Below are 72089 nucleotides of genomic sequence, written 5' to 3'. Positions count from 1 at the left end.
TTGTCCCTGTTTGCAGATGATATGATTGTATATCTAGAAAACCCCATTGTTTCAGCCCAAAATCTCCTTAAGCTGATTAGCAACTTCAGCAAAGTCTCAGGATACAAAATCAATGTACAAAAATCACAAGCATTCTTGTACACCAATCACAGACAAACAGAGAGCCAAATCATGAGTGAACTCCCATTCACAATTGCTTCAAAGAGAATAAAATACCTAGGAATCCAACTTACAAGGGATGTGAAGGACCTCTTCAAGGAGAACTACAAACCACTGCTCAATGAAATAAAAGAGGATAAAAACAAATGGAAGAACATTCCATGCTCATGGGTTGGAAGAATCAATATCGTGAATATGGCCATACTACCCAAGGTAATTTATAGATTCAATGCCATCCCCATCAAGCTACCAATGACTTTCTTCACAGAATTGGAAAAAAACTACTTTAAAGTTTATATGGAACCAAAAAAGAGCCCGCATCGCCAAGTCAATCCTAAGCCAAAAGAACAAAGCTGGAGGCATCATGCTACCTGACTTCAAACTATACTACAAGGCTACAGTAACCAAAACAGCATGGTACTGGTACCAAAACAGAGACATAGATCAATGGAGCAGAACAGAGCCCTCAGAAATAATGCTGCATATCTACAACTATCTGATCTTTGACAAACCTGACAAAAACAAGAAATGGGGAAAGGATTCCCTATTTAATAAATGGTGCTGGGAAAACTGGCTAGCCATATGTAAAAAGCTGAAACTGGATCCCTTCCTTACACCTTATACAAAAATTAATTCCAGATGGATTAAAGACTTACATGTTAGACCTAAAACCATAAAAACCCTAGAAGAAAACCTAGGCAATACCATTCAGGACACAGGCATAGGCAAGGACTTCATGTCTAAAACACCAAAAGCAATGGCAACAAAAGCCAAAATTGACAAATGGGATCTAATTAAACTAAAGAGCTTCTGCACAGCAATAGAAACTACCATCAGAGTGAACAGGCAACCTACAGAATGGGAGAAAATTTTTGCAACCTACTCATCTGACAAAGGGCTAATATCCAGAATATACAATGAACTCAAACAAATTTACAAGAAAAAAACAAACAACCCCATCAAAAAGTGGGTGAAGGATATGAACAGACACTTCTCAAAAGAAGACATTTATGCAGCCAAAAGACACATGAAAAAATGCTCATCATCACTGGCCATCAGAGAAATGCAAATCAAAACCACAGTGAGATACCATCTCACACCAGTTAGAATGGCCATCATTAAAAAGTCAGGAAACAACAGGTGCTGGAGAGGATGTGGAGAAATAGGAACACTTTTACACTGTTGGTGGGACTGTAAACTAGTTCAACCATTGTGGAAGTCAGTGTGGCGATTCCTCAGGGATCTAGAACTAGAAATACCATTTGACCCAGCCATCCCATTACTGGGTATATACCCAAAGGACTATAAGTCATGCTGCTATAAAGACACATGCACACGTATGTTTATTGCGGCACTATTCACAATAGCAAAGAGTTGGAACCAACCCAAATGTCCAACAACGATAGACTGGATTAAGAAAATGTGGCACATATACACCATGGAATACCATACAGCCATAAAAAAGGATGAGTTCATGTCCTTTGTAGGGACATGGATGAAACTGGAAAACATCATTCTCAGTAAGCTATCGCAAGGACAAAAAACCAAACACTGCATGTTCTCACTCATAGGTGGGAATTGAACAATGAGAACTCATGGACACAGGAAGGGGAACATCACACTCTGGGGAGTGTTGTGGGGTGGGGGAGGGGGGAGGGAGAGCATTAGGAGATATACCTAATGCTAAATGACGAGTTAATGGGTGCAGCAAACCAACATAGCACATGGATACATATGTAACAAACCTGCACATTATGCACATGTACCCTAAAACCTAAAGTATAATAATAAAATTTAAAAAAAAAACCATAGAATCAAAGCTTAGAGAACGAAAGAATAAAAAGAAAATTTAAAATGAACTGAAGAAGTATTGGAAGAAATTTAAAATAATACAAACATAGGAATAAAAATCAGTCACATTAAAGGTAGCAAGAAGAAAATATAATACTGAAAACAGAAATATGGAGGTATAGCTCAAGAAATTCATACAAAATTAAATGGAAAATAACAGATGATTAAAGAGATTATAGAGAAGATACGTGGGTTAGAAGTAGCCAGAAGAATAGATGATACTGAAAATATAGTCACTGTAAGGATGTTCTTCATGTCTACGATCTTCCTAATGTGGAGAAACAAACAAATATTCAAAGATATAAAAAAGCAAACCTGAAATACAGAAAAATATAAAAATCTACTGACTACAATCTGTAGAACATACAATTTTTGTTCAAGGGAAAATACAGCCTCAAGTTTGAACCCTATCTTACTGGGGACCCTGAAGTTAAGAATAAAGAAAGAGTCCTACAGGCATTCAAAAATTAAAAGCATGTTCCCCAAAAAGAGAAAACCCCTGACCTCAGTCTTCTCGATGGCAACATTCAGTGCAAAAAGTTGGTGAAACAATTTCTACAGAATTCTGATGGGGAAAAAAATGCGTGGCCCAAGAAACACATGTTTTATGTTTAAAAGTAGCAGAAAAATAATTTTAATAATGTAAAATTCTAATAACATAGCACATATGAGTCCTTAAAAAAAAAAAAAAAAAGACACTTGATGACAAAATCTGGCCAACCCAACCCAAGGATAAGTAAAAAGTGTTTAAAGTCAGGTCATGAATGGGAAAGTCATGGATGAAGGAAGTGCTGGTGACCACTGAGTGTATAATAATGCTCCCAGAGCTCAGCTTGGTATGCTTTATAAATCTCGGTAGCATAAAAAAAATACAAAGTAAGATGAGGGGAAGGAGCTGGAAGAAAGCATGAAATATAACTTTTCCTCTTCCTTTATGATGTAGTATAAAAACTGTCGAAGATTGATAAAGCAAAAATTAGAAGTTTAACTATATCAAAATTTCAAATGTTATTATTAGAAGACAAGGAAAAAGAAAGCACAGAACAAATAGCAAAAAAAAAGGTAAGGAAACAATATAAACAGAAAATATAAATATACTGTAACCAAATAAATAGTGTGACAAAATTAGGTGTAACCCATATATCTGTTATTTAAAAATATATAAATGAGGTAAACTTAACTACTAAAAGAAAAAGACTATCAGTCTGGATTAACAAAACTCATCTATCTTTCATGGTAATAGTAAATATATACACATACATAGGGGACTTGGATAGAAAATTTATGGTACATTCATATGATAGAATATGTGACAGTCATTAAGAAAGAATTTGATATATAAGAAATGATGTAGAAAGAAGTCCAATATAAATTAATAGAAAAATATTTCAAGAATAATACATATTATTCCAATTGTATTTTACAAAAGACATGTTGTGCACATATATTTTTATACATTTGCCTATATAAATGTGTTTGCCTATGTATAAATGTGTGTATGTTCAGAAGTTTAGCAGCAGGGGAGGGGGACTGGGGACAGAAGTTTACCTCATAAGGAGGAGTATTTTATCCCTGACATTGTTTAGAATTAGTGGTTCATGGTGCTAATAAAAAGCATATTTACAGCTGGGCGCGGTGGCTCACGCCTGTAATCCCAGCACTTTGGGAGGCTGAGGTGGGCGGATCACGAGGTCAGGAGTTCGAGACCAGCCTGACCAACATGGTGAAACTCCATCTCTCCTAAAAAATACGAAAATTAGCTGGGCATGGTGGCAGGCACTTGTAGTTCCAGCTACTCAGGAGGCTGAGGCAGGAGAATCGCTTGAACCAGGGAGGTGGAGGTTGCAGTGAGCTGAGATCGCACCACTGCACTCCAGACTGGGCAACAGAAAAAAAAAAGCATATTTACTTTTAGAAGGTTATTTTTTACAATTGTCTTATAACAATGCACCTCCTTATTGCCTGCACCTGGGGTACTCCATTCCAATCTCCTTGCTCTCGGGGGTGTGTGTGTGTGTGTGTGTGTGTGTGTGTGTGTGTGTGTGAAACGTCTGGCATAAAACACAAGTGTATGTGACAGTGAATGTGTATGTGTATTTCACAGCTGGACTCATGGATAACACCCAATTAATGGTGTCACTAAGAAGTACAATAAGAGGATGTATAAAGAAGAGAGAGCTGACAAAATTTTCTGTACTATATGAAAATTTTACAACGGGAAATAACTCTTTACAATATAGTTTTTTCAATAAGAAAAATAAGAGTTCATTTTATTAATAACAAAAATAAAATAGTTGTGCGTGGGAAGTAGAAGTTAATGTACTTGAACACTAAATTTAGTTTGGTGCTCCTGCCAGATATAGCAAAAACGAATGCAGCTTGGGCTACCCAGAGCTTATTTCAGACAAAAGAAAACATACTTTTTCATCCATTTTCCAATACCGAGCCCAGAGCCTGGTGCACAAAAAAACATTCCATAAAGGTTTGTTGGGAGAATTAATACATTAATCTGGTCAAATATGTTTTTTTTTCTATCAGTGAATTTTAGGAAATGTAACATGACTCGTATAACCAGTAACACTTTCAAAAATAAACATACAGAAAATACGAAGACACTTGCAAAATGATCTTTGTTCGATCAACTCTCAAGACTTTCAAAAGCATAATATTCAGTCTTAACTCCTGCTAGACTTTTCTTTAAGGACCTCAAAAGCATTCACTTGCTGCTTCCTGAATTAATATACAAATGGTACTTAGAGGATTCAGTGAAAGTGATGTGGAGCGTGTCCCTTAGACTATCTCTTTCAAGTGACAGATGTCTCGTGTAGCCTTTAGCAATTGCTAGGTTGCAGACAACTTCCAGTTGAGTCTCTCACAAGTGTCTGAAGTGCTGTGTTTGTTGTTGTTGTCTAAAGAGTCATCCATTCTCTTTAGACAGCTGGTGAGCTGGTGACAGAGTTGATGTTGCATTCATCTGCTGAAGGACTAATTTGCTCATTCCTGTGGCAGAAATAAAGTGGGTTCTTTTTCTTCTATCTAATGGGAGTTTACAAAAAGAGCCAGACTCACAGTGCAGGCAAAAAACCAATTAAGCTTTCATTCTACTTCCTATTCTCCCCAGACCCAGTGGAGAGGAAAAGGAAGTGTCCCCAGATGAAGTTAGGAGTTCAGGGTTATAATTTCTTACCACCTAGGCAGAATTATGCTCACATTGATGGCAGAAAGGGACAGGTGATGCCATCTTAAATTTTCATGGACTCCCAGCAGGTGGAACAGCAGTGGCCAGGACCCAACACAGATCCTGTTGGCTTAAGCTGACCCCAAGAGATGGGCATTGGGCTTCTCCTCAAATGAGACCACCTGAGTATGGTCCTGACTGTTGCTGAGTGACACTTTCAAATACAGGCTTACAAAACATACACACACAGCTAGGAGACAATCATGCAGTAATATGCTTATCATGGCATTGGCACAAAATCAAACTTCAGTATTCCAATAGGGCATTAACCAGGCTCATATCTAAGGCTACATACTTTTCCTACTCTACAAGACAGACTGGTGACCAAAAACAGGAAGTCTCATTGCACAGTGGCATTTTCATAGAGCTACCCAGGCCATAGGGAAGATTGTTCCAGGGATCCCTACCATAATAATTTTCTGTTGTGGATATTTATGGACTTAATTTCTACTTAGATGCCAGATGAATGGAGGCTGACCAGAGAGGTAATGGCCGAAAGAACTAACATTTCTGTCCTTAAAGGGGGCTTTAAATCCACTTATGAATTTGGAAACATTACCCCCCTTCAGGGATCTGCCTCAATGGCACTTTCTCCAGATAGGCTTCTCTGTTATCCCTTCTTCTTGCTCCCCATGCAGGGATGGTGGTGGGAGGCTCTGAACTGGAAATCCTAGGACATGACTAGACCTTGTGGCAGACGTAAATGGACCTGAGGAGGTCTAGCCATCTATCTCTCTCTCCTCTTCTCTCCCATGCTCTCTGTTTCATTTTCTGTCCTTTGATGGGCTGAAGAATGGTCAGAAGGTTTGGGTTTTAGGGGAGGGAGAGGTTCCCTTTAGACCTCTAGCCTAAGCCACAGACTTCCTCAGTGGGGTTTCTGGTACAGCATCGTATCATAGTAACTTTTCTTTGCCATCATCCTCTGGAAATATGCTTTCCTCGTAACATCACAGAGGAAGGGAGCTGCTTAGAGGTAGCGCCATGAGTGAGTGCCCCATCCATAGCACCTCGCATGGCACCTTGCATATAGTGAGCAAGCAAATATTTGTTGAGCTGAGAGAGTTTGAAGTCTGTCACATGTAAGGAACTAAAGTTCCTGGTGAAAGTGACCTTGGTTTCCACAATGACAAAGCATCAGGAATAGCCGCATCAAGGAGAATCCTCTGGAAGTCCTCTCAAGTGGAGATGAATCAATTGAATAGAATGGAGTCTGCTGACATAAAGAGTGTTCCATTCCAGTCACTTAAAGGTCCTCTGTGGCTGTGTTTTACAAAATGTGCTATGTGTCCCCATGTAGATATACAAGAGGACTTAATGCTTAACGTGTACACAAGCAAACATTTTGTTATAATTTTTCTGAATTTATTTAATATTAATTAGGAAAAATATAAATAATATATCAAAAATACGATTTCACAGATACTACTTATTATAAGATTAAAGTGAATATTATGTTATAGTTGTTTCAGTAGATTTAAACAAATTAATAATAATAGCATAATAATAAATATAAATCATAGTCTAGGTGATGTGAAGTCAAAATGATGAAGATGAGCATATGAAAGACTGAAATTAGAGAAACACTACCCATATCCCCTTAAGTTCGTAATATATGCTGTTTGCAGACCTGGCCAATAGCAGAAAGTTGGAGACCTCCTATGACGGTCAAAAATCACCTTAGCATATACCCTGAATGGCCTTTAATAACTCAGCCACATCCAGTAGCTCTACTGAGTTACTTTTGAGGCTGGACTTATTGTCCTCTAGATGGAATCTTTCTTCTTCATCTCTGCAGTTTCCAAAAGAGTGTCATGTGGTGTGGCTGTCCCAGATGGCTGGCTTTGCAACCTAGAAGGCTTTCCAGGAACGGGAAGAAGATCGTATGGATCGTATGGGGGATCTGGACTCTATGGGGTTGGCCTACCTTGTCGGTGCCTGGGGTAGCCCCTGGGCTGCACCCCTAGCTTGGGACTTTCTATTTCCCATTTTAAAATATGAAAACTGGCCGGGTGCAGTGGTTCATGTCTATAATCCCAACACTTTGGGAGGCCAAAGCAGGAGGATCATGGGCGTACAGGAGTTTGAGATCAGCCTGGGCAACATAGTGAGACTCTGTCTCTACAAATAAAGTAAAATATTCATAAAATTTAAAAAGAAAAAGATGAAAATTGGTGATATGATGCAAATTTTTAAAAGAAATATAACCTAGAACTATAACAAGTAGAGGGATGGGAGTAAGATGAAGTCTGCTGAGAGGAAAGAAAGCCCAGAGCGTGTGAGGAGTCAGAGCTGAGCCATGGATTGGCGGGCAGAGCGCCTTTGAGGCAGGGCCAATCACCAAGCCTAGAAAAAAGTAGCTCTCATGGTCCATCTTAAGGCATGACTGTTGTTGTTTTAGAAGAATAATAGCTTGAGAAGGTATTAAGTTTTACCTTTAATGGCAAAAACCACAATTACTTTTGCACCAACCTAATAAAATGTTAATGGCAGTGAACTATGATGTCACAGTGAGGATGAAATCAAGACTGGGGATGCAAGGTAGAGAATCCTGTTGAAATCCTAGTACAGGCTAAACTCTGTGAGCTGTGATCAGAATACTTGGACATTCTGGCACCAAGGGTGTGGTCAGGAATGGAAACTCCTCCCCAGGACCAGGCAGTCCTAGGTGGAGACCTAGGTTGCTGGCATGCCCCAGGTCCCCTTCTGGGCAAAGCAGACATGGGGTGGCTCCTGGCACATACATTGTCATATTTGTATCAAGAAAACCTGCTACTCTGTGTCTTTAATATAGACGTTGGTAAAATAATATAACAAAAGAAGAAAAGAAAAGAAAAGAAAAGCTGCTACCCAAGCAATGTCAACTAGACCCAGAATTTGGGGAAACAATTCCTTGAGGATGCTCAAATGCAAGAGACAGGGGGAAGGAGGAACAGGGGTAAACAGCAGCAGCAGAGGCAGTGACAGCTCCGAGACTGACAGGCTAATCGTCAAGCACAAGAGAGTCACTGGAGCCAGGAGCCAGAGCCTCTATTATAAGGAAATGCCAGGCTGATCACTCCAGAACCATGTCCCAGATCTCCAGGAGTCTTGACTGCACAGCTGCTGAGACATCTGCTGTCCCCTTAATTCCAGTGTCCTTCACATAGCCTTCCAATCCTGGAGCATGGCTTTGGTCCTCAAGTCTGGGAGAGCCTAATTAATACACAAGGGGCCTAAACGGAACAAGGCCCTTGGGTCATACCAGCTACCCATGGTCAGTTGTCACACAGGCATCACGAGGGCCAGCTGAGACAATTAAGGGTGAGCAAGTGGGTACAGAGGAGCCAGGACACTGCTGATACTGATGATATTAATAGCCCCAAACAGATCGTAAGGCAGGTGGTCAAAAGTCAAGAGCTAGGAGTGACATAAAGAGAAGGGCAGATTCAAAGCATTAGCTCCAAGGAAAACTTTAACAGCCACCACCAAGTAATAAATCACAGTAACTCCTCTTGTAGCTCATCTCAGACATTGCGGCCTCTTTGAAAGCCTTCAGTGACCTTCCTCTGGGCTTGGTTAGGTCCCCTCAGGGGTAAGAATAGCATCCTATTCTATCTATCTATACACTTGCCACACTGTATTGTTATCGTCCTCTTCCCCCGTCAGAATAGAGACTATTTTTAATACCAGTATATACTGGAGGCAAGAGAGAGATGAGGTGAACTTGGACTGAACCAGCAAAGTTCCACACAGCCAAGTCACTCGGAGACCCCAAAGAGTGTGTTATCACAGAGTTGCAACTATATTTCAAAAATTAGCTCATGTTTACTGATTCTTAAAGGTAGCTGATGATGCAAGAGGGTGCTTTTGTCAAATCCAGTTTCATCCCTTCACTGTGTCAGCATGGCACTTCTTTTTCGCTCCATGAAGTTCCATCCGTCCTCGTCTTTGAAGTCACTGTCTGCTTGACATGAAAAATGTCCTCTAGAAAATGTAATCACTAATTACATCAATGGAAAACCACCAGCTCTCAAATGTGGAATGATTAACCACAAGAAAACAAATTTTCAATAATAATTTTCTAGTCCTTGGTTTTCCACGAAAGTTGGTTGTCTGCCTGTGCAGTGGGTTTTCCTCGAGTCCTTTAATGTTTTACCGACCACCAATTCCCAGGAGAAATCCTCTAACAAAGTTGGCATTCTGTATCAGGAAAAGTCTTGACTCCATGTCACCTGAATTGCTCTCCTCGGTTCTCTTCCAAGCACGCAATTTCTTTCAAAGCCCTTCACGGTAAGCTCCTGCATTTTCTTGACTTCTGAACATTCAGCGCTAGATCTTCCTCACACTCCACCCCGCTGTCTCTGCTTTCTGAGTTTCTTCCACCCAGAGCTTTGCGTGCTATCCTCCTGTGAGATCAGTCATGAGGCAGAGCCCCGTGCTTCTTGCTGTGCACCATTCATGTGGCCCTCAGGCCATCAGAGGTGGTAGGTTATGTGTGACAGAAGGGTGGCCCCCCCATGTTTCCCAGGACTCCTCCATCCCTCTTAGAGAATGCTCTCCAGGGCTTGTCATCTCTCTATTCCACAGACAGCTATGAAGCCCCTGCTGGGTCCCCTGCTCTGTGCTAAGGCTGAGGTGGGGACAAAAAACAATCAGATAGGCTGTCAAGCTCCTGGGTCACATCTGGCTAATGCCTTCCAGTTCCAGCTCAATTGTCACCTTTTCTCTGAAGGCTTTCTTGACTAGTACTCCCTCTTCTTTGACCCCATAGCCCTCTGTTCATATTTCTGTTATGGTGCTCGTCCTGTGATAGGATTTAAGGGAAACTACAAATGCCATCCCTCCCCTGTGCTTTTGGAATCACTTGAGAAATGCACATGAGTCTGAGAGATGGAGCTCACAATATCAGCTTCATTACTTAACAGATGAAGCTGGACACGGAAAAGCGATGCACCTGCAGCCAAACGAGCTTCCTGATATGCCACACACCCCCAGTACATTCACCCTGTCTTTGTCCTAACTTATTCACCTGGTCACCTGGAGCTGCTGGAGCACTTCAGGCCTCCCGTGACAGAGTAAATCTCTTGTCACACAGAGGAGAATGCATGCCTGCATACCTGCTAAGAGGAAGCTGTTTTCAAAGAGAAAGAATGGGGACCTTTAACTTAATACATCCTTCTTTCCCATGTGGAGCAGTGGGTGTTAATTTCTCCCCTTCCCAGCAAACAGGTAAGTCACTCCTCCTGCTCCAGGAAAGAGGAGGTGAGAGGTGGCAGGCAGGGCAGAATATTTCCAATATCCTCGAGAAGGCTGGGGCAGAGACAGAAATGTAAGAAAATAGTCAACACACACACACACGTACACATGCGCACAGCCCTAGGGACTATAATTTTCTGCATAAAATTCTGTTTCTTATGCTGGACTTTGAGCCTCTCAAGGGCCAGAACTAACTCATTCATTTTTGCATAAAAAGAAAATGAAAAAAATTTCTTGGCTGCCACATAGGCTTATTTGATAGAACCTGCTGGATAAATAAATGTGGAACACCCTGTCTCCGGTCCTTCAGGCTATTTGCCCACCTATGGGAGGGAGGTAAGTCAGTGACCTCAGTGCTAAGGAGGTCTGAAGGGATGAGAAATCCTCTCGGCCATAGCCGGTCCGTAGATTCCCTCCACATCTGCTGGGCATCCCAAGATAACCAGGGTCCTTCTAACTGTCTTGGCTGAATCTCATAAAGTGACTGGGACGCTGTCACCCTCTTCCCCTCCCACAATGGTAATCCGTGAGCAGCGATCTTTGGTGTTACTATTATCTTTATTTTGGGGCAACACAAACTGTATTCATATAAGATGGTGAACTTACTCAGTAAATGTTGTCTGTGTTCTGACTGTTCCACCGACTGGCAATTCCCCCATCTCTCCCCTCTCCTCTGGTCTCCCTATTCCCTGAGACACAACAATACTGAAATTAAGCCAGTTAATAATCCTATAATGGCTTCTAACTGTTCAAGTAAAAAGAAGAGTTGCACATATCTCACTTTATTTATTCTTCTTTTTATTTATTTTTTGAAGCAGAGTCTCACTCTCTTGCCCAGTCTGGAGTGCAGTGGTGTGATCTCAGCTCACTGCAACCTTCACCTCCTGGGTTCAAGTGATTCTCGTACCTCAGCCTCACAAGTAGCTGGGACCATGGGCATGCACCACCACACCTGACTAATTTTTGTATTTTGGTAGAGACGGAGTTTCCCCATGTTGGACAGGCTGGTCTTGAACTCCTGACCTCAAGTGATCCATTCTCCTTGGCCTCCCAAAGTGCTGGGATTACAGGCTTGAGCCACTGCACCAGGCCTGGACATATCTAACTTTAAATCAAAAATTAGAAATGATTAAGCTTCTTGAGGGAGGCATGTTGAAAGCCAAGATGAGCAAAAAGCTAGGCATCTTGGGCCGAACAGCCAAGTTTTTAATGCAAAGGAGAAGTTCTTGAAGGAAATTAAAAGTGTGACTTCAGTGAAAACATAAATGATAACAAGGCAAAACAGCCTTACTGCTGAGATGGGAAAGTTTAAGTGGTCTAGATAGAAGATCAAACCAGCCACAAAACCGCCTTAAACCAAAGCCTAGCCCAGAGCAAGGCCCTAACACTCTTCAATTCTATGAAGGCTGAGAGAAGTGAGGAAGCTACAAAAGCAAAGTGTGAAGCTAGCAGAGATTGGTTCACGAGGCTTAAGAAAAGAAGCTATCTCCATAACATAAAAGTGCAAGGTGAGGCAGCAAGTGCCGATGAGAAACTGCAGAGAGTTGTCCAGAAGGTCTAGCTAAGATTATTGATGATGGTAGTTACCCTAAACAACAGATCTTTCTGTAGATGAAGCAGCCTTACATTGGAAGAAGATGCCATCTAGGACTTGCCTAGTTAGAGAGGTGAAGTCAATGCTTGGCTTCCAAGCTTCAAAGAACAAGCTGACTCTCTTGTTAGGGGCTATGCAACTGGTGACTTTAAGTTGAAGCCAAGACTCATTTACCATTCTGAAAATCCTAAGGCCCTTACAAATTATCCTGAATCTACTTTGCCTGTGCCCTATAAATGGAAAAACAAGGCCTAGATGACAGCACTTCTGTTTACAGCATGGTTTACTATTTTAAGCCCCTGGTTGAGACCTATTTCTCAGAATAGAAAGATTCCTTTCAAAATATTGCTTCTCATTGACAATGAGCCTGGTCACGCAAGGGCTCTGATGGAGATGTACAAGGAGATTGATGTTGTTTTCTTGCCTGCCAACATAACATCCGTTCTATAGCCCATGGGTCAAGAAGTAATTTTGACTTTCAAGTTTTATTATTTAAGAAATACATTTGTAAGGCCATAGCTGCCATAGTGATTCCTCTTGTGGATCTGGGTAAAGTATATTGAAAACCTTCTGAAAAGGATTCACCATCCTACATGCCATAAAGAACATTTGTGATTCACAAAAACAGGTCAAAATATCAACAATAACAGGAGTTTGGAAGAAGTTGATTCTAACCCTCATGGATTACTTGGAGGGGTTCAGAACCTCAGTGGAGGAAGTAACTGAAGATGTGGTAGAAATAGCAAAAGAACTAGAATTAGACCCATAGGATGAATTGCAATCTTATGATCAAACTTGAAAGGATGAGGAGTTGCTTTTTATGGATGAACAAAGAAAGTGGCTTCTTGAGATGAAATCTATTCCTGAAGATGCTGTGAACATTGCTGAAATGACAATAAAAAATTTCAACTATTACTTAAACATAATTGATAAAGCAGTGGCAGGATTTGAGAGGACTGACGGCAATTTTGAAAGAAGTTCTTCTATATGGGTAAAATGCTATTAAACGCATCACAAGCTACAGAGAAATCTTTTGTGAAAGAGAGTCAATCAACATGACAGACCTCATTACTGTCTTATTTTAAGGACTTTCCATAGCCAGCCAACCTTCAGCAACCACCACCCCAATCAGTTAGCAGCCATCAATAACCAGGCAAAACCCTCCACCAGCAAAATGATTGTGCTTCGCTCAATGTTCAGATGATTGTTAGTATTTTTTAGCAACAAAATATGTTTTAATCCAGGTATGTACATTGTTTTTTAAACATAATGCTCTTGCACATTTAATAGACTACAGTATAGTGTAAACATAGCTTACATGCACTGGAAAAGCAAAAAATATCGTGTGACTCCCTGTATTGAGACATTTGCTTTATTGCAGCGGTCTGGAACCAAATCTGCAATATCTCCGAAGTACATCTATAGTCAGTAGGAAACATGAGGCAGAGTGGAAAACAGACGTGGCCTGCAAATATGTCTGCCTTTTGTCTTAAAAGCCTAAGGCCATAGAGAAGTGGTATTTGGTAAATATGAATAGGGTTTCTACAAAAAAAAATGTAAAGGGATTAGAATCTCCTTATTTTTAGATATTTTCCTTCAGGTTTGTGTTGAAGAGTGGAAGGGAAAGAAAGAGAGAAGGAAGAAAAGGGTGAAAAGGAGGGAGAGAAGGAGGGACAAAGAAAGAAAGAAGAAAAGGAAGGAACAGAGATCAATTGTTCTGTGGGTTATAAAAGCAAAAATGAGCTAAGTCCTGGCAGCCACAATGTAAAAGAAAAAAGACTCCAGAGAAAAATGACTGCATAGTGCATCATGGCAAGTTGGACTAGAATCAAAGCCAAAGTTTTCTATGTGTCAAGCACGGCCCAGAGGCAGCAGGGAATCACCACATCTAAGGGCCATGAGAACAAGGATGACCGTGTTCACAACAAACCCGACCTGGGTGGGCTCCCAGGACTAAATGAGCCTGATTCTTGAACACCATGATTCAAACTTAAAGGTTTATGCCTGCTGCATGAGGACTAATTTTTCTCTGAAGACAGCATTGTCTGATTCCATATGAAGAAGGCGTATCCCTTTGTTAGCATGACTTTGACCCTGTTCCTCGTGGAAACGATAACCCTAGTGCTGCTGGGCAAAGGAGCACGTGACTACTCTCAGGGTCTCTGTGTATCTGTGAATTGCACTAATAATGGCTCCTCGCAGATTTTTTAAAAATACTAAATTGCTGCCCCAGTGAAAGAACAGAGATGGGGATGGGGACCAGTTCTTAGGTCGTCTTGCAAAATTACTGAATAACAGACTCAGCCTGAGGGTGAACTAGATATAACCAGCACTGACTGGCACGGCTCAGTCTCTATGCATCCCACCAGGCCAGGGAACTGCTGAGTGAGACAGACCAAGACTTGGAACTCTGGGGAAGGTAGAAGCAGCTGAGCAGAAAGAAGGCAGCAAAGGAGCTTGTGCCCAGCCCCCCGGGGGGGGCAAACCTCGTGTGAATCACCAGCAACCGTGAACATCTGTTTTATTGAGGCCCGTATGGAAAAGCAGAGTTGCATAGTTGAAAGAGCACAAGTTTTGGTGCTGTATCTATTAACTTGAACCTTAACTCTGCCACTTATTAGTTATGTGTTGTTGGGCAAGTTAGTTAACTTCTCTAAGTCTTTGTTCCCTGAGCTCTAAAACAGGATTACAGCAGTACCTAATTCAGAGGAATTGTGGAGTGGGTTGAGTGAGATGCAGCACATCAAGCTTCTAGCACAGGGATGTCCAATCTTTTGGCTTCTCTGGGCCACATTGGAAGAAGAATTATCTTGGGCCACACATAAAATAAACTAACACTAATTATAGCTGATGACCTAATAAGAAAAAAAATCTCATAATGTTTTAAGAAAGTTTACGAATTTGTGTTGGTCCATATTCAAAGCCATCCTGGGCTGCATGCAGCCCACGGGCTGCGGGATGGACAAGCTCATTCTAGCATTTTTAGCACAGTATTTGACACAGAGCCAAAGATCAATAAACAGCAAAGGTGGTCACTGCCACTAGAAGGCCATGGAGACTCCACCGTGTCATAATTCAGAATGTCGGTCAGGAAGAGCACAGGGCCCTGGAGCCAAAATGCTTAAGTTAAAGTCCAGGCTCGATCCAGGCTCTGTGCCCAGAGCCAGTTGTTTAACCTCTCTGTGCCTCAGTTATATAAACAGGAAAATGGGTCAATATCAATGCTTTTCTCCTTGGTGTTAAATTGATCTAAATTTAGCCTGAGCTTGCCTCTGCAATTGGGTCCTTCATAAAGAGCAAGGAACTGCAGCCTGGCTTAGTGTGGAAACTAACTGAAAGCCTAATTTAGGAATATACTTTTGTAACAAACAGCTGAGTCTCAGCCCATTACAGCAGCTGAGCTTCAGTCATTCACAGGCAACCAACGGATTCAAATAAGGCAAGCACAAGCTGTAACCAATTAAGCTGTACACCTCACTTCCGTTTTCTATCCATAAATACTGCCTGACCGTGTTGCTGGCCAGAGTTCTTAGAACCTGTTCTGGTTTTGAAAGCTGCCCAATTTGCAAATTGGTTTTTTCTCAATTAAACTCTGCTAAACTTAACTTGCTGAGAGTTTTTTTTCCCTTTAACATTGGTTAGTAGGAGATGGAGGTGCCTGGGGGTGCCAGCGAGGCACATGGTTCACAGGATAGGTTACATATGTCAGGGCATAAATGGTTATGTCACTTTTTGCACACTCTGTTTAAGAATAGAGGAAAAGAGAGATGTTCATGAAAAGATGTTGTCAAATGGCTAATATTAAACTTAGATTCCTACAGAATAAAGCTTCCCTTATCAGGAAAATTCACTTTTCCTGTATCACTTCACTTCACTTCTACAGAAGATGACCTCGTACTACTCGCCAGCAAGCAGCATTTGCAAGTCTTTATTATTGAGCCCAGATGAAAGTATGATTAGGGACTGGCTGACCCGGGTCAGACTGCCTGAGTCCATCCAAGTCCTGGTCCTGCACTTCCTGGCTATGCAAACTTAGGTTAGTTAACTTCCCTTTGTTTCAGTTTCTTCTACCTGTAAAATGGAAATAATAAAGCCTACCTCTGAGGGTGGTTGTGAAGGACAACACCTGGCACATCACACTCGAAAAAATGCTGTCAGTTATTGCTATTAGGAGTTGAAATAACTAACAGTAATTTAATTGGGATTGTTATTCTCGTCCCCGTTTTACGATCAAGAAAACCAAGGCAGCAAGTTGTTGCAGGAGTTGGCTGCAGAAGTCTGCTTATTCCATTAAACTCCACTCTGAACATAAGATTGATTTTTGGTGTGTTGGTACCAGTTGTGAATGACTTTATTTTCCCCTTGTGCATTTTAGAAACAAGGAAGTCAGTATTCTATGACAACTCACCTACCCCTTCAGACTTGATAGACACCTTTCAGTTTCCTGCATAAAAATAAAAGTGTGGCGCTCAGAATAGAATGGCACATTGGAAAATTTCCCCAACAAACTGAGACCTAATTGCGGAAAATAGGAGCCAGCCTTCAACTTGGCTTCTGCTCAACCTAGAGACAGAAAAGAGTGATGTCATCGCTCCCCCACCTCACCCAGGCCTTTCTGTATATAGTTGGCGAAGAACAGAAAAATGGACAGAAGAGAAGGAGATTCCACTGTTTCATTACAGTGATAAGAGCATATGACCATAGAGTAGTTTATACCCTAAATCCTAAAAGGAACTCCTGCCAGGAAAATACATCTTTTTCCTCCCCAACAGCCTAGAATGTTCCAGTCTATCTCTGATGCTTCTGGAACTTGAAGTCCAGATCCACCCTCTGATACCTTCTAGAAAAAAAGAAAGTGGTTTTGTTTTTCAACCATAGCAACTTTGTTCTCCCTCTCTTTGAATACATGAGCAGCTGCCAGGATCATGCATCCTTTAGGCTGACCTGCAAGCGTCAAATCCAAGATGGCCACGGCTCTCAGGGGACCCAACATGGAGGTGTCAGCCATGGCTGCTCTCACCTCCCCCTTTCCAGAGTCTGCAAGAGCTCAGCTTGATTAACCCAACTCAACTACTAGCCAAGCAGGGATTTAAGGCAAAGCAACATTGGTCTCTCATTGGAGCTCACGGTAACCATTTTATCTGTAAGCTCTGAGGAGTTCCCAGAAGCTAAAGAAAACACTGTCATATAATAATAAAAGCATCCTTTTACAGTGTGCTTACTTAAGCAGCAGAAGGCATGCTAAGTACTTTATATACATTATCTAATTTACACCCAATCCCAACCTATGAAGTCATTTCCCATCTATGAGAAAGCCAAGGCTTAGAGAGCTCAAGTCACTTGCCCAAAGTGGTGCACCTAGCAGACGGCAGGGCTGGCATCTGAATGAGGATCCACTCTGCTTCCAGGGCCCATGATTTATCCACTGCATTGTAATGTCTAAGACATAGCATCCACTGCAGATGTCACATATTCTCTCCAGAAGGTAGCTTTCCAGCATCATTCATTCAACAGATTTTTACTAAACATTTTCAATGTGTCAGACACTGTGCTGGGTACAGGGGACGCAAAGGTGAACAGGAGGCTTACAGCTCACTAAAGGCAGACTAAGAAATAACAGTCCATAAACAATGAATCCTGTGAAAACAGACAGCTGAATCCTCAAGTATGTTTCAGGAAATCCAGGAATAAAAGAGGCAGATGGTGACTTTCTACCTGCAGCTCTGGGACATTGGAAAGCCCTGCAGATAAACCCACAGAGGATCAATTGCCATTTAAAGAGTCCAGAACACTGGGCCAGAGAGCAGGATCCTGTACATCCCAGCAGCTGTGGGGAGAGCAACCAGATCCTCCCATGCTCCAGGGAAAGAGCTTGATGGAGTCTTACGGACATAAGAGTGAGATGCAGCTATTAATGGCAGCGTGGTCCCAAGATGTAGGCCCAACCTGCTTCAGCAAATGCTGGTGGCGGGTCTTCACCAGAAGCCGATGATCAAGACCAGACAGCACACAGAACATGAATGTCAGCTCAAATGACCATAAACCCAAGCACTTCCTCAGTGCCACTGCATTGTAACATCACCACAAAGGGAAGAACAGTCTTGTCCCACCAAGGAGTTGGGGGGAGTGAGAAATACCTGAATGTGACTGAGCTTAAACCCAAATAGACTGAGAAATTACTGAATTGGACTGAGTTGAACTGGGCATGATTAGACTGGGCTTCCTGTACCAGTTACCATAGTGACTAGCGGTAGAAATCTAGTAAAGCTAAAGGAAAACTTAAAAAGCTACTTTTCTACACATGAGAAGTGTGAAACTAACTCCATATCGGTAGTTCAAATGATGATGCTCAGACCATACAGCAGAAGAGGAGCTGGAGACAAGTGTCACAGGTTAAATTGTGTCCCCGCAAAAACTCAGATGCTGAAGTCCTCACCCTCACTTCCTCAGAATATGACCCATCAGACAGGGTCATGGCAGATATAATTTGTTAAGATGAGGTCTCACAGGAGCAGGATGGGCTCCCAATCCAATACGGTGGGAGACCTTTTAAGGAGACCTTGTGAAGATGGAGACACAGAGAGAATGCACTGAACACAAAGGCAGAGAGTGGGGTGATGTGCCTACAAGCCAACAAACGCAAAGTGACAGCCACCTAGCAGAAGCTAAGCAGTGAGGCAGGGAACAGTGTCTCCCTTACAGCCCTCAGAAGGAACCAACCCTCCAACACCTTGACCCCAGATGTCCAGCCTCCAGAAATGTGAGAAAATAACTTTCTATTGTTCAGGCCACCGAGTTTGGGGTACTTTGTTATGGCAGCCCTAGCAAACTAATTCAATGGGAAGCCACATTTTTATTCACTCATCATCCATTTCCTATGTACCTTGTAGGGACCAGGCAAAGCACAAGGCGCTCTGAAGGATGTGGAACTACTCATTGCCCATGACTGTTATTCTCATCTTAGAGCCCATAAGCTCGTTCATGCCCCCTTAGTCACAGGAGGCTGCTGGTAGGAGTCACCAGGCTCCTCTGGAGACCCAGGTCCTTCCCAGGTGACTGGAGGTGGAACCCTTGGGGTCACATAAGCCCACGAAGCCTCCCAGTCCTGTTCCCTGGTTGCTGCCCAAGACCTAAGTCCCTTTGATTATCTGTATTCTCTACCAGCCATGCACTTCGTTTCTCCTGACCCAACCTTCTCATACAACACTGACACCCAGGCTTTCCTGAAACTCACATTCCAGGAAAAACAAAGTCCCCAGCCCTCACCCTTTTAACTAAATGCCTGCCCTGCCTCCCAGCTGTAACTGAAACCTTACTCTGACCTGAGGACCTCCGTTCTTCATCTGGATTCTGTCTTTCCCCACCCCCTAGTACTTCAAGGTGTGAGGGGTGCACACGGGGGAATATTATTTTCCCTGACAGAAAACCAGGCCTCACTCTTTGCTCCTTCCCTCGCTCTTTTCTGGAAGCAACAACTCTCCACTTTCTGCGATGGGGGCCTGGGCACCACTCTTCCCTTCGCCTCTGCCCTTGTAGCCTGGGAAATCCTTACCTGCTCTCTAGGGGTGGAGAAAGCTTATGCTGACCCATTTTCTTTGCCTACTGTTTAGTCCGGGGCCTCAGCCCATAGAGGTTCAGAGCATCTTTTTCTCTCAAAACGTTGCTATTGTTTTGATATTTAAGATCTTATTTGAATACTTCAAAGCTGAACAAAGAAGCTCCTTTCTCTTTGCATTCCCTGCTATGATGTCCTAATCTTCCCTGATGCAATGGATGCCTCACGAACATGTCCGTGAAAAGAACGGATCCACAAAAAGAATAGATTTGCTATTTTTCTGCCCCAGCTCCCTGCTGCCAGACAATGAGGTGGGAAGTGAGCAGTTGACTGGGAGATAGCATAAGAAAATATTCAAAGCTTCATCAGGAAAAAAAAGTGTAGAGAGATAACATTTGGAATCATTTGCAATGTTTTTTTCTCGTTGCAGTTTGTCCCATAGTGACCTGCATTTGTACCTACCTCAGTACAGAGAAAAGACAAAATTCAATTGAGTTTCTTTTTTTTATTATTATTATACTTTAGGTTTTATGGTACATGTGCACAATGTGCAGGTTTGTTACATATGTATCCATGTGCCATGTTGAGTTTCTTAGCAGACAGTTTTAAATTCATAATAGAGTTGGTAGTCTCAATAATCTAGGGCCTATTGATTTGCAAGAACCTGGCAAGAGGAAGAAAATATGATAAAAATCCAACAGAGACCTCATCTCAGGGAAGCTGCTGGGCTTCCTGATGCTGTCCATGGGGCAGAATCCAGCTCCCCAGGGCCCTGAGGGTATGTAAATAAACCCCAAAACCAGCCCTTGGGAATAGGGGAGAAGGAGGAACAGTGAAGCCCTAAAATGATAAACACTGAAGTGACTGCATTTGTCTTCAATTGTCTAGAATCTATACAAGCTGAACTCTAGATAAAGTTTCTACTACCCAGAAGAATGGGGAAGCTAAATTTTTAGAGAAGAGATTCTGAGTTACATTTCTGCCGCATACCTGAGGTGTGATTCACATCCATTATACCAACTAAACCGCCCATTCCAATTCCAGGCTTGCAACGCGTTATTCACAGCATACTCCCTAAACGGTGTCCTTCCCTGCATTTTAATGATCTCTTATTGTACTTAAAAATCACAATTCCTTACCATGACTTCACAAGGTAAACCATGATAAGATCTCTACCTTCCTGCATGAATGGTCTCTGCGTTCCTGCATGGACAATCTCTGCCTTCCTGCCTCGATGGTCTCTGCTTTTGTGCCTCGATGGTCTCTGCCTTCCTGCATCATATGGTCTTTGGCTTCCTGCATGGATGGTCTCTGCCATCCTGCATGGATGATCTATGCTTTTGTGCCTGGATGGTCTCTGCCTTCCTGCATGAATGGTCTCTACCCTCCTGCCTGGATGGTCTCTACCTTCCTGAATGGATGGTGTCTGCCTCCCTGCGTGGATTGTCTGCCTTCCTGCATCATATGGTCTCTGCCTTCCTGCCTGGATGGCCTCTACCTTCCTGCATAGATGATCTCTAACTTCCTGCATGGATGGTCTCTACCCTCCTGCCTGGATGATCTCTGCCTTCCTGCATGGATGGTCCCTGCCTTCCTGCATGGATGGTCCCTGCCTTCCTGCATGGATGGTCCCTGCCTTCCTACATGGATGATCTCTGCCTTCCTGCAAGGATGGTCTCTATCTTCCTCTTGAACTGTGCATTGTGCCCCTCTCCCTTTAGCTTACCACTCTCCAATCTTTCCCTTTCCCACCTCATGCTTTCCAACACTCTGTCCCAGGGCCTGATTACATACTCCTCATAAGGCTTCTCATCCTTCAGATCGGGCTGAAATGTCACGTCTTCAGAGAAGCTTTCCCTGACCATCAGGCAGTTCCATGCCTACCCCCACAGTTCACTATCTTAGCACTGAGAGTGTTTCCTTCATAGACTAACCCTATCTGTAATTGTCTCATTTGTATGTGGTCGTCTTTCACCTCAGTGTGTAAAGTCCCTGAAGGTGTTAAATTAAGTTTAACCTAAAGCTTCCTCCTTATATATTTTAATTTCAGACTAAAGGTTTCTCCCTACATAGTGAAGCATAACCCAGCTGGATGTGTAAACAGGCTGTAACCTACTCTTGTACCAATCACCTAGTTTTGGCTACTCAAAGATGGCCAACTGTTTAAATCATGTTCAAATAAGCAAACACCAAGCTGTAACTATTTAGCTGTTTCTGGACCTCATTTCTATTTTCCATATGTCACTGTCCTTTTTCTGTTTATAACTCTTCTTCAACCATGTGGCAATGCCAGAATGTCTCTGAACCTGTTCTGGTTCGGGGATGCCCAATTCACAAACCATTCTTTGCTCAATTAAACTCTGTTAAATTTATCTGAAGGTTTTTCTTTTAACAAGGGTAAGACCATATCGCTCCTGTTTAATCTCTTATTTCCAGGGACTATCCCAGTGCCTTGCACTCATAAGTATTTGTTAAGTGAAGGAATAAATGAACTCCAGCTTATCGCCAATGTGACTTCTTTGATGGAGCAAGAAGAGGGAAGTTTTCTCTGCTGTTGTGGGTAATGCCTCCACGACGTCTGTTTATAGTACCTTAAGGAGAATTTTGCTTTAATAAGTGTAAGAATTTACATTTCCAGGAAACACATGTGGCTACTAGTGACATTAAACTGGTGGTGAGCCACCCTTTCTGGCTGAGAGCCAACTCAGGAAAAACATAAATGTTTATGATCAGCATTTTAAAATTTAATATGAAAGTAACTTTACTGAATCCTATGGGGTGGAGGGAGTGGTGTATATTTTTACCATTGATACAATGTACTTTATTGATCAGACAAATATCGGTGAGCAATACTTTAGTGGCATTACATTTTTGCCACTAAAATGCTAATATGAGCAGCAATCCATAGACATCTGTGATACAATAAGAAATGTATATTTGGTCTTTGTCCCAGGTTCCTGACACAGAGCTTCTGAAACCCTGAATTTCCTAGTGATAGGGGTAATAAGAACATCTTTTGTTATTCATAACAAGCCCCTTTCAACTGTACCTGAGTTTATGCTAATGAGGTGACTCTTGGTGGGCCCCTAAATGCTTCAGGATGAAGGCTTGTTGCCAGAGGAATCAACCATGGGATTAGACAGTTGAAACTATCATTCCTACCTGGGGACCTTAGGAGAGGGGATAGGGCTGGAGATTGGTGACATGGTTTGGCTCTCTCCCCACCCAATCTCATCTTGAATTGTAGTTCCCATAATCGCCATGTCTCATGGGAGTGACCGGGTGGGAAGTAATTGAATCATGAGGGCAGTTACCCCCATGCTGCTCTTTTCGTGATAATGAATGAGTTCTCATGAGATCTGATGGTTTTATAAGCGGCTTCTCCCCCTTTTGATCTGCACTTCTTCCTACCATCACACAAAGAAGGACACGTTTGCTTCCCCTTCCACCATGATTGTATGTTTCCTGAGGCCTTCCCAGCCATGCAGAACTGTGAGTCAATTAAAACTCTTTCCTTTGTAAATTATCCAGTCTGGGACAGTCCTTTATGGCAGCATGAGAATGGACTAACACAGCTGGATTCAATCATCAGTGGCCAATGATTTAATCAATCATGTCTCCATTTAAAAAAAAAACAACCCTCTAAACAAATGGGTTTGGAGATCTTTGGATTTGGTGAACACAAGGAGGTGCTGGGAGGGTGGCACACCTGGAGAAGGCATGGAAGGCCCACGCCCTCCCCCATACCTTGGCCTATGCCTCTCTTCCATTTGGCTGTTCATGCATCATATCCTTTATAATAAACCATTAATACTAAGTAAAGTACTTTCCTGAGTTCTGTGAGTCATTCTAGCAAATTATTGAACCTGCAGAGTGTATTGTGGGAACCCTCTGAATTTATAGCCAATTGGTCAGAAGTGCCAGTGACAACCTGGGACTTGTGACTGGCATCTGAAAGTGGGGACAGTCTTGTGGGACTAAATCCTTAATTTGTGGGATCTGATGATGACTCTAGGTAGATAACGTCAAAACTGAATTGAGTTTTAGTACATCCAGCTTGTGTCTGAGAGTTGAAGTGGCATTGGAAAAGACCATGCATTCAGAGTCAGAAGTGTTGTGAGTAAAAACAGTTTAATATTTTGTCTTCCCACTTCTGTGTATATCAGACTTTAAAATCATGATCTCCAAAGTAAGATAAATGCAACCCAGGGGTGCACAAGATCATTCATTCGGTCATAAGAAGAATACATTAGAACTTCTATTTATTTTTGCCTAATCCTTTAAAAATATGTATTATGTAAATAATAATAGAATGAATATGTAATTTTAAAATATATAAATATACTTACATCGGAGTACGTATATTTAAAACCTACTACTGATAGGACAACATGCTGAAAAAATATTGGAGGCTATCGATGTCACATTCCCAAGTGCATTAAATTATTTCACCCTTGAAATGACATGAGAGTCATGATGATCCATAGTTAACGGATGGGAAAATTGAGGCTCAGGGTGAATTGATTAGTCCAAAGTCACATAGGGTGTTAGGGATACAGCCTGCACTGAATATGTTCCTGCCATTCCACTAACATCTGCTGACTACCTGTTTATGTCAGGCTCTGTGGTAGGTATTGGAAATAGAAGACAAAGAACATATGCTTCCTCCTCAGCTTGGGCCACCCACTCCCACTGTGACAGAGTCTCTTCCTCAAACAGGGTGTGGGACCTACACCATGACTGACCACTACCAGTTTCCTGGGGCTCTTCTGCCTTCTCCTCTGCCTTCCTGTCCCATTCTTCTCACTCCCCCTAAAACCTTCCCATCCTTCATGGACAGCAAGAATCTGGGGCTCAGTGGTTCTGCCTGAAATGATCCTAAGGACCCCCTGGACGGTGGCTGGATTCTTCTGGGGCTCAGCGACATGTTACAATGGGCACTTGCATGAAGAAAAGTGAGCAGATGGCTTGTGGTGTATAAGATATGGCAGCTCCCTGGAAGGCCCCTGCAAGAGGCACAAAGCAGAATGAAGTTGGTGTATTGGGGAGAAGTACATGGGTTGCAGGCTGGAGGAAAAACTGTGTTGGAGCATGTAGTGAGGGTGGCAGGGACTCAGTTCAGAAGACTAAGGCTCATTGCAGGACCATGCCTTTGGGCTGCCAGAGGTATTAAGCAGGGATCTCTTTACTGACACTGAGCTAAGAGGTAGAAGCTTATTAACCAGGAATGAAGCAAGAACCTGGTTACTAGAACTGGAAGACGTGGTAGCAGTGTGCCGGACCACAAGGCTGGCTTACTAAATCATCAGTTCCTCATCTAGAACAATCTCACATTCCCTCACCCCAGAACAGGACTCTTTCAAGAGTCTAGGATGAGGCAAAACTAGAAATAGGGGATTCAAAACATGTAAGTATACCACCTTTATTCATTAATTAGACAAATATTTATTAAAAGCCTACTACAGGCCAGTCCTGTGTTAGGTAGTACGTACAACAGTGAACAAGAAAGCTGACCCTGCCCTGCAGGGCTTCTGTGTAAGAGGGGGATAAGCAAGTGAGAACTGTGACAAGATATACCAAGTGCTGAGAGGGGAGGGGGAAGAAGTCAAAGGAGGGTTTGTTCTTCTTTCTTCAAGATGCAAGTATATGCGAAGATGCAAGTATATGCAAGCATAATCAAGAATTCAAGCACATCCGTTAGTGGAAAGGAGACTAGAAGAGGTGAGGGTGGGAGACACAGGGGAGAGGGGAGATAGCTAATGGATCGAGGACCTCGGGGATCCAAGAGGGAGGCACCTTCTAGAGTCTTCTAACTCTGCATGGTATTCTGTTTATCAGTAGGAAGTATAGATGTTACCTCTTCAAGGAAGGTTATAAAATGGACTGTGCTGCACTGTCGGGTGGAAAACCTTGGCGTCTGGACTCAGATGAACTGGTTTTACAGTTTTGAAGCTCTACCTCTTTCCCAGCCAAGTGAGCCTGGGCAAATCATTTAACTTGCTTTAACCTTGGGTTGTGTTTTTTCCCCTAGGACCTCAGATGGACAGAATTCGATTCATCACATTTCTTGGTTCTTGACACGCTCTCCTCATTAGTCCATCACATATTGCACGGATTCATTCATATCGCTGCATGTAGGCTGCTTTGACCTGCTGTAGAATACCTCATTGTGTGGATGCACGTGTGGATCACTGATGTATGTCAGAGCTGGCAAGATATGTCAGAAGAGAAAAGAGAAACTCTTAACTAAATAGAGTTGGAAATAAAATAATTGTCCATATGGAATAAGATCAAAGGTCCCACATGTTAAAGTCAAGCCCAGATGAATTAAAGTCTTACATGTCAAAAAAAATTGAAACTTTTAGAAGAAAATTTAGGTGAATATATTTTAGACCTTAAGATAGAGAACGATTTCTTAAAGAAGACACTTACAGGATTGATTACAAATAAAAAGACTGGTACATTTGAATATATTATGTTAACTTTTCCACCAAAAGAAAGCCTCGATTTCCTCATTTTTAAGATGAGGATAATAATGCCTACCTTATAGAATACTAATAAGATGAAATGAAGCAACATATACAAAATACTTGGCACAGATCCTAACACCTACAAAACAATAAATGGTAACGATTATTATTATTCTCAAACAACAATCCTATTATTTATCAAATAATACTGAGTAATATGACAAGACATATTTAAACCACACAAGCCATATGCAGACAAGTGTTTAATATCATAGTGATGGTTTCAAGAGAGAGATAATAATTTATTCTACATTTATCAGAGGTCTATAGCCCAATAGTCAATAAGTATTTATTTATAGTCAATAAGTACTATCAAGCATCCATGCCAGGAACCATGCTAGGGGCTGATTAATTTACATCAATCACTGTGACTTTTTTCCCACAAACTAACACACACACAACCTTCATATATTTTTCTGTGATCACAGCAAAGACCTACACATGTTTGGATCATCTGTGTACAGTCCTACAGAAGAACTTTGACACTATCAGAGACAGAAATCTCAGAATAGTCCAACTCTCAGTTATTCGTGCTAATGAAAGAGTAAAGTAAAAGGACAATTAAAATGGCAAATGTGTTTTGTTTTGTTTTGGTGTTTTGTTTTACAAGTACTCAAAAACCTCAAATCAACCTGACCCAACAATAAGGAAGCAAGTCAGAAAAAGGCAGTCTTCCAGAGCTGTTTGTTCAGCAGCTCAGTAATGCCATGAAGGTTTGCTTCCTTTCTCTGCTTTGTGGCTCTGGAGACAGAGTCCGCATACATTTCAATATGGCTGACAGCAGTTCTGGAATGTATAAAGGCTTGCATAAAGAAAATGACAGTTCACTATGAAAATCTGATTTGGATGATGTTGAAAATAGATTTAGTGTCTGCTCTGCCTCTCTGTTTTCTAGGATTTCACCACCTCACAGACTTTGTACACTCATGGTTCACATCTTCCTCACTGTGCTTTCTTGAACCAGGAGAAAATAAATAAGATTTAAGAAATAGTAAATTATATCAAAATAGACTTTATCATACAATTTGCCTAATTATGTACCTTCAGTAAGTGTTTATTGAACTCTAGGGTGTCAACAATTTTTTATTCAGCTCTCATAAGTAATATTTGCTTAGAAATCTACCCATGCAGGAGATCGAGACCACGGTGAAACCCCATCTCTACTAAAAATATAAAAAATTAGCCGGGCATGGTGGTGGGCGCCTGTAGTCCCAGCTACTCGGAGAGGCTGAGGCAGGAGAATGGCGTGAACCTGGGAGGCGGAGCTTGCAGTGAGCCGAGATTGCACCACTGCACTCCAGCCTGGGCAACAGAGCGAGACTCTGTCTCAAAAAAAAAAAAAAAAAAAAGAAATCTACCCATGAATAGGATAACAACTTTCACAAAACAAGAATTTATACCTAGCTAACATGAAAAAGCTAAACATCCCTTGGAGTATAATTCTCCTGACAATCATCCCAATATGGTTTATTGAGGCTGATGCATTTGGACACCGGCTTTTAAGAAAAATATAAACAGGAAAACTACTGCCTACCACGACATATTCTTTTTCCCAAGAGCTGGTAAGTTTCTTCCATATGTGGAACCAATCCAATAACTTTCGGAACATTCTTTTCTCTTTCTGGTAATGTGATATACCCAACGTGCGCCCATGATACAAGAAAGGAGAGTAGATCAGGAGTTAAAAACCACAGGTCCTAGTTCTGGTTCTATCATTTCTTAGCTGTGAAAGTCTGGACCAGTGACTACACAGCTCTGAGTTTCTGTTGCATCATTCTTCGAGTCAGGTCATCATCTGCCTTCCCTACTTCACAGGTAGTGTACTGTAATCTTTTCAAAAGCCCTTTAGAGGACATAACACAACCTTATGTTTATTTTCTGCTACAGCATGACTCCCTTGAGGGCTGGGAGCATGTCTTAATCCAATTTGTATATTCCACCATTCCTAGCCCAGACCTATTATTAGGTGCTCAATAAATGTTGATTTTAAATGACAGCTGTCATGAAATAAATGAAAACAGAAGCCAACAGTGACGGTTTGAGCTGCCTGCTGGCTGGCATGTGACACTTAACATCTAAAGAGTGATAGTGGCAGCTAAAGTGTGGAAGGAATCCACTTTATGAAACTATCTGAGCAGTGAAACACTGGAAATCACAGAGTCTCCTTTTGGCTACTGTTTTACATTTAGATATGAAAGCTTGTCAGGCTGGGCTGAGAATAGACAATGACAAACTAACACATTTCAACAGGTTTAGAATAGTTTCCCAGTGAAGAATTTTCCTGGCCTCTCTCCAAACTGGTTTTTATCCCTCCTCTTGGGAGCTATTTTTTGCAAATGTACCCCACGATTGGCAAATTTCAGAAGAATAACTGGGGTTGGCTCAGTTCAGCTCCTCCCCGTCCTTCTCCTGAGTCTGTTTCCAAAGGCAATCTGCAAGGGAGGAATAAAGCAATTCAGGGAAGGAAAAAAGAGATGTGAAGAAGGAAAGAGAGTGGAAGACCCAAAACAACATGGTGGTTAGTAGAGCTAATGAAAATGAGGAGGCTCCAATCTTATCTGTTTTTTTTTCTCTGACTTTGTGAAAACCATTTGTTATATGATACGACAATGTAATCAATGGTACTCAGTAAAGTCAGTACCCCAAAATTCGGCCAGGTGTCATGGCTTTGTGTGTATGGTTGTCCCGGGAATTAAAGGAGAAGGAAGGGGCTGTGCCCCTGTAGGGGAGATGATGTGCGGAAACGGACGGTATACACAGGAGGAAAGACAATGAGAAAAGATGAAGAAAGAATTCACTAAAAGCAGGGACTTGGAGCTAGAGAAGCAACAAAAGACTATCCATAATTCTTGGAGATATTGGGGGAATACTAGGCTTCCCAAGAAAAAGATTCAAGCCATTCTATTGCACTGTCAACTGGAAGGTGGTCCCAAAAGGCTGGGGAAATTGGAGGCACTCGGGAAGCTGCTGTCGTGGTTATAGGCATTCATGTATGGACGAGGCTGGAGAAGGTAAAAGACAGAGGAAATGAGTAGGGAGGCAGGTACAGAAAAGAGACTCATTATTACCTTTCTCTATTGCAGGCTTCAGAAGGTGAACCCAGAGAGCAGGCTGTTCCTGTCCATGGGAAAGCAGGATGCTACAGCCCATATCTGATTCAGAAGCCAACAGCCAAACCATTCTTCCCTGAGACTAAAGCAGAGAATGAAGCCACTTCCCAGAAATTTGGGTATTTAAAAAATCACCCTGGCCTGGGTTACAGGGTAATTGTCCCATATCTATGTTTCACCTGCAGATTCATGGGACAGAATTATTTCCCAAATCTAGTTCTATGCTCCTGCCCTGACTTAAGTCAGGGAATACTTGGTATGTAGTAGCATTTATTATTTCATGTTCAAAATATCTCAGAGCCTTGAAAACTATAATAAATTAAGCAGAAATTTAGCAGGCATCGCTTCACACAATCCCATGATGCCAGCTTGCTAGCATGGATATGCCCAGGGCACCCTACCAGATGCTGGACACAAAAGCTCAACACGGTAGTTCTCCCTGTAAGGGTTCACGGCCCAGTGGAGGAGATCATCAGGAGAGTAAATCCTCCTACTGTACAGCCACGATGTGCAGAGGACTCAGAGGAGGGAGTGAAACTGCCATTCCCAGGCCCATGTCTCAGACCAACCTTCCCCAACAGCCAGTTGTGTAGACTGCACCTCTTCTCTCCCTCCTCAGTGAATACAGGCTAAGGAACGCAGGCTTCTCTTACCCAGGTTCCCTGAACTGCTTTTTTTTTAGCCCATCTCATCTTCTTCTGGTTTTGTTCAATTTTCTGCAAGCTCTTCTATCTGGCTCATTTATCTCCCTTTATCCCTCAGAACCATCTCCAGTAATTCCATTGACTGGCAGGACATTTTTCCATCAGAGAGCAGAGCTGAGCTGCTGCAGTGCCACAGCCACCTCCCAGCAACAACCCCTCTGACCCCAGCGGACCCGCTACCTGGCTCTTTAGGTCAGTGGGGACTTTTCAGACGGTATCTCTTTTATTTTAGCTTTTTAATTTCTGGCTGCCAGGCTTTCTTTTCTTAATTACGTTTGGAGCAGCATTTCACACATCACAAAAGCCATGCCAGTTTTAAGGTGAGTTAGGATTCTGCAGGGGAATCCCATTATTTTGATTCCCTCATCGAAGCAGGGCTAAGTTTATCCCCTTGCAGATATGAGAATGAAAAGGACAGAGGAGTGTATTGTCATGGAAAAGTCACCAAATTAGTCACCAGGGAACTGGACACAGGTCCCGGCCCCACAACGGACTCTGCCATGGGATTTTAGGCAAGACACCTCACCTTTCTGACTCCAAAATATTATACCTCTTAGTCTTCCTCATGATGAAGTTGGAAGAATCAAATATATTGATTGCTATAAACATACCTCATAAACTGTAAAGCACTGTTCAATCAACTTAAAGACCCACGCCAAACCCAGGGACACTGGGCAGCATGTCCTTCTGAATAAGCGCACAAGCTCCATGAGAGCGGGAATTGGGTCACCTCTTGCTCGCTATTTACTCCCAGTTCTTAGCACCTGGAAGGAGGGAAGGGAGGGAGGGACAGGGGGAGAAAATTATGCGCCCAAGAGGTCTGAAATGTCAGGTCCTTCCACATATTTGTGAAGCCCATCACCTGCTGGTAGGAGTAAAAATATCTCAAACACAATAAATATCTTTCCTGAATTTGCATCTATGAATTGAATCCCATGTGTGAGAAGTGAAAAGGCTGAAGTTTCTACTTTTAATCAACGGTAAAAGTCCTGACCTGATGCAATGTCGCGGAGACTGTTCGTTTGCACAAGCCAATATAATAATAGCAATAGCTTACATTTTTATAGTTCTTTACAGTTTATCAAGCATTTTCAAGTATCTGACCTCATTCTGATCTTCAAAATATCATATAAGTAGGTAGGGCGGATTAACCCTATTTTACAGATGACGAAACTAGGGCTCAGAGGAATGCAGAAACGTACACCAAATCACGAGGCCTGTAAGTGGCAGGGCTGGGATTTGGGCAGGTTCTCTTGGCACCTTGGCTTTTTCAGCTGCTAATGAAGACAGTAATGATGATGCTCCCATTGTTAAGCTGACAGCTCTGGAGCCACCGAAACCAATATGATTTCCTCTTTATTTTGCTAGAATTATGGTTATTCTGAATCCCTGGAGAGTAGAGTAGGTCCTCTCCTCATAAAATAAGGACAAAAAATCCTTTTCAGGAAGGGAAGGCTACACAGTTGGTCAATAATCACATTTTTAATGACTTCATTAGTCATCAATCAATTGAAACAGCAACAATGATGCATCATTTCCCCCTATCAAATTAGAAACAATAAAATTAATGTTGATAAGGATGTGGTAAAACCAGTGTTTATGTTCAATGCTGGTGGCCTTGTATACTGCTACAAACTTTGAGAAGCTACTTGGCCACACCCCTCAAGAGCCATGAAATTGTTCATACTCTCTGAACCAGTTATCTTACATCTGGGAATCTATCCTAAGGAAATAATGAACTAGAGAAAGAAAAAAAAATACCTTCCTGAGGCCTGGTTGTTGAGTTCTCCCTTGGATAGCAATGAGATATCATGGTATCTTTTTCATAAATTTCCTATTTGTTTAAGCTCATTCCAGCTGGTTCCTGTTACCTGGCACCAGAACCATCATTACAAAAGCCCACATATAGATAGCTAATATAAATATTAATATCTTCCCTTCCCTTGCTTCAAACTTGACCTCAATTGACATTTCCAGCTTCACAGCCTGGTACCCCATCCCTCCATACCCCCATCAATCTCAAAGCTCTGGTCAAGTCAAATGTCTCACAGTTGACCAGACGGGCCATGAATCAGCATGTTCTGAGCTTTAGTTAGGATCAGAATCACCTGGAAAACTGGTTAAAACACACACCTCTGTGCACACACACAAAAAAAACACACACAGACACACATACACACACACACCACACCTTCCACCGGCTTTGAGAACCACTGGTTTAAGCAACAGTCTACCTCTGGCAAAATCATCTAGTCCTTCAAGTCCCAGCTCCTCCCTGCTTTTTGCAGCCATCTCCAATCACACCAGACTGAACTAATTACTTGTCCCCTGTGTTTCTTTGGGGCAAGAAAAGCACCTGTTACACTATATAATGAGGGTTAATTGCATAATTGATGCCAGCTCCCTGCTCATCAGGAATATCTGGAGGGCAGGCCCCTGGCTTCATCACCTTTGTGCCCACAGAGCTAGCACAATGCTTGGCACAGAGTAGACATATGTGCATGTACGACTGAATTATTCCTTGCTCCCTCCCTCTACAGGAAGTTATGGTTTATTCCTGTTTCCACAGGATCCATTAGCATATTGAACAGCTATTTTTAAAAACAATGATTAGCCATGATAGCAAAAGAAGAAACATGAACAGAGCTTACTCGTTTGCCAGGCTAGTAAATATCATCTTGCTTTGCTCTCTAAACTCCCTAATGAAAACAGTGGCTCTCAGGCAAATAAATAAACCATTAGGTAGACAACACACAGCACATCACAAGCACAGTCCACTAATTCGCCTATTGCTGAAGGACATTAGCCACCTTTGAGATAATCTCCATAAACATACTGCCCCATCTCCCTCTCTCAAAGATGAATTGTATCAAGCTAAAGTTTTAATGTTTTTCAATGTCTTATATATATTTCATTTCAACAACATTTCTTAATAGCAAGATACCCATCTTAATCAAATGAAAGCTGTTTTTCTGTAATTGTCCTAGAAGCCAAATCATTTTCTGGAAAAACATCTTTTTGAATCACAAGTGGCTGGGCTAAACAGCGTTCTCAGAATATTAATGTGAAACTTAAGCTATTAACATGTCATGGTTAACCTTTTTAAAACCTAATTAAATTAAAATCATAACATGTGGAATGCTTTTACAGAAAGGTAAGGCTCTTTTACAAAGCACCTGTTCCAAGTCTCAGAGCTAACACCTTATGAAGCCATGGTGGGAAAAAGGTTTTGCAGGCAGACAAAGAGAGCCTGGCTTTGCACCTGCTGTGATTAACTTCTAGTTGTTGGTATTAGAGTTAATTATTGCAGCATGCTGGAGGGCAGGGACAATTTACTTGCCTGATCATACCTAATAAGGTGTATTTGCAGATGCCAGCATCTCCTGGACTTAATCAACAAACTATCAAGACAATCAAAGCTGTTAGGCCCCATGTCCTTGTAATAGTTTTTTCCAAATAAAAAAGATAAAAATCCAAGGGTACAGTGCTAAGGATATAGGCAGGCTGCTTAGAAAGCCTCTGTTAGCTAGTGTCAGGCTTATCTCCCTCCCTGAGTGGCTAGATCTATTATGCAGGAGGGTTAGTGCACCCTAAGGCCTGATTCAATTGGGAGCAAAGTTCAAGGTAACCACACCAGGTACAAGGAAATTAAGCTCTGAGAACTCCTGCACTTCTTGGTAACTGAGCTCTGGAAGGCTTCAAATGGGCCCTTTCTACTTTATCTTGTATGGGAAAAGGTTGTTATACCCAAGGTGCTATACCCTCTTCCTGCTACACAAGGAGTGAGTTTCTGTTCCTTTATTTGATAATCTATGCTTGAATCCATGGAATACATTTTTAAAAGAAAGAAACTAGCTATGATATAAGACAGGTTGGCAAATTCCATAAAACAACATGCTTTAGTTTCAACTCTGTTTCTTTTCAGGCCCCAACAAATTAGCAAAACTCCTATGAGAGGATTGGGGTCATGTGTGGGCACACAAAATAAGGAGGGTGCTACCACCTAGAGGGATCTCATACAGGTAATGGAGAGGTGCAGGTGACAGCAATCAGCAGCCTGGGAGCACTGAAAATAGAACTAAGATTGTCTTTGACTCATAAGTCATCCATCCTGAATAATGAAAGAAGACCAACATTCAGCATGATCACCTAGATCTCTAACATCTTTTATTCATCCATTCATTCACTCAACACATGTATTTGTTGAATTCCTCCTTCATGCCAGGGACTGTGCTGAACGTGTTCCCGATTTCACTAAATGTGAGCTGTGCAATCTTGAGCTCTAACAGTTTGCACAAGGTCTAGCTGGAAAAAACTGCTTTATGACAATGTTGGGGATCTTTGTTGACCCCCAGGCTTCCAAAAATATCAATACCCCAGATATGACACGTATCACTTCCATTCATATTCCATTGATGAGAACCAGTCATGTGGCCACACCAACTGCCAGGGAGGCTGGAAAATATAGTCTTCATTCTATGTTCAGCTAAAATTCAGGGGTTCTGTTACCATGTGAAAGAAGGGAAAAACCAATATTAAATGTCTCTGCTTTTGTAATATATTTGCTTTTATAACAAAAGATGTAGTGTCTTAATCACACTGATGAGTCAAGAATTCTGGGCATCTCCATAGACCAGAGAGATGGAGGAATGGCCAGGAGCCAAGAGCCATGTAGGTAGATTTCTCAAATGGGATCCAAGCCCACTTCAGGGCCAGGGCTTCAGAGTTAGGGACAGGTCTCCGGCCCTTAAAGAACTGACAGGTGATCCATGTTGGCATCACCATTCGTAAAAACGTCACAAAAGACAGTTCTCTGTCCTGTTTTGAAATAAGTGGACCTTTTTAAAGTATCAGGGAAGAAAAATTTTTCTTCTATCCTCTTAGGTTCAGTGATTTGGGGGTCTATGAATAAAACCAACAAAAGACAGACTGGCAAAAGAAAAGACAATGTTTATTCATGTATGTACTTGGGAGCTCACAAAGAAAGTGGCTCAAAGAAGCTGTTAGAACTTGGAGCTTATATACCATTTTAACAAGGAGAAGGGATTAGAGTTTCAAGGGACAACAAATGGTGGGAAATGACTGAGAAATATATAAAGAAACCAACGGAAGGCAAGGGAAGAGGTAAATTTTATGCGTCAACTAGACTGGGTCAAACGGTACCTAGATAATTGGTTGCATGTTATTTCTGGGTGTGTCTGTGAGGGTGTTTCCAGATGAGATTAGAATTTGAATCAGTGGACTCAGTAAAGCAGACTGCCCTTCCCAACAGGAGTGGGCACCATGCAATCTGGTGAAGGTCTGGATCAAACAAAAAGGCAGAGGAAAGGAGACTCTCTCTACCTGGCTACTTGAACTGAATATTCATCTCCTGCCCGCAGACTAGGACTTACACCATCAGCTCCTCTAGTTCTCAGGCCTTCAAATTTAGGCTTGAGCCATCAGTTCTCCTGGTGTTCAGGCCTCTGGGCTGTGTGGCAGAGGGACCTGACAGCCACAATTGAAACATGGCCTAAGAATGACCCTATGGTCTAAGAAGAATATGTATTCAGCGTCTCAAGCTAAGGAATTCAGGAGTGGCCAACGTAAAGACTCACTCCTTATGTATAAAGGACATCTGAACCCCTGGCCTATCTCTTGGAATACAAGCTGTATAAGGAATTGAGGCCCTTTGTTTTGGGTTAAATGGGGGTTGCTAGGTGAAGGTTGCTAGTTGGAGGGTGCTAAGTGAAAATGCTATATAAACTGCATGCTTTTTACAAATGGTAGTGGTTCTCCTGTCCAGCCCACCACCACTGGACCATCCCTGTATGTAAATCATGCCAATAAACCCTATGTCTTATTCTCTGTCTCTAGTTCTCTTCCTTGGCCTTTCAAACATGTTGCCATTTCTATCAGAGTCAATAGAAGTCTGGCATGACGTGGCCTCTGACTAGATACTACCAGCTATCCCAGGCTCTAGCTTGCAGACAGCAGATCATGGGACTTCTCAGCCTCCACAATCATATCAGTCAATTCCTTATAGTACAATAAGGCTTATTTTAATAAGGTGTGTTTATGCATCCAGTGTCAACTTCTCATCTCTGGTGACAGGAGTCGCCCTTTCCGCCTGGTACTTCCTTAAATCAGGATTTATGATAGCAGAATTCTTTTGGAAGGTTCTGCTTTTAGGCAGATGAGGGAGTGCAGAGAAAGGCTCTTCCTGCATCTGTTGATTCTCAAATGCCTTTTACTCAAAATAATATTTATGTCACGTGGCATATTCTGATCCCTTCCTTGGTCATACCCAAATTTTACGGACTCAAATACTTTGAAAGAAAAAAGAAAGGAAGGAAAAAAGGAAAGAAGACAGGAAAAACAGAAGGAAGAAAGGAAGGCACTGGCTATGATAAAACATTTTTCAGGTGATGTATGAATTTTAGAAAAAAATACATTTACACACCCAAAACTAGGGCATTATTTTTAATCAAACAATGTATGGAAAAGACAAGTGAAATTCTACATTCAATTGGTAGGATTTCATATTCAGTGTGAGCCATTCTCTGCCTGTGCTGTGCTTGCTCCAAACATATTTCCACAGACTTGGATAATTTACCTTGATTTTTGCTTAGTATTGTAAAACGTCCCCAAAATTTGAGAAAGTATAGGAAAAAAACTTGTAGAAGCAAGTAAAACCAGAGAGGAAAACCATGACACAGGAAGAGAAGATTTTACTGCCCACAAAGCAGCTGTTTGTCAACAACCACATTAGTGGTCTGCGATCATGAAGGAATGTTTTAAGCATTTGACACCCTAATATAAGTTTTTTAGTGACATATGGGCATTTTTCTATGTTTTCAGAAATTGGCTAAGGATTTGGGGTTGATGCGCACCATTTTGTCATTTTCCCCATTTCAAATAATAGGAAACAGCTCTGGTTAGCATTTTTGTGCACTACATCTGATTTTAGGAGGGGATGCCTAATATTAAGTGGGAGGTGTCTGTATTTTAGGAACTGGATAGGAAATTGTATTCTCTTTACTTACTCAACATCCATTTAGCAAGCCTTTACTGAGTACTACAGTGAGCCAGGCATTGTGCTGGGTGCTGAGCAGACAGCAGTGGAAAGTCTTCATCCTTGGCTAAAAGGATCTGGTCTAGTAAATGAGACAGAGTGAGAGTTGTGAAAGGGGGCATGGCAGGCACTAATCCAGCTACAGGAGCCCAGGAGAGACTGAAACTAACTTTGCAAAATCATGACAGTAAGAGAAATCTGACATAGTTGACTCCATCTTGCTTCTAACCTCCAAGCTCTCCTTGGTCATTCCTGAGCATAGACCAACCAACTTCAGGACCAATTTAGTTTATAGTTTAATCTGAAGCAAGAATGATAATAGCCCTTCCCAAAACTAAAACGCCTTTGCAAAACTAATGAAAGTCCTTAATTCTGCTAAGATGTAGGCATAGTTATATGACAACTAGCTATTGTTCTGGAGGTCACAACATTTGTAACTTTTCCCATCACTCCTATAGATAACATAAATATTATAGAACCTACGACTGCCTTTTTGAGATGTCTTTTTAGACTTCTGCATTTCTGACTACAGGCTGACTCCACCTGGACCAGCAACTTGTGACTCAACTGGTCCTGTGACCCCCTCCACCCAGAGGGGGCTCAGGGCAAACGGACCATTTTCCACACTCCTATGATTTCATCCCCAACCAATCAACATTCCCCATTCTCTAGCCCCTTGCCCACCAAACTATCCTTGAAAACCTCTAGCCTCAGAGCCTTCAGGGAGATTGATTTAAGTAATAACTCTGTCTCCCACCTGGTTGGTCTCACGTCAATTAAACTCTTTCTTTACTGCTATACCATTGTTTCGGTGAACTGGTTTTGTCTGTCAGCAGTCCAGAAGAACCCATATGGCAATTACAAGAAGAATAAGAGTTACCGGGGTGAAAGTGGGGGAACAAGTACACTAGGCAGAGGGAGCAGCCTGTGCAAAAGCCCAGAGACAGAGAGCAAGGCAGCTGAATCTGGCATCACCAAGCCCCACTGGATGAACAGTGCAGATCCTCCCACTTAACAACATCCCCATTGGGCCCCAAGAAAGAGGCTGAAATTTCCAGTTCCTCTCCATGTCCTCTACCCACACACTCCTGACACTCATCGTCTTCACAGGCTACTTCAGGCACAAAACTGTGAAGGAGCTCTAAAATGTGGTTTCCTCACCTATAAAATGGGACAATAAAGTTTTATCTTAGAGAGTTATTGTAGGTATTGAATAGGTTGATATACATAAAGAGCTTTTCACCAATGTCTAACACATTTTCAGTGTTATATATTAGCTATTAATTGTTAGCTAGAGGCCCTGAAAATGTGTCGCAGTGAAGCCAGAGGTCCCCGAAGTCAGGCTGGGGATATCAAGTCCCAGGTTTTCTGCCCACCCTCCTCCTCTTCCAAATAAGGCAAAAGCACATTTTTTTTTTTTTTTTTTTTTTTTTTGGCCCACCATTGGTGCAGTAAAACTGCATCCTACATAGATTTAACTTAAGCAAATTCAAGAATGCCCAGCTGGCTGGATGAGACTGGGAGAAAAATAACTTCAATACTGCCAGTCCTACTCCATTCTCTGAGAGCAAATGCCCCAAGTGAACCTGGAGGAGAGGGAGAACAGGCAGTCCCCTCCAGCCACAGTTTTCCCCACCCTTCCCCGGTCTGAGCAGCTTGATGGATACTTTGTTAAAGGATTTTCAAGCCTAATTGTGACTACCTGCAATTTTCACCCCGCAAGCCGACTTTAAAACCTAACTCTTCCTAAAAAAAAAAGACACTCCAGCACCTCCGTCCGCTTAGCACCAAGTAAATTCTAATCAAATTAGAAACCTTGAAGGCTTTCTGAGAGCTGGTCTTTACTTTGAACAGTTTAAATCACCCCTAAGCATAGCCTGAGGAGTAGGATTAAAGCCTCCCTGATGTGGAAAAAAACAAAAGAAGGAACTGTGACTTACTGCCTAAGCCACCGCCCTTAGCTTCCCCCACCACACTCTCCAGGTAGAATCTGCTTCCTTTCTGCCTACTACCATAGGCTAAAAAGAGATCACCAGTCCTGAGACTCTAGTCACATGGATGCTGCAGCAGGACAAGCACAGAGCTCTGCAGCTTGAAACATAGATGCTCGTAGCTCACAAGCCCACAAGTCCACCAGCCCGCCACACCTCTTGAAGCTCAGGCAGGTACGTTTGCCCCGCTGGGTTTAATTTCAAAATCCAGCGCAATCACTGAAAAACTAGAGCGATTTGCTCTTTCAGCTATGCACAATTTTCATCAGCAGTCTCCAGTGGCTACAATCTCAGGCAGGCTTTTACCACCTTTTCCTCATCCTCTCTATATGGACACATATTCTGGAGAAATGGTTTTTCTAATGGCCTGTGGAGGTCTGCCTGTGTTTTGAGGCTTTGTCTGGGCACCAAGTCCAGCAGATAGAATTCTCTTTCCTGAGTCAAACATTTATAAAGAGCTGTGATCTCAGATTTCAGCTTGCTTCTGTCTTCCTTCTTACTCCTGAAATCTGATCATCCCTTTTGTCTTTCTACCACAATTATATATTGAAAGATAAACATGAAGATGCAAGAGTATGCAGGGACATGTGTAAGTGATTCTCCGCAAGTGTTAAATACAGGGTGTAATTACAGCTGGAAGGCAGCGCCTTGTAGCAGAAAAGACAAAAAAAGAGGTGGAGGGAATATTCTTTATAAAATGTTCTTGCCTTAATTTTAAGCTTGATGCTCACATCTCACTTTCTAACACACACGGACAAAGAATATGCTCATGTACAAGCAAAAATACTCATATATGAACACACACACACACACACACAGACAATGTAGTATTTTAGAGACCCTTGGTCTTTTATTCTTTTCAGCAAATGAACAATTAGCCTCAATAGTCAAATAAACATCAGAAGATCAGGGTTTTTCCCCCTTCCTCTGCTGTTACAAAATATAGCAACAAAGAGGGGCAAAGCAGCATGAAACCTGAACCAGCTCACACAGAAGGACTCAAGAGAATGGGATCTTCCAAATGGAAGTTTCAGTTAGCTGCAGTGTTCTCAGAATTGCATCTCTTAAATTTTGATTCCAAAAGGGAAATTCCCTGTGGCCCAGCAGGCACATACAATCAATTTTCCACATTATTTATGTAAAAATCTGTCCTGTTGCATATTCTGAAGAAGTGACAGTTTCAAAATGAGACTTGCCAACACATCCCCTTGTGCCAAACAATAAGAATCAGCAGAACATCCCTATCAGCCCTCTCAATTTACTCTTCATCAGAAGCCAGTGGAAAAGGAATTCAGCAAAGTGAGATCCCAAGCTGCACAAAGCACTAACCTAATCACACTCAAAGGAAAATGAGAGAAGAGTTTGAACTGGAGAGTCTTAAATTAGTGGGCACACTCAGACCCAGGGGAATTTTAGCTAGGCAAGGCACCAATAATTTAGAGAGAGGTGGCTCTAATAAAGGGTCCAGGCTGCAGCAGGGCATGGTAGACAATCTTTCAAGGCAAAGGCTCTGGGCCACATGACCTGTCCATGGCACAGTGGGTGTGTCAGGCACAGTGGGTGTGTCAAGCACAGTGAAATGTACAGAAGGTGTCTGACTTATGCTGCTTTGACGTACAATTTTTCAACTTTACAATGGTGGAAAAGCAATATGTGTTCAGTAGAAACTGTACTTTGAGTACCGATAAAACCATTCTGCTTTTCACTTTCAGGAGATATTCAATAAACTACATGAGATATTCAACACTTTATTATAAAATTAGCTTTGTGTTAGATGATGTTGCCCAACTGTAGGCTAATGTAAGTGTTCCCAGCACGTATAAAGTAGGCAAGGCTAAGTTATGATATTTGGTAGGTTAGGTGTATTGATTGCACTTCGACTTACAATATTTTCAACTCATGATGGGTTTATCAGATGTAACCCCTTCATAAGCTGATATGGTTTGGCTGTGTCCCCTCCCAAATCTCATCTTGAATTGCCACATGTTGTAGGAGGGACCCAGTGTGAGATGGTTGAATCATGGGAGCAGTTTCCCCCATACAGTTCTCATGGTAGTGAATGAGTCTCATGAGAGCTGATGGTTTGAAAAGGGGAAATCTGTTTTGCTTGGCTCTCATTCTCTCTCTTTTCCTGCTGCCATCCATGTAAGATGTGACTTGCTCCTCCTTGCCTTCTGCCATGATTGTGAGGATTCCTCAGCCATGTGGAACTGTAAGTCCAATTAAATCTCTTTCTTTTGTAAATTGCCCAGTTTTGGGTATGTCTTTATCAGCAGCGTGAAAAAGGACTAATACATATAAGCCAAGAAACACCTGTACATGCGGGTCTTGCTTTAGAAAGTAGGAAGGCAATTAGGCTTTATTGTACATGAATCTACAATGTTGGTGAAATCTGCTCTTCCAATGTCCTGCAGGCTCCTGGAATGGACTCTGATTAGGCATAAAATGAGGCATAGCCACACACAATGACTTCACCTGGAATACTGCTCACCTCCATGTTCCTCCTACCCTGCAAGAATGGGAAGTAGACTCGTTGGCATCATTTAAAAATGGTCTCCTGGCCGGGCGTGGTGGCTCATGCCTGTAATCCCAGCACTTTGGGAGGCCGAGGCAGGCAGACCACAAGGTCAGGAGATCAAGACCATCCTGGCTAACACAGTGAAACCCCGTCTCTACTAAAAATACAAAAAATTAGCCAGGCGTGGTGGCAGGCGCCTGTAGTCCCAGCTACTCAGGAGGATGAGGCAGGAGAATGGCGTGAACCCAGGAGGCGGAGATTGCAGTGAGCTGAGATCACGCCACTGCATTCCAGCCTGGGTGACAGAACGAGACTCCGTCTCAAAAATAAAAATAAAAATAAAAATGGTCTCCTTGCTTATGTGCTCACTTGCTCTTTCCTCTCTTTCCTGGAGAGATGATAGCAATTGCACTTACCTTCTGTTTGGGAGGCACTTTTGGAAAGCTGAGGGGGTCAGGGTGAAGCCTGGGGGAAAGGGAGCAAAGAACTAGCTGATAGGGACCTGCTCTGGCTGAGTCTTTGGGAAAAGAGAGTAGAGCAAATTGCTTAAGTTTCTGCATGATCAGCCCAGCTCCCCAGGGCAGGAGAGGAGATAGGTTTAGTCAGAGAACCCACTCAGGACAATACAGTTGGCTGGAATGAGGTCAGTGCCTATGAGAGGCAGGAAGATGTGCAAATCAAGCCCAAGCAAGGGAACCCTTAACATCAATTGAGGTCCATAATCCAGGAAACCCCTAATATGCAGCAGCTATCTTTATTTTAGGATGCTCAGAAATAGACAGGATGGTACCACAGCCAGGTGAACAGAGAGCTACCTGGGAGTCAAGATCCCTAAATCTCTCTTTCAAGTTTCACCTCTGACTGGTTCTCTTATCACAAGAAAAAGTATTGAGAGCCTGCTATGTGTGAGGCCCTGCAGATGACACAGAAATTAACAAGACACAATTGTATCCTCAAAGAAAAGGTAGGGAATAGAAAGAGTATGGGTTTTTGAAGCCATTCTGATCATGGTTCTGTCATTTACAAATTATGTGGCCTTAGCCAAATTACTTTGTGTCTCTGACCATATGTTTTCTTATTTGTAAAATGGGGGTAAAAATACCACTAAGCATTTCTGAAAGGATTAGAGATAATATTATTCACCATGGAGAACCTCAGACTTGCTAGCTGCTAATAGCGGAGCGAGGAGGTAATGCCGAACAAACAGTGAGTTTGCAACCAGAGCAAAGCAGGCTTAATGCTAATAGGTCAAGGAAAGAGTAAAAAGGGAACACATCAGAGAGGAGCTGACTGAAAATACTTTCCCAAAACACTACCACTGGTCTACCTTTAAAGTGGAAATATGGACAGGCAATGACTCCTACCCAGGGCCATGTAACCCGACTTGTTGCACTAAGCCTTGCACTTAGAAGAGTTTGTGATTAGTTTAATGATCTGCCATCATCATCTTGAAAGTCTATAATTTTTCCACAAGGGATTCAGCATTTTCATTTTAACTGGGCCCTGAAAATTATGGAACCAGCCCTGCTCCCACTTATTGAGACTCATGGGGCTTTGTTGGTGAGCTACCTCCCCTGAGGCAGCCCACCTCCTTCTCCGAGGTTCCTGAGCTGGTCAGACTCAGATGCCTCGCTAATATCTCTGTTTGTGGACACACTCAGCATGCTAGGCTCTCCTTCTCAACCTCCAGACTTTCTAATGCACATGATCTGCCCAGCTTCTCTGCAGGGAACTGAGTAGTAAAACTACACCAGCTCATCACTCTCAATACACACAGGAATGTTTCCCTCCATGAAAATCATTTCCAGGATTCAAGAAGTCTACCTGGCAAAAACCATTCCTGCCATCATCCCAATACACCGTTCCTTTAACAGCCCAATATACCTTTCATTCAACAAACATTTATTGAACACCTACTATATACACAGGAAAACCCCACCTGGAACTAACAGGTGCTTGACTAAAGCAAACAAAGCTAAAGGAACAAAGTCCCCGGGATCTAGAGGAGATAAATCTTTGGGCAAGTCAACTTGGGAAAGTTTGCCTGGAAGATAGAGCAAATTCTGGGAGCAGGGATGGGAACCTCTGGTTCTAGCAGCTGGTGCAAGGCAGCCAAATGAGATGCTGCAAACCCTGGCATATTTCCCTGCCTGCTATTAATAAATTCCTAGCTGACTGTGAGTTTGATTACTACTGACTGTTCTGCATCCATGGGCACCATCCTCTGGGATGTCAGCACCATCCCAGTGGTATGCAGTGGGGGTAAACTATCTGCCACCTTTGGCCTGGACTCAGTTTCACTAAAGGAAAGCGTTTGAGGTGGTCCAAGAACACTAGGTGTTTGCAGGCACGGAAGCAGCAAGGCCTGCAGAGAAGCCAGACAGTGGGTAGAGGACACAGCTACAAAATGTCAGTTCCTGCTGACTAACCTCTCTTCTATTCCTCAGCTTCCCCGCTCCATGAGCAGCTAGACCTGAAGTAGAAAATGTCCTAGAAGTTGATCTATAGGGGGTGCCAAGAAAAGATTTCCCCATTCTTCAGAATCAGTGAACTGTAAGCCATAAGCAGTCAGAGTAAAAATAGCTACATCCATCTCAGGAGAAAGGGAGAACAGAAGCAGTGAGGGAAGGGCCCAACCCTTCCCAGTAAGCTTCAAGCCAGGGATTCTTGGCGTTTTTAAAAATCCATGCCCCTTTGTCATAAATATGAACACATCCTACTCTATTTTAGAGTTGTATAAATTTTCAGGAAATTAAGCGTATCAACTTCAATTAAACAAAAAGCATAATGGTGATCTAAGTATATGCTTTTTGAACTAAGCTTGCTATTTCTTCCTACCTCCCCAGTTTTCCTATCCTACTGCCTGAGATTCTTACATCTCCTTTAATATATCCTGTAAAGGGGATATTCCCTTTTGTCCCCTTGTATCAGTTGATTCTCATGCTGCTATAAAGAAGTACCTGAGACTGGGTAATTTATAAAGAAAACAGGTTTAATTGACTCAGAGTTCTGCATGACAGGAGAGGCCTCAGGAAACTTACAATCACAGTGGAAGGCATCTCTTCACAAGAAGACAGGAGAGAGAATAAGTGCCCAGTGAAGAGGGGAACCCCTTATAAAACCATCAGATCTCATGAGAACTAACTCACTATGATGAGAACAGCAGCACAGGGGTAACTGACCCCATGATTCAATCACCTGCCACTGGGTCCCTCCCATGACACATGGGGATTATAGGAACTATAATTCAAGATGAGATTTGGGTGGGGACACAGCCAAACCATACCATTCCATCCCTGGCCCCTCCCAAATCTCAGGTCCTCACATTTCAAAACATAATTATGCCCTTCCAACATTCCCCGAAAATCTTCACTCATTCCAGCATTAAACTAAAAGTCCAAGTCCAAAGTCTCATCTGAGACAAGGCAAGTCCCTTCCACCTAAGAGCCTGTAAAATCAAAAGCAAGTTAGTTACTTCCTAGATACAATGGAGGTACAGGCATTGGATAAATACACCCATTCCAAAGGGGAGTAAAATTAGCCAAAATGAAGGGGCTACAGTCCCCATGCAAGTCCAAAATCCAAACAGGCAGTAATTAAATCTTAAAGCTCTGAAATAATCTCCTTTGACTCCATATCTCACATCCAGGTCATGTGGATGCTCTCATATGGTGGGCTCCCATGTGGTGGGCTCCACATGGTGGGCTCCCATGGCCTTGGGCAGCTCCATCCCCATGGCTTTGCAGGGTACATGCCCCTCCTGGCTGCTTTCACAGGCTGGCATTGAGTGTCTGCAGCTTTTCTAGGAGCATGGTGCTAGCAGTTGGTGGATCTACCATACTGGGGTCTGGAGGACAGTGGCCCTCTTCTCACAGCTCCGCTAGCCAGTGGCCCAGTGGGGACTCTGTGTGGGCACTCAACCCCACATTTCCCTTCCCCACTGCCATAGCCGAGGTTCTCCATGAGGGCTCTTCCCCTCCAGCAAACTGCTGTCTGGATATCCAAGAATTTCCACACATCCTCTGAAATCTAGGTGGAGGTTCCCAAAACTCAATTGTTGACTTCTGTGCACCTGCAGGCTCAACACCACATGGAAGCTGCCACAGCTTGGGGCTTGAACCATCTGAAGCCATGGCCCAAGCTGTACCTTGGCCTGTTTTAGCCATAGCTGAAGCAGCTGGGACACAGGGCACCAAGTCCCTAGGCTGCACACAGCAGTGGGGTCCTGGGCCTGGAAACCATTTTTAGCTCCTAGGCCTCTGGGCCTGTGACGGGAGGGGCTGCACTGAAGGTCTCTGACATTTCCTGGAGATATTTTCCACATTGTCTTGGTGCTTAATATTCAGCTCCTTGTTACTTATGCAAATTTCTGCAGCAAACTTGAATTTCTGCCCAGAAAATGGGTTTTTCTTTTCTAGTGCATCATTAGGCAGCAGATTTTCCCAAATCTCATACTCTGTCACCTCTTGAATGGTTTGCTGCTTAGAAATTTCTTCCACTGAGCCAAGGTGGCTAAATAGGAACAGCTCCAGTCTACAGCTCCCAGAGTGAGTGACACAGAAGACAAATGATTTCTGCATTTCCAACTGAGGTACCAGATTCATCTCACTGGGGATTGTTGGACAGTGGGTGCAGGACAGTGAGTGCAGCGCACTGAGTGTGAGCTGAAGCAGGAAGAGGCATCGCCTCACCCAGGAAGCATAAGGGGTCAGGGAATTCCCTTTCCTAGCCAAGGAAAGGGGTGACAGATGGCACCTGGAAAATTGGGTCACTCCCACCCTCATACTGCACTTTTCCGATGGTCTTAGCAAACGGCACACCAGGAGATTATATCCCGCACCTGGCTCGGAGGGTCCTATGACCATGGAGCCTCGCTCATTGCTAGCACAGCAGTCTGAGATCAAACTGCAAGGTGGCAGCAAGGCTGGGGGAGGGGCACCTGCCATTGCTGAGGCTTGAGTGGGTAAACAAAGCAGCCAGGAAGCTCGAACTAGGTGGAGCCCACCACAGCTCAAGGAGGCCTACCTGCCTCTGTAGACTTCACCTCTGGGGGCAGAGCATAGCCAAACAAAAGACAGCAGAAACTTCTGCAGACTTAAATGTCCCTGTATGACAGCTTTGAAGAGAGTAGTGGGTCTCCCAGCACACAGCTTGAGATCTGAGAATGGACAGACTGCCCCCTCAAGTGGGTCCCCGACCCCCGAGTATCCTAACTGGGAGGCACCCCCCAGTAGCGGCAGACTGACATCTCACACGGCTGGGTACTCCTCTGAGACAAAACTTCCAGAGGAACGATCAGGCAGCAACATTTGCTGTTCACCAATATTCGCTGTTCTGCACCCTCTGCTGCTGATACCCAGGCAAACAGGGTCTGGAGTGGACCTCTGGCAAAATCCAACAGATCTGCAGCTGAGGGTCCTGACTGTTAGAAGGAAAACTAACAAACAGAAAGAATATCCACACCAAAACCCCATCTGTACATCACCATCATCAAAGACCAAAGGTAGATAAAACCACAAAGATGGGGAAAAAAACAGAGCAGAAAAACCGAAAATTCTAAAAATTAGAGTACCTCTCCTCCTCCAAAGGAATGCAGCTCCTCACCAGCAACAGAACAAAGCTGGACAGAGAATGACTTTGATGAGTGGAGAGTAGAAGGCTGCAGATGATCAAACTTCTCCGAGCTAAAGGAGGAAGTTTGAACCCATGGCAAAGAAGTTAAAAACTTTGAAAAAAGATTAGATGAATGGTTAACTAGAATAACCAATGCAGAGAAGTCCTTAAAGGACCTGAAGGAATTGAAAACCATGGCACAAGAACTATGTGATGAATGCACAAGCCTCAGTAGCCGATTCGATCAACTGGAAGAAAGGGTATCAGTGATGGAAGATCAAGTGAATGAAATGAAATGAAAAGAGAAGTTTAGAGAAAAAAGAATAAAAAGAAATGAACAAAGCCTCAAAGAAATATGGGACTATGTGAAAAGACCACATCTACATCTGATTGGTGTACCTGAAAGTGACGGGGAGAATGGAACCAAGTTGGAAAACACTCTGCAGGGTATTATCCAGGAGAACTTCCCCAATCTAGCAAGGCAGGCCAACATTCAAATTCAGGAAATACAGAGAACGCCACAAAGATACTCCTTGAGAAGAGCAACTCCAAGACACATAATTGTCAGAGTCACTGAAGTTGAAATAAAGGAAAAAATGTTAAGGGCAGCCAGAGAGAAAGGTCGGGTTACCCACAAAATGAAGCCCATCAGACTAACAGCTGATCTCTCGGCAGAAACTCTACAAGCCAGAAGAGAGTGGGGGCCGATATTCAACATTCTTAAAGAAAAGAATTTTCAACCCAGAATTTCATATCCAGTCAAACTAAGCTTCATAAGTGAAGGAGAAATAAAATACTTTACAGACAAGCAAATGCTGAGAGATTTTGTCACCACCAGGCCTGCATTACAAGAGCTCCTGAAGGAAGCACTAAACATGGAAAGCAACAACTGGTACCAGCCACTGCAAAAACATGCCAAACTGTAAAGACCATCGAGGCTAGGAAGAAACTGCATCAACTAATGAGCAAAATAACCAGCTAACATCATAGTGACAGGATCAAATTCACACATAACAACATTAACTTTAAATATAAATGGGCTAAATGCTCCAATTAAAAGGCACAGACTGGAAAATTAGATAAAGAGTCAAGACCCAACAGTGTGCTGTAGTCAGGAAACCCATCTCACGTGCAGAGACACACATAGGCTCAAAATAAAGACATGGAGGAAGATCTACCAAGCAAATAGAAAACAAAAAAAGGCAGGGGTTGCAATCCTAATCTCTGATAAAACAGATTTTAAACCAACAAAGATCAAAAGAGACAAAGAAGGCCATTACATAATGGTAAAAGGATCGATTCAACAAGAAGAGACAACTATCCTAAATATATATGCACCCAATACAGGAGCACCCAGATTCATAAAGCAAGTCCTTAGAGACCTAAAAAGAGACTTAGACTCCCACACAATAATAATGGGAGACTTTAACACCCCACTGTCAATATTAGACAGATCAATGAGACAGAAAGTTAACAAGGATATCCAGGAATTGAACTCAGCTCTGCACCAAGTGGACCTAATAGATATCTACAGAACTCTCCACCCCAAATCAATGGAATATACATTCTTCTCAGCACCACACCACACCTATTCCAAAAGTGATCACATAATTGGAAGTAAAGCACTCCTCAGCAAATGTAAAAGAACAGAAATTATAACAAACTGTCTCTCAGACCACAGTGCAATCAAACTAGAACTCAGGATTAAGAAACTCAATCAAAACTACTCAACTACATGGACACTGAACAACCTGCTCCTGAATGACTACTGGGTATATAATGAAATGAAGGCAGAAATAAAGATGTTGTTTGAAACCAACGAGAACAAAAACACAACACACCAGAATCTCTGGGACACATTCAAAGCAGTGTGTAGAGGGAAATTTATAGCACTAAATGCCCACAAGAGAAAGCAGGAAAGATCTAAAATGGACACCCTAACATCACAATTAAAAGAACTAGAGAAGCAAGAACAAACACATTCAAAAGCTAGCAGAAGGCAAGAAATAACTAAGATCAGAGCAGAACAGAAGGAAATAGAGACTCAAAAAACCCTTCAAAAAATCAATGAATCCAGGAGCTGGTTTTTTGAAAAGATCAACAAAATTGATAGACCACTAGCAAGACTAATAAAGAAGAAAAGAGAGAAGAATCAAATAGATGCAATAAAAAATGATAAATGGGATATCACCACTGATCCCACAGAAATACAAACTACCATCAGAGAATATTATAAACACCTCTATGCAAATAAACTAGAAAATCTAGAAGAAGTGGATAAATTCCTGGACAATACACCCTCCCAAGACTAAACCAGGAAGAAGTTGAATCTCTGAATAGACCAATAAGAGGTTCTGAAATTGAGGCAATAATTAATAGCTTACCAACCAAAAAAAGTCCAGGACCAGATGGATTCACAGCCGAATTCTACCAGAGGTACCATGAGATGCTGGTACCATTCCTTCTGAAACTATTCCAATCAACAGAAAAAGAGGGAATCCTCCCTAACTCATTTTATGAGGCCAGCATCATCCTGATACCAAAGCCTGGCACAGATACAACAAAAAAGGAGAATTTTAGACCAATATCCCTGATGAACATCCATGCAAAAATCCTCAATAAAATACTGGCAAACTGAATCCAGCAGCACATCAAAACGTTATCCACCATGATCAAATGGGCTTCATCCCTGGGATGCAAGGCTGGTTCAACATATGCAAATCAATAAACATAATCCAGCATGTAAACAGAACCAATGACAAAAACCCCATGATTATCTCAATAGATGCAGAAAAAGTCTTTAACAAAATTCAACAACCTACATGCTAAAAACTCTCAATAAATTAGGTATTGATGGGACATAAGAGCTATCTATGACAAACCCACAGCCAATATCATACTGAATGGGCAAAAACTGGAAGCATTCCCTTTGAAAACTGGCACAAGACAGGGATGCCCTCTCTCACCACTCCTATTCAACATAGTGTTGGAAGTTCTGGCCAGGGCAATCAGGCAGGAGAAGGAAATAAAGGGTATTCAATTAGGAAAAGAGGAAGTCAAATTGTCCCTGTTTGCAGATGACATGATTGTATATCTAGAAAACCCCATCATCTCAGCCCAAAATCTCCTTAAGCTGATTAGCAACTTCAGCAAAGTCTCAGGATACAAAATCAATGTGCAAAAATCACAAGCATTCTTATACACCAATCACAGACAAACAGAGAGCCAAATCATGAGTGAACTCCCATTCACAATTGCTTCAAAGAGAATAAAATATCTAGGAATCCAACTTACAAGGGATGTGAAGGACCTCTTCAAGGAGAACTACAAACCACTGCTCAATGAAATAAAAGAGGATAAAAACAAATGGAAGAACATTCCATGCTCATGGGTAGGAAGAATCAATATCATGAAAATGGCCCTAATGCCCAAGGTAATTTATAGATTCAATGTCATCCCCATCAAGCTACCAATGACTTTCTTCACAGAATTGGAAAAAACTACTTTACAGTTCAGATGGAACCAAAAAGAGCCCGCATTGCCAAGTCAATCCTAAGCCAAAAGAACAAAGCAGGAGGCATCACGCTACCTGACTTCAAACTATACTACAAGGCTACAGTAACCAAATCAGCATGGTACTGGTACCAAAACAGAGATATAGACCAATGGAAAAGAACAGAGCCCTCAGAAATAATGCTACATATCTACAACTACCTGATCTTTGACAAACCTGAGAAAAACAAGCAATGGGGAAAGGATTCCCTATTTAATAAATGGTGCTGGGAAAACTGGCTAGCCATATGTAGAAAGCTGAAACTGGATCCCTTCCTTACACCTTATACTAAAATTAATTCAAGATGGATTAAAGACTTAAATGTTGGACCTAAAACCATAAAAACCCTAGAAGAAAACCTAGGCAATACCATTCAGGACACAGGCATAGGCAAGGACTTCATGTCTAAAACACCAAAAGCAATGGCAACAAAAGCCAAAATTGACAAATGGGATCTAATTAAACTAAAGAGCTTCTGCACAGCAAAAGAAACTACCATCAGAGTGAACAGAAAACCTACAGAATGGGAGAAAATTTTTGCAATCTACTCATCTGACAAAGGGCTAATATCCAGAATATACAAAGAACTCAAACAAATTTACAAGAAAAAAAACAATCCCATCAACAAGTGGTCAAAGGATATGAACAGACACTTCTCAAAAGAAGACATTTATGCAGCCAAAAGACACATGAAAAAATGCTCATCATCACTGGCCATCAGAGAAATGCAAATCAAACCACAATGAGACACCATCTCACACCAGTTAGAATGGCCATCATTAAAACGTCAGGAAACAACAGGTGCTGGAGAGGATGTGGAGAAATAGGAACACTTTTACACTGTTGGTGGGAGTGTAAACTAGTTCAACCATTGTGGAAGTCAGTGTGGAAATTCCTCAGGGATCTAGAACTAGAAATATCATTTGACCCAGCCATCCCATTACTGGGTATATACCCAAAGGATTATAAATCATGCTGCTATAAAGACACATGCACACATATGTTTATTGCAGCACTATTCACAATAGCAAAGACTTGGAACCAACCCAAATGTCCAACAATGATAGACTGGATTAAGAAAATGTGGCACATATACACCATGGAATACTATGCAGCCATAAAAATGCATGAGTTCATGTCCTTTGTAGGGACATGGATGACGCTGGAAACCATCATTCTCAGCAAACTATTGCAAGAACAAAAAACCAAACACCGCATGTTCTCACTCACAGGTGGGAATTGAACAATGAGAACACATGGACACAGGAAGGGGAACATCACACACTGGGGCCTGTTGTGAAGTGGGGGGAGGGGGGAGGGATAGCATTAGGAGATATACCTAATGTTAAATGACGAGTTAATGGGTGCAGCATACCAACATGGCACATGTATACATATGTAACAAACCTGCATGTTGTGCACATGTACCCTAAAACTTAAAGTATAATTAAAAAAAAAAAAAACCTTGATTTTGATTTTAGTCTTGTGAGATCCTGAGCTAAGAACCTAGTCATTCCATGCCTGGACTTCTGACTCACAGAACTGTGAGTTAGTAAATAGATGTTGTTTTAAGCTATTAAGTTTGTGGTAATTTGCTATGCAGAAATAGAAATGTAATACAGTTCTCATTTATTAAATTCTCCACTGTTGTAAACCTCAGCAAAGTTTTATATATGGATCCAAAAAAAAAAGAAATTTCTTCCACCAGCTACCCTATGTCATCTCTCTCAAGTTCAAAGTTTCACAAATCTCTAGGGCAGGGGCGAAATGCTACCAGGCTTGTTGCTAAGGCATAGCAAGAGTCACCTTTGCTCTAGTTCCCAACAAGTTCCTCATCTCCATCTGAGACCACCTCAGCCTGGACTTCATTGTCCATATCACTATCAGCATTTTAGTCAAAGCCATTCAAAAAGTCTCTAGGAAGTTCCAAACTTTCCTACATCTTCCTGTCTTCTTCTGAGCCCTCCAAGCTGGTCCACCCTCTGCCTGTTACCCAGTTCCAAAGTCGTTTCCACATTTTCCGGTGTCCTTGTAGCAGCACATCACTTCCTCGGTACCAATTTACTGTATTAGTCCATTCTCACGCTGCCATAAAGAAATACCTGAGACTGGGTAATTTATAAAGAAGACAGGTTTAATCGACTCACAGTTCCACATGGCTGGAGAGGCCTCAGGAAACTTACAATCATGGGGGAAGGCACTTCTTCAGAGGGCAGCAGGAGAGAGAATGAGTGCTCAGTGAAGGGGGAAGCCCCTTATAAAACCATCGATCTTGTGAGAACCCACTCACTATCACGAGAACAGCAGCATGGGGGTAACTGCCATATCACCCCTCATTGAAATGTTTCATTATAAACTTACTTTAGATTGTGACCTTCTTGAGGCTCTGCCTTAATCTTCCTGGATCTTCTTAAGTCTTCTTTGAGTCTCTGACTACTTACAGAGGGGTGGGCTCAGGAAGAGAAGAGAGATTCCTCAGCAGGAAGCTGCATCTCACAGGTCCTATTTCCCTGCCTAGCTCATTGCCTATGAAAAAGTCAGTGCTCAGTGCATGCTGATAAATGATTGATGTGAGGATGGATGGATGGATGGATGGATGGATGGATGGATGGATGGAGATCAGGAATGCCAGATCATTATCTACTCTTCTTTAGGACCAAAATTAATTCTATGCTGTGGCCTTGGGCCTTAGTGAGGCCATGATCTTTGAGAAAATGAGAGGAGCAGACTATTCTAAGCAGTAGACAGATCCCTGAAGAGGACAGGCACATCTTTTCCAGCCTAGTTCCCCTATACTTCTTGGGGAAAGAAGCTTTCCAGGTCAGACTATTCCAACCTGGGCAAAGTCCCCCAACATTTGGGCAGCCACTAGGCACAGAGCGGGCCAGACTGTGCCAAAAAGATCATTCAAGAAGGCTCAGAAAACTCCCAACTGCCACATGCAGGAAAGCCCAGTACTATGGTCCTCTTGGCTTGCAGAGAGAAGAAAGAGGCCAGGCCATAGCACATGTTGACAAATCAGAAGACATCCAAAGGAGCTCAGAGAAATCTAGAAGTGTGATCTGTGATCAACAAGGGGATGAACTGAGGAGATTTAGCCTGAAAAAGAAAACAGTGGGGGACAGTAAGGTGGGGGCTGAATAGCTCTCTTTGGAATGACAGTATGTTGAAAGTCAATATAATTGTTTAGCTTTAGAAAGCAGAACTATGGCCAAGGGGAGGCGTATTTAATTTCATGCAAGGAAGCAGCCTCTAACAATTAACGTCAGCCCACAGTGGGTTGTTGAAGCCTGTCACTGTTAAGAGGTTTGTTAGTTTCCTGTCAATGGACGAACTGAAACAGAAGCTACAGGATTATCTGTTTGAGCTGTTGTGTGAGGGATTCCTGCAGTGGGAGGAAGGTGGGGCTACGTGATTCAAGGTATTTTCCATGATTCATTTGTTTAGGTGAGGCACCCATGCCATCCTCACCTCACCTCACCCACACCTACTGAGACTCTGAAATCAAGATTTAATTCAAGGGTTTGACTACCAACTCAATTCCCCACATAGACTTTATGGATCTTAAAACTAAGTTTATTAAAGGAAAATTCTGATATCTTCCCCAGGGATGTGTAGATCCAAATGGGAGCCAGCCCCTTTCTTCCTTAAAGGGACACGCTTACCAAGGGATGGCAGAAACCTTCACTTACAAAGTCCTCTTCAAACTGTCTCTGAGTTTCTCAGTTTTTCTCTCCTTTCTCCAAACCCACACCCAGAGTAATTCCCAGCATGTGCTTTGGAAAGGTTAATCTTGGGTCTCCATACTCTATAACTCCATCATTGTAGGACAACCAAGTGTTCTTTCAGTTCAGCCCTGGAAAACAACCCGCAGTAGTGTCCCTGCTTATTGAATTAGTGAATGTGTCCAAGGTCTGAGCTCTTTTACAGAAGTAATCCACAGCCCTTTAATCAGTAACACCAGGAATTATGCTGAGGAATACCCATACCCTTCTATCACCAACCAGGCATCATGCTTCTCATCTTCTCTCCACCCCCATTGTGCTATGCTCTGAGTAGGACACGCACCCAGTGCCCACTCCCACCACCACCCAACTGAGTATTGTACCAACGAACCCCTCACCTTCTCCTCAGGAATCTTAGTCAGTTTTGTGCTGGTTTAACAAAATACCTGGAACTAGGTAACTTATAAAGAACAAACTTATTTCTCATGGTTCTAGAGCCTGGGAAGTCACAGTTCAAAGTACCAGCTGGTGAGGGCCCTATCTCTCTTCTTCTAAGATGGTGCCTTTTTGCTGTGTCGTCCTGAGGGGAAGAATGCTGCATCCTCCCATGTGGAAGGCAGAAGGGCAAGAGAGACAAACACTGCTGCGTGAGGCCTCTTTTATAAGGGCTTTAATCTCATTTATGTGGGAGGAGCCCTGCTGGCCTAATCACTTCTTCAAGGCCTCATCTCTTAATTCTGTCACATTGGTGATTAAGTTTCAATACCTGAATTTTGGAGGAGACACATTCAAATTACATCAGGTATGTAAAGAAATTGGCAATAACCTAAAATTTTAAAATTTCTCCTTATACACCCACTCTACCTACACTGGATAGAGAAGTACATGCAAATTAGGTGCCAGGAACTGTCCAGAGAGTCCCAAAGTTTACTTTCAAACTAAACCCAGAAATTGACTCTGGGTCACCAACATCATCAAAGCTTGGTGTGAGCACCAAACCTGGCAGGTGCACAATCAGGAGTCACGGTGATGATAGTTCCCATGCTGAGTGACTCTGAGCACAGACCTGGCAGGTGCAGAAGTGACTCTTCCAACCCCATTTCTTCATCCATCAGTGAGGAGGTTGGTCTTGATGATTTCTGGGATTTTACCATGTCTAAAATGGCACAATTCTATGATTGAAAGAGGCATTTTCTCCTCAGCCCCTTCTGTTTCAGGTGAAGAAATCTAAGTCCTGGCTGGTTAACTGACTTGGCCAACCTCATACTGGTCTTTAGAGCCCAGTCTTCTGTCTCCAAGTCCTATCTCCATCAAACCATTCCTCTCCTGAACCCTGGAAGCTGGATGGCCCTGGATTTTAGGAAAATGAACTGAAGAGGACACACAGCACACAGTAAAAGACCCTGAGTCCACTCCATGGATCCCTTTGGCATAAGGCAGGGGCCTTAGTACAAAGCCCGTAAGTAGATGCCAATTCTTCTCCCTCCTTTCTTCTCCCACCATAGACTCCATTCAGAGCTCAAAGAAAAGCCCAGGGCAGAGGGAGCTCCCTAGGGGGTCTCTGCTCTGGACTGTTCAGATCTGGGAACACAAACAGCAGTAAGCCACTTACTTCTGAATTCAATATTGCTATGATCCCCAGCTAGCTCTGTGTGTTTGGAAGGAACACTGTGAGCTGACTTGGAGCCCTACCGGGGGTGCGGCAAGCACTTTCTAAGAATTTCCTAAGCAACACTCAGAGAACCCTTTGGGAATAATTATTATTTCCCATTGATGGCGAAACTCATTCAGTCACAGGAGTGTTGAGTGCCTTGTTATGCTAACAAGGTGAAGTCAGTAGAAGAGAAAGCAGTCAGATCTTGAGTTCCACACCAAAAACTGCATGTTCACTAGGTTCATTTAATACGGTTTCCTAAATGAAAGTCACTGAGGGCTACCTGGCAATGGTCATATGAGAAAGTTCTGGCAAAGGCTGTTAACTTTTTTTTTTTTTTGAGACAGGGTCTCATTCTGTCACCCCCGCTGGAGTGCAGTGGCATGATCACAGTTCACTGCAGCCTCGACCTCCCAGGCTCAGCCTTCTGAGTAGCTGGGACTAAAGGCGCATGCCACCACTCCTGACTAATTTTTTTGTATTTTTTGTTGAAATGGGGTTTCACCATGTTGCCCGGGCTGGTAGCTTTTAAAGACAAAAAAGGGAGACATTGGATAGTTAGAATTAACCATCCAATAGAGGAGTTATATTATAAGAGATTTAATTTGGGAGAAGATCCTTTCTTTTGCAGGGTTGTTTGTACCATTAACTTTGATGATCTAATGATTCTTCAGTTTTTCCATGACCCAAGCCAAGACTGAAAATAATACAATCATGTGCAACCAACATTTTTTAGATACAAACAACTTGGAACACAGTCTGCCTATTGCTGTAAATGACTTACAAATTGTTCTATGTGAGGAACACCATGTGAGACTTCCAAATATCTGCCTAGGTGTCGACAAGTACCAAGGCAGGCTGATAGAAGTGACTGAATAGGTTCACATTCCAGGAACTCAGCACTCTGAGATGTCTGCATGGTTCAGAAAGCCAGGAACTTTGTGTGTGTATAATATAAGCATGCTGATAAAAATCACACCACAGTGGTCACCCCTGCAACACTTCCAAATCCCATTGCCAGGGGTAACCGAAGGAAGTGTTGAGATCTGATTAGCTAAGACACCCTTAGCTTATGTCAGTCATGTAGTAAGCTACATGGAAATGCAGCTATTCCAATACTATCACCAGTTTTCTTCTAAGCTTGGTCTATTTTGGAAATAGAAGTGAGATAATGCACAAAAAAGAACCAAGGAATATCGGAGTAGGAAGGGACCTCAGAGCTAATCAACCCAGCCTCCCACTTCACTCCACAGAGAAGTAAACTGAGTTGCTATCTTAGGTCACACATTCCCTAAGAGCAGAGCCTGAGACAGGGATTCGGATGCCCATGATTTATTGAGGGAGTGCTCTTCAGGAAAAACATCTGAAGGACTAAGAGAAGCAGTATAAGGAAGAGGCAAGTGCTGGTTAAAGATGTGACCTCAGGAAAGTTCAGTCTTGGCCTGAAGGGCTCTGGCTGTAGGCTTTCCCCCAAAAAGTAGGGAGCTGCTATCAGAAGCGGATGGTTCCCAGAGAAAGGAACAGCTGTGAGCTGTTAGATCTCAGCGCCCACAGTAGCTGGGAGGTGGGTCCCTGGGCCCATGATACGGATTGGGGCAGGGTCACAGCGTCTACTACAGCCCCGGAGAAATGCCTCATGCAATGTGCCACAGACAACTCCAATCCAAGTTTTCTGGGTCTCATTCACTACTCCTTCTACTACACAAAGCTGCCTCTTCAGAGTTTTTTGTTTTGTTTTGGTTTTTGAGTTTGTGTGTTTTCTCTTTTTTTTTCAGAATTTCAGAATCTGATTTCATTAATTTTATTTCCCCAAGGATTGGATGACTTGGTGAACTCTGATAGTCTGGAAAGATCTGAGGCCATTTTTTTTTTTTTTTTTTTTGAGATGGAGTCTCGCTCTTGCCTAGGCTGGAGTGCAATGGCGCGATCTCGGCTCACTGCAAGCTCCACCTCCCAGGTTCATGCCATTCTCCTACTGAGGCCATTTTTTAATCCACCTGGAATAGCTCGATCCTTTTAATTATTTTTCAATTTGAACTTTATTTACTTTATAGTAAATGGTAAATGCTAGACATGTCCAGGTGCCTGCTTCACCCCTAAGACCTTCCTAGAAACCATGTCACATCCACAGTACTTTCTGTAAATGGACAACCTGTAGCCAGACTGATTAGAGTAGAAGTAGACACCCGTCCCATGAACAAGCAATTCGTAGGAGAATTCTCTCTGTCTTTTGCTTTGTTTGTGTGTTTTGAACCTCATGCAAAATAAATAAATAAAAGGTAAAAGCTGTGCAAATAAAATTTCTCAAAACTATCAGAGAGTGAGGCAACAATCAAGGGAAGCTGAAAGGTAAACCTATAACCGATAGGGAGATAGAGAGCAGAGGAAGGGAAGAGAGAGAGAGAAGACAAAGTAGCTAAATGGGCCACGTAGAAGCTGACATTCTAAGGGAGCATGCACTGAGTAATGGAGACTCTTGGTAGAGAAAAAACACTGGGTGGAGGATGAGGAGTCTAAGTCACCAGAGAATGGAACAGAAACACAGAGAGGGGGTCTCTGAGTCTATTAATGGCAGAGCTCAAAAATGAAGATCCATGAACTCTTCCTAAAGAAGTGGTGTTTTATAAGCCAGACCAAGGGCTTAGAAACCTGGGGAAGGTATTTGTCTACCAGAGTAGGACAGATATTAAGGTGGGAACACAGCTGCAGGCAAGAGGAGGAGACTTGGCTGGTCGGAAGATCGTGTCCAGAGAAGCTAGGGGCTGATGAAAGGCAAGGAACTCGGGAATTACAGCCAATGGTAATGAGTTGGGAGACCATCCAGGTGGCAGAGCTCTCCCCAGGGGGATGGGAACAGACTGCATGGTGATGGGGCACAGGTTTAGGGAAGTCAAAGGCAGGAACCATGACACGGGCACAATGCCAATCGCAGGGAGACTTGGCAGGTGCACAGTCCAGGCCAGGTAAGAAGGGGGACTGATGAGAGAGGGATAGAGAAAGGAAGGAGGGATCTGGTGGAAGAACCAAGTCCCAGGAGGTGGAGCAGCAGGACAGTTTCATGAGGGTCTTTTCTTGGTTAGGGTTTCTTTTATCCTCTCTCAAGCTTGGCAGGCACTGGAAGACTGGATGGAGTCTGAATCTCTAGGGGTTAAAGGCAGCTCCTCTTGTTATCTAAGCCTATGTTTGCTGAATATGCAAACGTTCTGTGAGTATAGATCTTAAAAAACTATCAAAAAGAGCAAAGCTCCTACAGGGAAAATGTGCTATTAATCTTAAAAGTTCTTTTCATTTTTTTATGGCTGTTCTCCAATAAAACATGACATTGTGGTTTTGTTTATTTTAGAATACTATAGTTTTGATAAAGCCCCAAATCCTTACATCAAATATATTCTTCAATGTCAAAAGGGCATGCAAAGATATGGTTCCTAATGAAAGATTTATCTTTTATCTGACAGTGATGATTTGGCTAGTGCTGATCTCTTCATCCTCTTTTCCGTTAAAAAAAAAAAAAGTTGAACAAAATTACCTTTCTTGGAATAACAGCCCCTCTAAAAACCTGCCTGCTTTGTCATTACCTCTGTAATCTCCCTTGGAGATCATGGGCTATTCATTTTCTCCCTAACTCCAATTTGCCTTTTGATATTTTTCTTTGGTCTGTTCAAACAGTCTCCCAATTGCCCAGCTCATCAGAGCAAGGCCTTGGTGCGAGCAGGAGCGTGTCACCCAGCACTCCGCCAGCTTTGGGCCCCTCCGTGCACTGTGGAGGAGCTTTGAAAATGGTCTAAGCTCTTCTCGTTAAAGCTTTCTCTAGCTCTTATCCCCGTGACGTCTTTTATCTACATATCATGTCAGAGGCTGCAGCTTCGTGGTCCTAAAAAAAAAAAAAAAAAAAAAAAAGGTAGCTACCGAGCCTTTAAAACAAGGAAAATAAGAGAAAAAGAATGGCTGGAAAGATGAGAGAATTACATGCGAAAGCTCAGGGGACCATGTACAGCTGGGAAGAGGGTTCCCGCAGGAGGGGGCCTGAAATTCAGCCTGTGTAAGGCTGCATGTGCCTGGACAGGTACCTCCTCCCACTTACACTAAGGGGCCATCTGGTTGGCAGCTACTCTGGGTTCTTTTCCAGATGTCGAGTTGGGCCAGTGATGGATAGATATAGTGTTGCTGCTTTTTCTGGTGTTTTGAGCTGTTGCTGTTGTCTTTGGTTATTTTCCCTTTCATTCCATCGGTGTGATTTCGTCCCTAATGGCCCCTGTGGAAAGTTCAGCAGCCCGTGGCATCACAGTGGTTCAGAGGATGCATTGCACAAACGAGAAATCTTACATACCTCTCCTGCTTCTCCTCTTACACAGCCCTTTGGAAAGAAATTTCTCTCCATGTTTAATCAGTGGTGCACTCACTTCGTCCTTGCTAGATTTTGAATGCACAACCACATCCCACCTCATTAGTGACAAGAAAGCTGAGCCGTCAAGCATGGCTTACACTCCAGGAGCGGGGTCCGTATTAGAGCAAGGTCCAGGATCCACGCACAAGCTGAGTTGGCTTTTTCTTTTATTTTAAGCTTTATTGATCTCAGGAAGAACTGAAGGTTTGTTGAAAAACTGTGGGAATCAGCTCAACATACTAATTTATGTATTATTTATGCACTTAAAGCCTAGACTCCCAGCAAGAAAGAAAAATGTGTGCAATAGAACTGCCATTGTATTCAATCCCAACATCCGGAGCACTTCACACAGGTACTGTGAAATCTCATGGGGGAGAATAGGCTATGGGAAGCAAAGCAGAATTTGAAATTAGCCTGGGTTTGAGCACCACCTCCAACATGAGACCGGGGCAAATGACTGCACCTCTCTAGGCTTCAATTTTCTCATCTCTAAAATGGAGACAAGTGCCTATTTGCAAGGTTATTATAAGAATTAAATGAGAAAAGTAGTGCATGAATTTCAAAGTCATTACAAATGCCTGTTGTAGGTATCCTGTGTGAGGAGGGTCACAGGTCCTGCTCCTGGGTTTCTTGTCACGGAATGGCCACCTTTCCTGACCAAAGGCCCCAGTGAGAAAAGACAACTCTAGAGCACTAAAGAATTCTCCTATCTTTACCAAGAGGACACAGAACAAAGACTTGCTCCATTAATTCAGGCCACAGCTAGCATGCATCCATCACTCAATCTCTCTCGCTCTCTCTCTCTCTTGCTCTCTCACTCTCTCTCTCTCTCTCTATATATATATATCCTAAAAATAAAATAAAATAAAACTGCCTCAGTCACCTACCTACCATAAAGCAGTAAGTCCAGTATTTTCCTAATAACCTCAGCCCCATATTAATGGCCAGGCTGCCTCTCCCATTCGGCAAAGAGAGCACTGGTCTCTGAATAATCCACTCCTGCCTGGTTCCTTGCTGCCACCAGCATGGCTGTTGAACTCTGACTCCCCACAGCCTGCGATGTTCCCTCCACACTGTGCTGGCCCTATACCTTTGGTCCTCTGAGGGAGGATGGTCAAATTTAATACCCAGCTCAGCGAAGGCTGCGCACCCCTCTCCCCAGCAAGGGCTCTAGGACAGCAGTTCTTAGCTGATACTCCCTCCTTCCCTCCTCCAGGTGTCAGGATTCCAGGGATTGCCTGTCAGAATTGTTTTACATAGCAAGAACTCTCTATTTCAATTCCTTGTAATCCACATCCCTGTGACTCCAACCCCTAGAAAGCAAGCAGATCTTTCTTTTGAGCCTTTGAAATCCATTGGTTCTCCTCCTGTTCAATATCGATGCTTCTAGCTAATTGAAACTATATATATATGTGTTATTGTTAACTACAGTCATCCTACAGTGGTACAGAACACTAAAACTCACTCCTCCCATCTAGCCATAATTTTGTGTCCGTTAACAAATCTCTCCCTAGCCCCCTCTTCCCCCAACCCTTCCCAGCTTCTGGTATCCTCTATTCTACTTTGCATTTCTCTAAGATCAACTTTTTCTAGCTTTCACATATAAGTGAGAATATGCAGTGTTTAACTTTCTGTTCCTAGCTTATTTCACTTAACATAATGTCCTCCAGTTCCCTCCATGGTGCCACAAATGACAGGATTTCATTCTTTTTATGGCTGATTAATAGTCCATTGTGTGTGTGTGTATATATATATATATATCACATTTTCTTTATCTGCTCATCTGTTGTTGGACACCTAGGTTGATTGCAGGTCTTGGCTATTGTGAATAGTGCTGCAATAAACACAGGGGTTCAGATGGCCCTTCAATGTAATGATGTCTTTTCCTTTGGATAAATTCCTACAGCTCCCCTTTGCTCCCTTCCCCCTCTCATCCTCCCCTCCCCACTCCATCCTGACGCATACCTCATCTTCTCTCCTTCCCAGCGTCATCCAAAAAGGACAAAGCTTCCTCTTCAGTTTCACCACAGTGACTTCACCTCTTGTGCAAAAGACAAGATAAATCCTCAGTAAGACCTTTTACTACAGTTGCAGTATTTATCCAAAGTGTCTTGTGTGGGACAAACTCTGTGCTCGATAGTTCACATCCTTACCTCACTTAATTCTTAACTTAATAAAACTTGCAATTTAATTTTTTTTTAAATTAAATTTTTTAATTTAAATTATGAATAAAAGTTTCACTTTCTATGTACATTCTTTTAGTGGTTACGCTTTAGATTTTAAAATACATACTTAACTATATTTTTATAACTGAGTCTAAAGTTATTTGGTATCTGTATCTGTCTCCTAAACTTTAGCTTGCTTTAACTCCCTTCCCAAATGAACCTTTGCTATTTTTATGTCAGAATTTTAGTTATATTTGCTTTTAAACATATAAATAAGTTATTGTTTGCTTCTTGCATCCCATACCTTTCTTTTGGTCCATTTTTATTCCAGCTTTACAACATCCTTTATTATTTCTATCTGTGACTGGTAAACTCTTCAAGTTATTTCATATCTAAAATATCTTCATTTTTCCCTCACTTTTAAAATATCATCCAGCTGGTGTTATATAGTCTACAGTTTGTTTTAAAATATTTCAGAAGAAGTAGCATGACATATATTTCTGAATATATGCTAGTTGTAATCTATGGTTGTGGTTGGTAAAGATTGGAAGTACATAATCAATGATAAACACTCCAAGGTTGGTTAATTAGAACTGAAAGATCCCATTCAAGATTAGACTCCTCAGAGGCAACTTCTGCAAGCCCAGTAAATACAGCTGTCTAAAACCACTGGAGAGCATTAATTGGCATGATGATTTAGAAATATTTTTTCATTGTTGAAATAACTGGTGGTCATGCTATGCAGATTGGTTAGGAATATTGTACAGGTACCTCCTTCACTTCTGCATGAACAGGGTGTAATATTAGGTCCACCCAGCAGCTGAACTCCCTGCAAGCAATGGGCTCGCTTTCTACCTGTGTTCTACCATTTCACAGAGGACTCTGTTAATTTCCAACAGGAAAGTCAGCTGATCCTGCTTCTAGAATATTATCATATCTGCCTCTAGAGAGTCTTTTATGCTAGGCATTAGTAGAAATGCCTAAAGAATGGAGAAATATAATTTAATTGACCTTATAAGAACAAGCATGACTATTATGTGTGCCTGCTTACCAAAAAATGCTTGTTACCATGGTAGAATTCACCCTGATACTTGCTTTTATTATAAATATCCTACCCGGTGGCAAGATTGTGCAGAAGGAAATCTCACTCACTACTAATCACTGGAGGCCACCAAAATTTACCCAAAAAATAAGGCTTAGGTTGGTTCCTAACAACTAAATATGAAATTCTAGGATTAGAGTGTTTCAGAGTGGTATCTATTGTCTTCTAACAACTTCCAGTGAAAAGTCTGCTGTCAGTCTGATTGCTGTTGACTCATAGCTAACTCTGGTGGATTTTAGGATTTTATATTCTGCTGTTCTACCACAATGCAACTCATCAAAAGATTTTTTTTCTCTTTCAATCCTTCTTGACATTCTGAATTTTTCTTTCTAGAAACCCATATCTCCATATTTAGACAATACTCACCCACTGTGTCTTTGAATCTTGGCTTTTTATCATTATTGCTATTCTTTCCTTACAGAGCTCTGTTCTTTGCTCCTAGAGTTTCTCTTAGATATACATTGGAGTTTCTCATTCTATTCTCCATGACTCCTAATTTCTGCCATATTTCTATCTCTTGATCTCTCTATACTACATATGAAAAACTGTGTCATTTCCATCTTCCAAATCATTAATTCTCTCTCTATCTGTGTCTAAGCTATACTGTAACCCATCTATTGAGCTTTTTATTTCAATGACTATTTCTCATTTTTAAGATTTCAACTTGGTTCTTTTTAATTTGACTTTGAATAATTTATTAATATTTCTGGCATTTCTGTGTGTTTGGTGTGGAAACATGGTCTCTTAGCATATTCTTAATCTGGTCTTTTCACTCAAAAGTCATCACATTGATCCTTCAGTGTGGCTGGGAGTTGGATTCAAGGCAACTTGATTTTAAGAAGATATAACAGTAGAATTATGAGGTAGGCACCCAGAATCTTTTTACTGTTAGGGCAGAACCAGGAAGGGGACAATAGTAAAGCAGGAATCTGAAATATTTCATACGCATGGAGAAACCATTTTACAGCTACTTCACAATTACATCATGCTCTCTAATGATAGGTTTCCAGCATCACGGATAGAGCTTGGCTTTGTAACTCCAAACTCTTGAGAGAAAACTGCGCCAAAAGCAGAGGTGTTTGATTCTGTGAGAGACAGTTATTAAGGGACAATTTGATGCAAATAAATCAGCAAACACTAAGCAGCTGGATACCTGCTACCAGGGCAAGCTTGGAGAGACTTAGAGGCCAGCTGGCAGGGAAACTGCTAATTGAAAACAGACAATCATGGAGTTCTTAAGCAGATCAGTGATATCATGCTGCTACTTCATTGTTTTTTTTTTCTGCTTTGTGACAGAATTGAGAGAAGATACAAGGGACATTTTAGTTGGTTAAGGATGCCAGAAAGGTTAAAATCAGGCCACCCTCTCAGTAGTCAACAGTCTATACAGAAAAAAAAAAAAAGTGTATGGTTCTGATGGAGAAATGGTGGAGACCACAGGGCTAGAAGTCTTGTAATTGCAAAAACAAAAGAAAACACTAAAAGTACTGAGATTTACTACTACCCTCAGGACAAACAGGGTTAATACTAACTGAAAACCAGTTAAGCATTAGTGTTGACGCTCCTGGAACAATTGCTATAATGCAGATTCCTGGGCTTCCACCCAGGGTACTTGATTCAGTAGGTCAAGAATGGGGCTCAGGAATCTGTATGTTAATAAGCATTCGGATTCTGATAGGATTCTGATAGGAATGGTCAAAAAACACAGTGAGGAACATTGGATTAAATTGTGGTGCAAATTATATCTAGTGATGGTAGAAATTTCAATTTGGTGCTAAAATGTGATTTAGCTCTTAAATAAAATAATTATTGATTAGTAGATGTTTGCACTAAGTTATCTGAATAAAGTTTCTTTCACGGAAACAGAAAACTAGAGTGGAAAGCTATGCTAACTGGGCTTCTCCGTTACCCACACCTGTGAGAAGGGCGTCCTCTAAAGCAGCTCACCCAGCGCAGTGGTTCTCAATCCTGACTGCCCATGAGATCATCTGGGATGCTTATTAAAAATACCAGTGCCCGGCCGGGCGTGGTGGCTCACGCTTGTAATCCCAGCACTTTGGGAGGCCGAGGCGGGCGGATCATGAGGTCAGGAGATTGAGACCATGGTGAAACCCCGTCTCTACTAAAAATACAAAAAATTAGCCGGGCGTGGTGGCGGGCGCCTGTAGTCTCAGCTACTCGGAGAGGCTGAGGCAGGAGAATGGCGTGAACCCGGGAGGCGGAGCTTGCAGTGAGCCGAGATCGCACCACTGCACTCCAGCCTGGGCGACAGAGCAAGACTCCGTCTCAAAAAAAAAAAAAAAATACCAGTGCCCCAAGACAAGGATGCCCTCTCTCACCACTCCTATTCAACATAGTGTTGGAAGTTCTGGCCAGGGCAATCAGGCAAGAGAAAGAAATAAAGGATATTCAATTAGGAAAAGAGGAAGTCAAATTGTCCCTGTTTCAGATGACATGATTGTATATTTAGAAAACCCCATTGTCTCAGCCCAAAATCTGCTTAAGCTAACAAGCAACTTCAGCAAAGTCTCAGGATACAAAATCAATGTGCAAAAATCACAAACATTCTTATACACCAATAACAGACAAACAGAGAGCCAAATCATGAGTGAACTCACATTCATAATTGCTACAAAGAGAATAAAATACCTAGGAATCCAACTTACAAGGGATGTGAAGGACCTCTTCAAGGAGAACTACAAACCACTACTCAACAAAATAAAAGAGGACACAAACAAATGGAAGAATATTCCATGCTCATGGATAGGAAGAATCAATATCATGAATATGGCCATACTGCACAAGGTAATTTATAGATTCAATGCCATCCCCATCAAGCTACCAATGACTTTCTTCACAGAATTGGAAAAAACTACTTTAAAGTTCATATGGAATCAAAAAAAGAGCCCGCATTGCCAAGACAATACTAAGCAAAAAGAACAAAGCTGGAGGCATCACGCTACCTGACTTCAAACTACACTGCAAGGCTACAGTAACCAAAACAGCATGGTACTGGTACCAAAACAGAGACATAGACCAATGGAACAGAACAGAGGCCTCAGAAATGACACCACACATTAACAACCATCTGATCTTTGACAAACCTGACAAAAATAAGAAATGGGGAAGAATTCCCTATTTAATAAATGGTGCTGGGAAAACTGGCTAGCCATATGTAGGAAGCTGAAACTGGATCCCTTCCTTATACCTTATACAAAAATTAATTCAAGATGGATTAAAACTTAAATGTTAGACCTAAAACCATAAAAACCCTAGAAGAAAACCTAGGCAATACCATTCAGGACATAGGCAAAGGCAAAGACTTCATGACTAAAACACCGAAAGCAATGACAACAAAAGCCAAAATAGACAAATAGGATCTAATTAAACTAAAGAGCTTCTGCACAGCAAAAGAAACTACCATCAGAGTGAACAGAAAACCTGCAGAATGGAAGAAAATTTTTGCAATCTACCCATCTGAAAAAGGGCTAATATCCAGAATCTACAAAGAACTCAAATTTACAAGAAAAAAACAAACAACCCCATCAAAAAGTGGGCAAAGGACATGAACAGACACTTCTCAAAAGAAGACATCTATGCAGCCAAAAGACACATGAAAAAATGCTCATCATCACTGGTCATCAGAGAAATGCAAATCAAACCCACAATGAGATACCATCTCACACCAGTTGCAATGGCAATCATTAAAAAGTCAGGAAACAACAGATGCTGGAGGGGATGTGGAGAAGTAGGAACGCTTTTACACTGTTAGTAGGAGTGTAAATTAGTTCAACCATTGTGGAAGACAGTGTGGCGACCCCTCAAGGATCTAGAACTAGAAATACCATTTGACCCAGCAATCCCATCACTGGGTATACACCCAAAGGATTATAAATCACGCTACTATAAAGACACATGCACATGTATGTTTATTGCAGCACTACTCACAATAGCAAAGACTTGGAACCAACCCAAATGTCCATCAATGATAGATTGGATTAAGAAAATGTGGCATATATACACCATGGAATACTATGCAGCCATAAAAAAGGATGAGTTCATGCCCTTTGCAGGGACATGGAGGAAGCTGGAAACCATCATTCTCAGCAAACTATCACAAGGACAGAAAACCAAACACCGCATGTTCTCACTCATAGGTGGGAACTGAACAATGAGATCACTTGGACACAGGGTGGGGAACATCACACACTGGGGTCTGTCAGGAGGTGGGAGGCTGGGGGATGGATAGCATTAGGAGAAATACCTAATGTAAATGACGAGTTGATGGATGCAGCAAACCAACATGGCACATGTATACATATGTAACAAAACTGCACGTTGTGCACATGTACCCTAGGACTTAAAGTATAATAATAATAATAATAATAAGGTAGAAGGCAAAAACAAAAACAGTGCCCAGGCTCTACCCCAAACCAGTTAAATCTGAACATCCAAGAGTGAAGCACAAGTATCAGCAATTTTTAAAAGCTCACCAAGCAATTTTCAGATACAGCCAAAGTTGAAAACCACTGGCTCTAATGAGAACTGAAGGGCTAGTCTTGCAAAACGAACCGCTGAAATCAAAGGCAAACATTACTGCCTGTTTTTCAAATGCTACTCGGGTTGGACCTAAGAAATAATTAGGCATCTGGTGAAAAGACCGGTATTTCAGAATATGCCTGAAAAGCAAGCTGCCTAGGAGTTCGCAAACATGGATTTTGCTGGTAGGGCCTCTTTCAGAAATAACACCAGACAGGTGCCTTTACTTCCAACAGCCACGGCTGGTAAGTAGGAAATTTCAGCTCCATCCAGTCAAATATCGACTGCGGTGGAAAATTAGCTCAGTCGTCATCATTGATTAAGCAGTATTTTTCAAAGTCTCTATTCATCAGGAAAGGGATCCCACTCAACAGATTAACGGGTTATTTTAGTGATTAGCTAGTGGTTTTCATCAGGTTAGCAAAATGCTTTATAGATATAGTTCGGTCAAACAGTAGCTCCTGATATTGACAAAAGAATTCTCCCAGCACTCTCCCCCCACCCGTGCCTGACTCTCAGGGTGGGGAAAGGCAGTCAGTTCATCCCACCTGGTACAGTTGTTCCCACTGCCTCAGTCTACTCCATCCTGTCCATCTTCTCTTACACTCCAAGGCCAGGATAAGTTCTGGGTTTTGATTTGACAACAATATTCAAATTCTCCTTCTAAATTATTCTTTTTTGAATGAAACAAGCTTTATATCTTGAACACTTTTTCTACCCAAAATGCCTTGCAATTGTTGAGGTATTTTTATAGGCTTCCTCTGTACTTTCCATCTTTTTCACATCTTTTAAATAACAGTTTCAGCAAGCAGTGCCATTCAAGCAATTATCCGAATCATTTAGTCTGCCTTGGTTGGATCCCTTGAGAAGGTGGGCAGTTGGCAGCAGAGAGACCAGGGACTCCTCTGCTCTTGCCCACCCCAGATTTCTGATCCTTTGCCAGCTTTGAGGAAGCAGCCTTGCTAGAGTCCCACTTCTTGTGGCCCTTAACAATTCCACCACAGGAAGCAGCTTGGTGTCATGGGGGGAGGGAGGTCTCAAGGCCCAGGAGCCTAGAGATGCAAGCGGGGTTCATGACACCACCTTTTGTAGCTGAGGGACCTCGGACAAGCCATTTAACTTCTCTGAGCTGCCGTTTCCTCTCCTGTGAAATGGAAATAAAAATACCCACCCTGCCTCCCTTAAGAGAATAAAGTGAGGTGGTAGATGTGAAAGGGCTCTGGAAATTGTGAAGCCTCATATAGCTCCAAAGTTTTAGTGTTAGACTGCGGATCCGCGCAGCCCTGAATTCCATTCTTCATGACAAAGAAAGTCGTCAACATCACAATTGAAGGGCCCCTTTGGGAACACACGACAAGTTCTCCCTCCTACTGTCTGAATTACTGATGGAGATAGATATTCCCAAGGCATAGAAAATTCTGCTGGCTTTGGTCCCCTGAGAGCTGTCATAGAAAATATGACAAGAAAGGCTGGAGAAAGAGAAAGGGAATAAGGGGCTTCAAAGAAAAGGGTTTCGTTTTAGCAAAGACCTTTTCTATAGAGGTCTCTAAACCAGTACAGGCTCTTCACCCATCCCAGATGGTTTACATGGTGGCCCTGTCTGAAGGCCCCAGATGGCTAAAATGACCTCTGTGAAAGCATCACACTGTTTGAGGAGCCTAAATCATAGGCAAGGCAATCAAGCTTCTACTTTTGTCACGTTGCACTGAGTCAGCCAAAACCCATCAGAAGACAAGTATTTTGCCAACGTGAAAACAGAATCATGCACATCTTTACCAGGATATTTTAACAGCAAAGGAAATCTGAATTCACTTGTCATATAAAGGAGAGGCTAGAGGAGTTATTCCTATCCAAAAAGTAAGCTGCCTTATGGTCAGAATGAAGCTCGGTTCCTAGGAATGAATGTCACATTAAATGTACAAGATTCAATGTGGAAAATGTATACAGTACAGATACAGTTTTAAAATACTGTATTAATAGAATGAGGGGAGCAGTTGTTCAAGCCTGTTAACGCAGTTGTTCTAAGAAGCTTGATATCTAGTGACATCTAGTGGTGGCAGATATGAAAGCCTTCATGGCTATTATTTTTAGGATGGCAAAACAATGAATTCACCAAACTCGCCTATCGGTCGTACAGGTTTGCAATTCTCATCTTCACTTGCCCATTCCCCATGGGCCAGAACTTGAGAACTCACATCCAATGCACAATATGGTAGCAGCAGTAACAGAAAAAAAACAGAATATCTTCAGGCCTGCTGTATTTTTCATTTTCATTTAAATTGGTGCTTACCATAAACCTGCTTCCTTTAGACACGGTAGATAATTGTAGTGGCAAGAATATGGCATTTGTGGGTCAAAAATCTAAGATATATTGCCTGGTACAGACCTAACTTAGCAGACGGTATGACACTAAAGAATAACTTCGTTGAAGAACAAACAGCATGTTCCCTTTCGAAATAATAAGATTTTTTAAAATGCTTTTTATCCAAAAAAGGTAGACATTCTCCCTTTTACCCAATGAATTTGCTGTTCTTTACTACTGTACCATTCAGACCTGGCTAGCATAAACTCCATCTTACCAGTCTAGTGTATTTCGTGACAGTAAGACTTCACTGTAGCGAGACAATACCTTTTCAATGTGTCGGAGAGAACTCAGTGTTCCAGTAGCCACAGCCTTCTGCTGTTGAGAGATTCCCTCCTATGAGGGCTTTATTATCAGGAAGCCAGTAAAGGTCTCTGCCCAAATCAGTAGTAACAGCAGGAAGGGTCATCAGGGAATAACACTCAGCTGGGGCTTGCCTTGAGTCTAGGAAAACAGCAATTGCTTAACTTCCTATTCACATCCCTTTTTGGAAATTCTGCTGGAATTTTGCAAAAGTACTCATCATTCATTCATTCAACAAAAGAAATAAGACTTTCGTGAGAGTTTCTTGTCTTAGTCATTGCGTTTACCAGATAAGGTGGTTTTGAAGCCCAAATTAGAATATAATTTGAGCTTGCATAAGCTGTATGATGCTTTAATACAAGCTCGTCCAACCCGCGGCCCAGAACGGCATTGAATGCAGCCCAACACAAATTCATAAACTTATGAGATAACACAAATTCAAAACATGATGAGATTTTTTTGCAATTTTTTTTTAGCTCATTGGCTATCGTTAGCCTTAGCTATTTTCTGTGTGGCCCAAGACAATTCTTCTTCTTCCAGTGTGGTCCAGGGAAGCCAAAAGAGTGGACACCCCTGCTTTAATCCATTGTACCACAATCCTACAAGAAACCATCCTCAGAGGACCCGTTTTCCTGGATCTCTTCCAGGCTGATGGGTCCTCAGGAGAGCCCTCTAGTGTTCAGAAGCAGTATCTGCACCAAGAGGAGCGCATTGCCGCTAGATACAGGCTACAGTCCAGCCCTAAAGGGAAGCCCTGGGAGGTTCTAATGCCGGATTCAAAAATCAGGAGCGGGAAGGGGGAAGAAGAGGGCATAGCTGGGATCTGGGGAATCCTGTAGTCCTCCGCACACTCAACAGCAAGGCCAGTAGCCTCTCTGGAGTTCACAGATGAACAGCCTCCTGCCCCATGGACCTGGAGGAGAGAGGAGAAGATGCCTTTACTGGTCAGTGAGCATCTTCCCACCAACACTCCGTTCCATGGCCCTAATGCCATTAGGAAGAGCAGCTTGGAGAGCTGGCTAGCTACCTGTGTGAAACATTTGCAAGGCTTGCTTCATAATTTCATTCAAGTGTCTGTTTGAATGTTTCCTTTTTATAACGGCCTTTCCTGGCCCTCTATTTCAAATATCCTACCCTCCCCTGCTTGCTA

At 42.3% G+C, this 72089-nt stretch overlaps 1 long non-coding RNA gene across 1 annotated transcript; it reads right to left on the bottom strand.

Annotated features, from left to right (window-relative positions):
• Nucleotides 1-29229: 29229 nt before the first annotated feature.
• On the bottom strand, nucleotides 29230-71072 carry LOC131382400 (uncharacterized). Its single transcript, XR_009211859.1, has 3 exons — nucleotides 70904-71072; nucleotides 62434-62509; nucleotides 29230-29354 (listed from the first exon to the last, which is right to left on the bottom strand). It is a non-coding gene; the product is annotated as an uncharacterized LOC131382400 (long non-coding RNA).
• Between the last annotated feature and the right edge of the window lie 1017 nt (nucleotides 71073-72089).

The sequence above is a fragment of the Hylobates moloch genome, unplaced genomic scaffold (genome assembly GCF_009828535.3).
Source record: "Hylobates moloch isolate HMO894 unplaced genomic scaffold, HMol_V3 SCAFFOLD_23, whole genome shotgun sequence".
NCBI classification, from domain to species: Eukaryota; Metazoa; Chordata; class Mammalia; order Primates; family Hylobatidae; genus Hylobates; species Hylobates moloch.
This window is presented reverse-complemented; position numbering and strand designations above follow the sequence as displayed.